General features: G+C 34.9%; 1 protein-coding gene across 1 annotated transcript; it reads left to right on the forward strand.

Moving 5' to 3' along the window:
• Positions 1 to 18144: 18144 nt before the first annotated feature.
• Positions 18145 to 59775, forward strand: LOC138712453 (maltase A1-like). Its single transcript, XM_069844278.1, has 10 exons — positions 18145 to 18327; positions 19532 to 19711; positions 25570 to 25727; positions 32498 to 32623; positions 36182 to 36375; positions 40818 to 41016; positions 46558 to 46813; positions 53192 to 53387; positions 57151 to 57294; positions 59601 to 59775. Exons 1-10 carry the CDS (start codon positions 18171 to 18173, stop codon positions 59671 to 59673), a joined length of 1683 nt encoding a protein of 560 aa, XP_069700379.1. The 5' UTR covers positions 18145 to 18170; the 3' UTR covers positions 59674 to 59775.
• Positions 59776 to 60948: the final 1173 nt, after the last annotated feature.

Genomic DNA, 60948 nt, shown 5'->3' on the forward strand with positions numbered 1-60948 from the left:
AACCACAATTAACCAGTCTGTAGCTTACTCACTTGCATTGGACGAAAGCACAGACAGAAATGACAAAGCTCACCTAGCCATTTTCATCCGAGGAGTTAATGAACATTTTACTGTGTCAAAATGTCTTCTAGATGTAATTACAAAATATAACTGGAGAAGCTCTTTTCCAGGCACTTAAAGTCACCATTCAATAGAAGAGGTTGAATTTGCAATGGCTTGTGTCTCTAGCAACAGACGGAACTCCAGCTTCATAGGCCTAGCATGTCAAAATAATATACAAACGTATATTTCTTATTCTTTTCATGTTGTTATTTGTAAACATAAGCAGATCGTTGCCGCGATTCCCCACTGATAGCTCCCATCTGTTGAGGTACGAGTCTCTCCCACTTCTCTAGCCATACAGCACACTGTGTTCGGCGGGCAGCATCGAGAGAACGAATGAAGATACGCTTTTCGGAGACCTCTGATGTAGACATTACCAAATCACAACATGATCAATATCACTACAAAACATTAATAATAATAATAATAATAATAATAATAATAATAATAACAATAATAATAATAACAACATAAACCCCACCTACCTTTTACTTTAATTTAGATAACAGATAGACGGCGTAATCCGTCCCAGGGATCCTCCCCTGCCAACAAAAAAGTGCTCGCTGTAGTCTAAATACAACAACAGATAACATTACAGCTTGCTCATATTCATTACTACAGCAACATACAAACGTGGGTTAGGAAACGGTCTGGAATCTGAACATGAGTCTATCGCTGCAGGCTATTTCACTGCTCCTCGTACACGTGACCTTTCTTTTCACAGTAAGCATTTGCTGTTACTCTATCAAGTTCATGTTTGAGCCTTATCTTGCGAGCAATATATGAATACCCCCGGACTAAGGGTATATAGTAGATACTATATTGTTTCCCTATGTAGGCCTACTTATTCTGGGGAGGGGTATTCATATACTTGCAACAGAACATTACTCAATGTTAAGGGGTTAGGTACAGTTTACAGCAGTAAAATTTTGAAAATATTCAACAATTTTTCTGTCCATTACTGTATCTTGTAAAATAATTAAAATTAGTAGGTGTAAAACATTGTTTTTCTGCTATAGAAAGATATTTTTACGATTTAAAAATTATTTACATTTTTTTTTTTTTTTTTCAAAATTCAGTTCACTGTGCAGTGATGAAGCGTTTCCCACATAACTAAAAAACTATCCAACATTCTGTGATGAAAGTTTTTGTGTGTATTTATGCATGCCATATCTACAATATGACGCAAGATCACTTCTCTACCTTTGATAGATTGTTTGATAAAAAAATAAATTCATTTTTAAAAACGGTCAAACATCGGTATTTTCTTTTAACACAAAATAAGAAAAATATTATTTATTAAGGAATGTTGTTGAAGGAGCATGGTATTGTAAACATGAGTTTCAGCTATAAAATAAAACAGAGAGAACATAAAAAAGTTATCAAGTTCATGAGTTATGAGGGAAACGCTTCATCACTGCACAGTAAACTGGCACAATTTTGAATTTTGAAAAAATAATATAAATGATTTTTTTACCGTAAAGATATTCTTTCATATAGCAGAAGGACACTGTTTTACACATACCAATTTTCATTATGGTACAAGATACAGTAATGGAGGAAAGAAATGTTGAATATTTACTAAAATTTTACTGCTAAAAGCTGTACTAACCCCTTAAGAAAACTGCCAAGCAATTTATACACCATTCGAAACAGCATCCTGAAATATGTTCATATCTCTAATATTAGGTCTTGTGAGTCACGTATGATGGAGCTAGAGGGAGGTGAAGAGACGGTGGTGGGGTCTGCGTCATCCAATGGGATTACGTCTGATCTGGTGGGCGCGAGGATGAATGTGTGTTTTGTGTTGTCTGAAGCGGTGTTTGGGCCGAGTGGTGACGGCAAGCAGTGCGTATAAAATTTGAAAAGAAAAACAAATTCAAACAAGTGTCCTTCCCTCTCTCTGTATAATACTGCTGGAATCAACGTCACCAAGCCAAGGTGTACGACGGGGTGCGTTCGAAGCTGATAATTTAATTGTGCGATGGTCTAAATCTGGAAAAATGACAAGCAAACTTTACAGTGCATTTATTGAGTTGCACTTTTGCCTCACATTGGAATATCCAACTGTTTGTTACTTGATTTCTGGGAGCCTCACAGAGATAAAAATTTAGTACGTGAAATATTGTCATCTTAATAACTCTGAACCTGAAAATTAAGAGTGTATATCATTCCTGCAAAAGCATCCTATTAACTGCAACCATTAGAAAGACATTTTTTCCTAATGTTCAAAACAATGGATCAACATGTTATAGGCCCTATATGATTCTGTATTTCTTAAATAACATCCAAGTGAAATTACAACCACGTAACAGTATTCTCCAACGCATGTCGCTGCTGTCCAATCATGAATATTCCCCGTGCTTGTTTCTTCTCATAGACATGATTGGAAATTGGCAAGTTTAATTACCACGAACGAAACGTTTGAAAACAGCACTGATCATTGCATTACTTAATTAAGGGTAATAATTGGTACATGTAAATGGCCGTGAACAAGAATTTTAAAAGTAGGAAGAGAGTTTGAATGTGAGAAAATATTATTTTGTTCAATGTGTGAGAATGACGTACCCTAGTTCTGACGTGTTTGCCGTGGGTAAGGAGGGAATTATAGGCCTACATGAATTAAAATGGTCTGTACACCTCTGTATTGTGCAACACATTCATATATTTCGCTATTTCTCTTTTCAGCTCGCTGATTTCTTCCCAAATTGGGGTAGGGGTTAAATTCCCAAACTTGTCCTCCTTGTGCACGGATATGCACTCATATTTTGTGTCAGCGGGGGGTACTCTACAAGACCTTACAACGTCATAATATTTGAAAGCATCTGAATATTCTTAGAGAAAGTAATTTTTTTATAGGTTAAGGCAATACTAGTCTTCATTTTTATTATTTATATTTTACGTACTTCAATTTTGTGGTTCAGCAATACTAGTCTCCTTGCAGACGTCTATTCTATTCCCACACAATAAAATATAAATCTAAAGCAATAATTGTTTAAACTAGCTACTAATTCTTCACTTGTAATTTCTTTCCGGACGTTAGTTCTCAAGTTCAAAAATTTACAAATCATAATGTGTAATAAAATAACACCCACAAAAAGAAACATACGTACTTACTCTATGCACATCGAAATACTTACAACAATGCTGCCTGAAACTTTTGGTTCTTCCCTGGGTAACGAGTCAGATTTTATATAGGTCGCTACTGAAATTGTTTTTAAAATTTCGTAGGTTTTTATATGCTTTATAAAGTTCTTCAGAGGCATCTCTGTGGAAAAGGAATGTCAGAAATGAGACACAAACTAAGATTTACAGCACATATTGAGAATAAAATTAACAATCTTTCTCCATATCCATACCTGGCACCCAAATGATAAATTGTTTATGCATTATAAATTGAATTAATGTACTTACTATGTTTCGTATAATATTTATATTACTTTTGACTTGTTCTACATCTTAGAGCTACAATGACAATAGATTCTTTGAAATGCTATAAATGAAATATATATATATATATATATATATATATATATATATATATATCTGAGTATTCCAAGTTCACAAAATAAATTGCTGCATAATTTTCTTTCAGAGAATAAATAATTATCGGCTTGGGAAAAAGAAATTATGGTTTCTCAAATGATGTACATGTAGGCATAACCAAATCACAACATGGTCATTATCACTACAAAACATTAATAACAATAATAATTGTTTGGTAGCTATACATGATTCCGCGAACTTTAAACTGATTGTAAAAGAATTTCACATCAATCTTTTAGTCATTTACTTACTACATTAATGATCACTATTTTGCTTTCCTTTGCTGTTTGGTTGCTTTCGCACGTACAATGAAGTGTTACCCAGCAACCGCTTCTAGCCGTGATAATATATCAAGAATGCCAATGTCTTAACAACTAAAGTAAATGTTGGTTGCCGTGCACTTAAACAAAGAATGTGTCCAGGGCAGATTATTGCGATCAGGAATCTCGTGCAAGAAATGGTGTATTTGTGGAGAAGTGGAGTTATTAGCATAAATATGTAATCTGATTCTCCGGGTGCAATGTCACTGTGCATTGTGGGTATTTCTTTCTTTGTGTTCTTAGTAAGTGTTAGAGAGAGAAGGCAGGATCAGAGATGAAAAGGAAGAGAGAGAGAGAGGAAAGAGAAAGGAAAGGATAAAAAAGAAATAGTATGAATTAAGTTTTGGTGAACGAAAGCCAGATTAATCCCTGTTCATATTTTGCATTCGTCCATCCTTGCATGCATCCCTATGAAGTAAGAGTGATTATCCAATTACCGGTATGGATATTATATCTATCTTTACCTACATACATATCCTCTTAGAATACTGACATATATGAAATGTATACACATATATGGACTTGAAGCAAGTAAAGCGATCGGTTTGGAAGTAAATCCCGAAAAGACAAAGTATATGATTATGTCTCGTGACCAGAATATTGTACGAAATGGAAATATAAAAATTGGAGTTTTATCCTTCGAAGAGGTGGAAAAATTCAAATATCTTGGAGCAACAGTAACAAATATAAATGACACTCGGGAGGAAATTAAACGCAGAATAAACATGGGAAATGCGTGTTATTATTCGGTTGAGAAGCTCTTATCATCCAGTCTGCTGTCCAAAAATCTGAAAGTTAGAATTTATAAAACAGTTATATTACCGGTTCTTCTGTATGGTTGTGAAACTTGGACTCTCACTCTGAGAGAGGAACATAGGTTAAGGGTGTTTGAGAATAAGGTGCTTAGGAAAATATTTGGGGCTAAGCGGGATGAAGTTACAGGAGAATGGAGAAAGTTACACAATGCATAGCTGCACGCATTGTATACTTCACCTGACATAATTAGGAACATAAAATCCAGACGTTTGAGATGGGCAGGACATGTAGAACGTATGGGCGAATCCAGAAATGCATATAGAGTGTTAGTTGGGAGGCCGGAGGGAAAAAGACCTTTGGGGAGGCTGAGACGTAGATGGGAAGATAATATTAAAATGGATTTGAGGGAGATAGGATATGATGGTAGTGACTGGATTAATCTTGCACAGGATAGGGACCGATGGCGGGCTTATGTGAGGGCGGCAATGAACCTTCGGGTTCCTTAAAAGCCATTTGTAAGTAAGTAAGTAAGTAAGTACACATATATGGACAGTATATAGCCTAACCCATTGTGGGAGTGCGATATACAGTAACTGTGCACATTGAGGGGGCAATAGTATATATTAAACCGGCAACAGATTTGTAAAATAAAATAAAAGTATTTATAGGCAGTGTGAATAGTGACAATGGAGTAGGTGTAAGGAGAATAGTGAGAAAGTAAAAGTGAGCGCAAATAGGAATGAGTGATAGTAGTGAGAAAGGGTTTAGAGAAATGGACAAGTTACAGCATAAAATAGTACTAACATTTGAATGTTGGAACAGTAACTGAATAAAAGGTCAAAGAACAAATAGGCAAATAATTCAATATGATAATGTATAGAGAAAAATTGAAATTGAGATTTTAGTGAATAGTAGTTAGAGGTAAAGAGGTGTGTGGAAGGAGTATATAATATTAGATATATTAGGATTAATGATCAAATGGAGAATAGCAAACGAAATGTAGGAAAAAGGGGAGATTGACCAAGTAACAAAAAAGGTACATAGCTTAATTGGGAGTATGTGTGTAGACGTGTACTGCAAATACTGTGTTATTGTAATATGTTAATGGTGGCACCGGATACAGAAATGTGAGGTACACCATTACATGTAAAGAAGTGTTGTGAAAATATATATATATATATATATATATATATATATATATATATACAGGGTGTAACAACTTTAATGTTTAGAATTTCAGGAACATGTTCCCTGACACGTTCTACGTCGATTAAACCTAACATACCTGTATCCAAAGTTCTATAGGTTTGGAGTATTTGTACCCCAAAGTTAAATTTTTGAGTTTAATTTTATCGCTGAATACTGAAAGAAGTAACACCAATTTCCGAAAGTGGCATGTCTATTTCGTTATTTTTATTATTACCATATTACATTTTAATATCAACTACTTGTGAGTATGAAAGAAGCAGTGCAAAGTTGAAAAAAAAAATGTCCTTAAGATTCCAAACACTGTACTTCTTGAAATTTGCCAATAGGCACGTGAAAATACCTGTGCACTAGGAATCCTACGATTTGGGAACCGTGCTTGATATGCCAAAACAGCTGCTGTTGCATTGCCATCACACAGTCCATACACATAAACTATGTCGGCGTATTCCTGATGTGTGTACACAAAAGGCATGTTTTAATGGTCAAAACTCAATAAAAAGACTAGTCACAATACGGTTTATTTTTCTCACAACTTTTATTTTAAACTGTTGCCTGTTTCGTTTCCTTAGCAACCTAAACAATTTTAATTTAATTTCTCTTAAAAGTAAAATTTCCTTCATTGACTGCTTTTCAAATGTTTCTTATGTATCTCTACTTAGTAATGCCATAAAATAGGCCTGGTATAAACGGTATAATGCTTGGAGCTGCAAGAAGTTCTATTTTTTCCAGCTGTTATCTCTGTAACCTCTCAATTTCGGATATAGGTATGTTAGGTTTAATCAACGTAGAACGTGTCAGGGAACATGTTCCAGAAATTCTAAACATTAAAGTTGTTACACCCTGTATATATATTAAACCGGCAACGAAAGAACTAAAATGGTGAACGATTATACTTACATAGTCTTTATAGAGCCTACACTTCCTAGCACATAAGCAAAGAGGAAGAGCCACGCCGGAAATAACAGCGAAGCGACTTTTTTATAGTTAGGCCTTTATTATTTATTTTCGTTGTATCTGTTTCATTTCGTCTCTTCTGAAAGGTCTCTTGAGTAAGTCATGGACTCATCTCCATCACAAAATTCTTATGACGTCATACTGATTATATTAAGATCCCTTTCTGTTATCTTTATGGTCACGCACTTGTCACAATGAAAGGAAATTTTTCAGGTGATCATAGAGAAAGATTATTGCTTGATACAACATAACCCAATACAAGATAATGGGAACACATCAAGTACTACAGACAGCAGAAAATTTCCAGTTCTCTGCTAAGGTTTTAATTCTCATCCATTGGATTTGAACCCACAAAGGTCATCACAGTGATGCCGGTAGCCTACAGAATTTTACTTTGATATCTGTAAGTAAAGATATAATATCAACGTTATCTATCGAGAGCTGCAAGAACTACGATAAAAATCCATTATGTAACAAGCGAATTGTAAAATAATCTACGATGAAATCTGGGATTATCGATCTTGATAACATCAAAACTCACTTCATTAATTCAAGTGATAAAATACGGATAAGATATCTATAAATCTTCTCTGATTTCATTGGGTGAAGACAGTCATAAGACTCGCTGCAGTTATCCGAGATGAATAAAACTGTTCGATATCTTACTCAATTATCATCTATATTTTTATCTGTGTTTTAATACAGATAAGGCGTAACGGTTGTACACTCATTTCAAACAGATAAAATCACGTGTAAACTAACGCTTAAAAAGATATGGAAGTATTAATACTGAGGAGCAAAATTCGCTCCAGCGCTGAGGATCGAACCCGGGTCCTTGGTTCTACGTACCCAGCGCTCTGACCACTGAGCTACGCCGAATTCAATCCACAGCACCGGATCGAATCTTAATCCTTCAGTATTTGCCTAACTTGGAGTCAGGCCACAAAAGGAAACACTGAAGGAGGAAGATTCGATCCGGTGCTGTGGATTGGATTCGGCGTAGCTCAGTGGTCAGAGCGCTGGGTACGTAGAACCAAGGACCCGGGTTCGATCGCCTACGTCGGAGCGAATTTTTCACCTCAAATATTATCAACATTACAGAGATTATTCTGTAGGACAAATTAATAAATCCATAATATTCTCATAGTCAGCAGTGCATCATAACTGCGGAATCCCGGCCAAATAAGTCACTCGACTGAGTGCGCTCCTAGTATAAAGGCAGTTGACAGTTATACCTATAAGTATGTCAACATATATGCCTAACTTGGAGTCAGGCCATAAAGGGAAACACTGAAGGAGGAAGCTTCGATCCGGTGCTGTGGATTGAATTCGGCGTAGCTCAGTGGTCAGAACGCTTGGTACGTAGAACCAAGGACCCGGGTTCGATCTCCTGCGCCGGAGCGAATTTTTCTCCTCAAATATTAATTGTCAACATTACAGAGATTATTCTGTAGGACAAATTAATAAATCCATAATATATGGAAGTATTGTTTGGAATATACGTTTAGTAACAAAAATAATTACACTTTAGTCACTGTAGAGACAGTCAGTGTCTTTGCACATAAGTCGGTAAAATGTAACGTAAGGTACTACGTTGGAACTTCAACACTTACCCCATTACTAGATCACCGGGTTAAATTTAGTGATTTTCAATCCGTTAGGATCATTTCACTACTGGCAACACTTCCTCGAATACTCGCATGTTACAGATATCACGATAGTTAGATTCCAAATGAATCTCCTCAGTTCAGTATCTCGGAATAATAATTATTACAATAATCGACCAGCACTAAGGCTGGGATAAACATGTTATTTTTCTTTACATTAGTTCAAGAAAAAATATTCACTATTTTGTTATCCTACGAAATTACTTGACTGTCCATACTTTACGACTGATTTACCTCGCATTAGTACAAGTTATAATATAATATGGTATTATAGGATTGGCTAGTGCTTGCAGTACCTCTCTCATGTCACTAACACTGCTACAGAAGGGCAGGGCATAGTTGCGCCCCACGGTCAGATAAAATGCAGCAGATAAAAAAGGGTCCCTGTTTTGTGGGCATAGTTGCGCCCCATAGTTTTCCGTAGAGAAAAGGGGATGGCATAGTTGCGCCCCGATGAAATAGGTAGAGAAAAAGACACTACGGAAACTCGAGCCTCGTAATCAACCAGCCTTATTGATTTCTTATTCGATTTAATATTCATTATCGATACCGTTAAAATGAACAGCATGAAGTTGGCAGTACTTTATTAACTGTTTTTCTACTGTTTATGCAGATATTATCAATAGCCTACCGTCAAAATGAACACCATGAAGTTGGCAGTACTTTATTAACTGTTTTTCTACTGTTTATGCAGTGATTATCAATAGCCTACCGTTAAAATGAACCCCATGAAGTTGGCAGTACTTTATTAAATGACATATTCAAATGAGTGACCCGTTGGAATATGGGGACTTAGCAGTCTTTGACATTATATTAATGATTTTCACACTGTCTGTGCCGTATAGTGAGGTTAATTTAAAATGAATGTTAAGTTTATTGAAAAGGGTAAAGAGTTAATAATTCACAATGGTTCTAAGTTTCAATTTTCGAAACCCTGTACCGTATGGTTAAGATATCGATGTACAAACAAAAAACGCAGTTCATTTATTGTGTGTGATCGATAAAAAAGTGTTACCGTATATTAAATAGTAAAATTGATCATATGCTAGGCCTACCTGATTTCAATGCAGCTATCACTGTAATATTTGTAAGTAATTTGTTTATATTATGACAATCACTTTCGTGTGTACTATGCCCATCGGGGCGCAACTATGCCATGTCCATTCTGCTACCTGATTTCTTCGGGGCGCAACTATGCCGTGTCCCTTCTGCTACCTGATTTCTTCGGGGCGCAATTATGCCATGCCTAGGCCTCCCAATTGACCGCGGGGCGCAACTATGCCATACAGCTACAGAAAAGAATAATAAAAATATGTCGTAATAAAGGTCTTGATTATCCCTCAAAACTCTTACATTCCTAATTTAAAATATTTAATACCCATCAAATTTATAACGTCGTCTTATTGAATTATTATACTATTGTCAGTTATTATTATTATTATTATTATTATTATTATTATTATTATTATTATTATTATTATTATTATTATTAGGGGAGACTGTTGTACCTTTAGCATAGTGTACCTTTGAACATTTTTTGTTTTTTATTTTATGCTACTACCTAAAGGACTCAAACTGAAGTAGATTGTAGGGAAAGCCGCTAAGTAGCTCTGGTCGTAGTTTTGGTTTGATTTATTGCAAAGTGTGAGTTCTGTGAACGAAAGAATCTTTTTAGTACCAAAAGTAAATATTTCGTTCATTGATATATGTTATCTAACATAAAACCAGATTGTATTTGTTACCATCCATTAAGTCCAATGTGTTCCGTATTATCTGGTGAGTAATAACATATTTTAATTTCCATGATTTATTCGAATCTATAGTTTTGGTAGCCACATTTGTTTACCTTTGAACACAGAACATCTTGTACCACGGAACATGTTCCAAGGTACATAATACTATTGGTTTTTGTTTCTATTTTATTTTAAGATCATGCCACGAACTAAATCTGGAATTAAGAGGTCCCACAATTGATCCGGATGTCTTGAAGAAAGCTGTTGAAGCAGTTATTGCTCCTCCAGGAAATAAAATCTCAATCAGAGCAGCCTTCTCTGGTTTATGATTGCAAACACAATTTAAATACGATTGTCAGTTCTTACAACTATATTCCCACCTATATTACATGTGTTCCAACTTACAAGAGGGTATGTTCTAAGGTACATGAACCTGTTGTACCTTTGAACATATTACATTTTATTTTTTCCATCTTTAATAGATGTGTAGAACAGTAAAATATACACACAAAGTTGTAAAGGAATCTTCAATAATTATTTTAAGTATTTTTTAATTTTAAAAATATCATTTCCCAAAATTAAAAAAAAATTAAATGTGAAAAGTGTTTAAAGGTACAACAGTCTCCCCTATTATTACCATCATCATCACCATTATTATTATTATTATTATTATTATTATTATTATTATTATTATTATTATTATTTCATGGAATGAAGCTCTGTTGTTTCACTTTCCTGGCATAGCATAAGAGCTAATCCACTCCAAACCGATCAAGATTTGACATTGCTATCTCCGACTTTGTTTTTTAACTTTTACGGATACGTTTTAACATTTTACTGAGTCTTGCGCTCAGATGAAAGGTAAAAATATGTTTGTTAATATGAAATAAAAATATGAACATATTTATTCAGCAGCGTTAAGTGTTTGTCGGCTTCTCTTCCACTCAAGCAGGTCTACAAAAAATACAAGTACAAAAGTTATAATAATAATAATAATAATAATAATAATAATAATAATAATAATAATAATAATAATAATAATAATAATACCGTAATAGTTTCGGTGAAAGAGAAGGCAACAAGCACTTATTTGATTTTATCTGGCAGCGTTATTATTATAGGAATAAATTTCGTGGCAAGAATGCGTCACCAGCGTATAGGTAACTAAGTATGGACACTTCGCGTCGGTACCTTTGATGTAGCCGGACTGATTTCAATGACCTTCAAGCCAGCTAGAGCGTGAGATTCTGCTTTCTCCCTAGAGTTGGCGCTGACATCACACCAGCTAGCAATCGACACAGCGGAAATATAACGCATAATTAATACATCTAGGTACATTATGTACTCAAATAAAATAAATTGGATCCATAATATAATAAATCCGTCATTAACTGTAATGTCTAGACTCTAGAGTGCCTTTATAATGAGAGTTGAGACGTTGACCCCAACAACAATTAAAATATGTAATTGTCTGATAGCACTGAAAATGGAAAAACAAAACTCACATGAGAAGTAAAACCATATACCTATATTATATTATATACAAATATTAAACGAATTTGATACATAATTTTATAATGTATTATATTATTTTATAATATAATTTATTATATCTGAAATATAAAAAAAATATTATTACTACTAGTTCGTCACTGAGAAATAAGGAAAAGCTGTTAACTTGAATTTATTTGAAGCAAAGCGTTACTGAATTATGCAATAAGATAGGCGATGTTTGGATCCTGTGTCTCAACTCTATACTCAATTATTATCTTAGCGTATGCTCGATTACACTAACCTCTAGCGCTTGAAAGTGGAACTAAACGCCGGCGCACAGAGAAACAAAACACAGGAAAATTCGCTCAGTGTCCATTCTTTATAATCCCTATTCGCTGGCGTCACCATTATAGTTCCTCGTGAATCAGAAAGCCATATATACACATGGAAAATACCAATACTTAGTATTCTCAGTCTTTGGCGGGGGGGGGGGGGTATTTTTTTTAATAGGCTACCCGTTTTAACATCTCTGGTCACATCGCGAGTTAATTTTTAGGTGAAATCCGAAGGCCTGTGTACTATTGTTGAGTACTAGTTATATTGTTGTGAACTAGATGGCGGCTGTAGATATTCACTGATTTTTTTTATTAATATGATTTTGGTGATAAATGAAGCCGGTGACATTCAGAGATGTTGTGGCCCGAATTTCCTGAAATTTGCCTTACAGTTGAGGGAAAATCCTGAGAATCCTCAACCAGGAAATTCAACCCAACCGGGAATCGAACCTGGGCCCTCTGTGTAAGAGACCAGCATGCTGACCCCTATACCACAGAGGTGGTCGAAACAAATATTAAAAGCACTGCATTTAGAATAACTTTGTATACTGAAAAAGAAATCCTTTACCTACGTCTGACGACACATTTCATATACTGACATAAGTTACCAATTAGATAACAGTTCGCGTGTCTACAAAGCCTAGATAACTACAGCAGATAGGCCTACCTTTTCAACATGAGAGCTTGAGATTAGCATCGATTGCACTTTAAAGTAAAACAATCGTTAATAAAGAAGATAATAATATGTACTTTTCTACAGATTACATTCTTCGCATCACAAGTTAGGCCTATACAAAAAGTCTGTGCTGTATTATGGATACACATGCATGTAGCATATGTCACCCAGTTTCGGGAACGAAATGCAGTTATGTCGGTTTGAATATTTTATATTTGTTTCCATTTACAAATGAAGAGTATGGTTAGGGTAAAGGTGCCTAATTCCGTGATAAAATTTCAATTGACTGCCATGGAGTTGTGGTCTCTGACTTTTAAGTTTTTTAAATACCTAACAGATGCGAGGAGATATCTTTTTGTTTTTTCAATTCTATTGACTACCCGCCTTTTGAATAGAAGCAGTCGATTGCAGAAGCTTTTGTTCAGTGAAAGGTGGTTGACCAGTAAGTTTTTCTTTCTCTTGTGACCCACTCCTGAAGAAACATTTTATATTTGAAGTAAGAATTAATATAGCATTATAAAAATGATATATTACTGTAGTTTATAGTCAGCTGAATCGATGTGTATGATTATTTAAACATTGTGAGACAATAACAATGCTGCAGGGGCTTTCCCTTTTTCGAATTTATTTTCATATTTCTTCTTCCTGGCTCACTTGACCAGTGATGCCAACGCTAAATTCTGAAAATTAATATTTATGAAAGAAAATAGTTCGTAAAAATAATAATAGAAATAAGTTATATAAAACATCAATTATAATTATAATAAAATAATAGGGCATATATTTAACTTAATTACTGTTGTTGTTAGGAATATAAATAATGAGAAATAGTTCTGTTATAATTCAATTTATTTCAATATAATTTTGTACTGAATTTAACTTTCAGTTTATTTTGTTTATAATATATTAATATGAAATATGTATTCCTGTAGTTACACAAGTATTTTCTATGAAATTTGTCACTTACGCCCTTTTTTCTATATTGTAATTTTTTGCTTAACCCATTTAAAACAATATACCATGACTTTAAAGTGTTTTTCCAAATACACGTTTGTTTTCTGAGCAGTTAATGAGGATTATTTTAGTATCACGGAATTAGGATATCACTCACGTAATTAGAAAACCACTATCACGGAATTTGGATCCCTGTCACGGATTTAGGAGCCACTGTATAACAATGAAGAATCATACATTATATATCAAACTTGTGAAGCTGTTGACACTGAATGTTGTAAAAACTGTAGCTAAAGGTCCAAATAACGTCATTTAGGTGTTATTTGAAAAATTTTAGTACAATTTTGGCATAAATATAGACTTTATTAAATATGTCACGGAATTAGGCAACTTTACCCTGTATGATAAGAGAAATAATTCAATACCCGCCGGAATAAGGACCTAAGGTACACTGTTTTCTATTCAGATGTACATTTATTCCGGGGAGTATTAATGAAGGGCATCCATAATATTTTCTCTTCAGATCAAGCGATGTTCCGAAAATAGTTCCAGTTCACAACAAATGATTCATTCAAACTGTACATCGTACGTATCTATTATCACTTTAATATCGCATAAGTCGCGTTTAAAATCAAACGAGTGGTTGCACAGGTCTTAACTGCTGTCAATGCCGAGATATAACTGAGAGAGACCGACACACTCATGCCCGAAGCAAGAGAAGGTAGCGTCATTGGGCGTGGTCACACAACTGACACTGTTTCAATGCCTAACTTCTAAGATTAGCACTCGGCTGTGGCTGTCTTGTTACAGTAAGCATTTGAAATTCTGTTACTTTTTGTTTAACCACGAATTCCGTAACGGGTGCTCATGTTAGGTGCGGGAAAAGACGTAATATTCTGCGTCAAAAATTGGTATCACGAACTTGTTTCACAGATTGACGACAGTGCATCAACTGTACTATTATGTAACGTCGCTGGAATTGTTGATAGCAAGATGGCTGACTGGCTTTTGGAGAGCATATCTGGGATGGATTTGGGCTCAGAGTAGCCTACTGTGCGTCCTATAAGCTTTTCTTGTTCCAGTCTGAAAGGCGGCTCGGGTGGAACTCGTGAATCCGATGGCGACAAGCGGACCATCCTTCCTCAGTCCTACCAGAGCAAGGTTCCATACACAGACCTGATAAACCCCATGACCTGGAGCCCCAAGTCCTTAAAAAAGAGATGGGTAAAAATTTGATTATTCTTTTTACATTTTTGCTTGCTTGATTTTTTATCTCCCTATTTATTCGTTCGTTCGTTTTTTAATTTGTTCATTCGTTTATTTATTTATATACTTATTTACTCATTTATTCATTTATTGAAATTATCTAATTTATTTATTTTTCAATTTATTTATTCTATTTATTTATTTACTCATTTATTCAATAAATTCGTTAATTTATTCAATTCACTCACTCACTATTTCATTCATTCATTTACTTATTTATTCATTCATTTACTTATTTATTCATTCATTTACTTATTTATTCATTCATTTACTTATTTATTCATTCATTTACTTATTTATTCATTCATTTACTTATTTATTCATTCATTTACTTATTTATTCATTCATTTACTTATTTATTCATTCATTTACTTATTTATTCATTCATTTACTTATTTATTCATTCATTTACTTATTTATTCATTCATTTACTTATTTATTCATTCATTTACTTATTTATTCATTCATTTACTTATTTATTCATTCATTTACTTATTTATTCATTCATTTACTTATTTATTCATTCATTTACTTATTTATTCATTCATTTACTTATTTATTCATTCATTTACTTATTTATTCATTCATTTACTTATTTATTCACTCACTCACTCACTTATTTATTTATTTATTTATTTATTTATTTATTTATTTATTTATTTATTTATTTATTTATTTATTTATTTATTTATTTATTTATTTATTTATTTATTTATTTATTTATTTATTTATTTATTTATTTATTTATTTATTTATTTATTTATTTATTTATTTATTTATTTATTTATTTATTTATTTATTTATTTATTTATTTATTTATTTATTTATTTATTTATTTTGTAGAAACTGAAGCTGCGATACTTACTTTACATTCTGACGAAGTTTTAGAACCCTACTGCAGTTACGTAATTATTTCCGTCATCTTTAAAAAGGCTGCACTCATCAAGTTTAAAATGCATGCAAACTTTTAAACTCATTTTCCGTACTTTTTTATCCACTTCCCTTCATTCACATAGCTAAGGATTCCACAAATTTTATGCTAGGAAGTTGACATTTTTACTGCATGTTCTCTGAAGTGCACTTAAAAAGTTATGTTGGCATTAAAAAAAATAAAGAAAATAATTTAACAAAAAATAAAGTGCTTGCATGCACTCTGTAAATTTCATAAATATGAATAAGAATGTCTAATTTCTCTCCATGTTTTACAAGGCTAAACTAAAAAAAATGTGAGACATCGAAGACATCGAAGTCCACAGCTGTAGCGTAACGGTTAGCATGCCTGATCGTGTGACTAGCGGGCCAGGATTCAAATCCTGATTGGGACAAGTTACTTGGTAGAGGTTTTTTCCGGAATTTTCTCTGAACCCATTAAGAGCAAGTGCTGGATAACATTTCGGCGCTGGACCGCGAACTCATTTCGCTGGTATTATCACCTTCAACTTACTCAGACGTTAGCTAACCATAGCAACTTATAAGGCGTCGTAAAATAACAATTAAAAGAAGACGTCAAAGATAATGTAAACAAATTTAAGACCTGATACTTAAATTTGAGGGATGTGAAAACTTTTGAAAAAATACGAATTGTTTGTTTGTTTCTTTCTTTCTTTCTTTGTTTATTTATTTATTTAAATATTTATTCATTTATTGAAATATTTATTTATTTGTTTAAATATTTATTTATTTATTTAAATATTTATTTATTTAAATATTTACTTACTTAAATATTCACTTACTTGCTTACTTACTTACTGAATGAACTGGCCCTCCTCATAATTAGTCAGTCAAACTTTTACGGAACCATCTACATGGACTCTAATTCAGTGTACTGAAAAAACTATCGGAACATTATCTTTTTTCTTTCTCTTATTAGCTTTCATCGCTTCTTTACTTGTAATTTTTTTTATTCTGTATACTGCCATTGTCTGTTTGTTTGTTTGTTTGCGTACTTGTTTACCATTTTTCTTACTCTGTTATCCTTCATCATCTATTTGTTCTTGTATTGTTTTGTATGCTTTGTCTAATGGCAGCCTCTAATTTGAGGAAGCTCTAGTAAATAAATAAAAATATTTATTTATTTATTTATCTATTTATTTATCTATTTATCTATTTATTTATCTATTTATTTATTTATCTATTTATTTATTTATTTATCTATCTATTTATCTATTTCTTTATTTATTTCTTTATTTATTTCTTTATTTATTTCTTTATTTTTTTATTTCTTTCTTTATTTATTTCTTTCTTTCTTTATTTCTTTCTTTCTTTATTTATTTCTTTATTTCTTTATTTATTTATTTATTTCTTTATTTCTTTCTTTATTTATTTATTTCTTTCTTCATTTATTTCTTTCTTCATTTATTTCTTTCTTCATTTATTTCTTTCTTCATTTATTTCTTTCTTCATTTACTTCTTTCTTCATTTACTTCTTTCTTCATTTACTTCTTTCTTCATTTACTTCTTTCTTCATTTATTTCTTTCTTCATTTATTTCTTTCTTCATTTATTTCTTTCTTCATTTATTTCATTCATTCGTTCGTTCATTCATTCATTCATTCATTCATTCATTCATTCATTCATTCATTCATTCATTCATTCATTCATTCATTCATTCATTCATTCATTCATTCATTCATTCATTCATTCATTCATTCATTCATTCATTCATTCATTTATTTTATTTATTTATTTTGGTTTAAAAACTTACGGAGTAAACTGCTGACGTTATAAGCATGAAACATTACATTATTACTAATATCAATAAGAGTATATATACCAAAAACCAAGTCTATAGGTATATAACAAAATTTTCACCCATCGCCTTCCTTAAAAGTTCCACGCAATTATAGAGATTCCCCTGCCATCCATTTTAATGATGTTCAATTTTTACATTATTATTATCATCATCATCATCATCAAAATCATCATCATTCTTACCGTTATTACTCCTATATGTCGCAATAAATTATCTGCCATAGCTCGTGATTCGTTCAAATTTTTAAAATATAACGCATTCATTAACAGTGATAATGAAAGTGACAAGAGATGCGAAAACCCAATTGTTCACGTGATACCTCTTCACAGTGGCATTGTGATGCAATGCAGGAGATAGCAGAACCTTATATAAACTCATCACTTGATCACACTTCGACAACAGTCACAATGAATATGTTGTGGATGCTGATTTCGCTAGCAGCCTTCGTTGCTGCCACTCCATTGCCTAAAGCAGACTTGGAATGGTGGCAAACCGCCGTGTTCTACCAGATATATCCACGATCATTCAAAGACAGCGATGGAGACGGCATTGGTGACCTCAAAGGTGAGAACATTCACACACGCCAACTTCACGTTAAATATATTAAGTAACCGTTGTTATATTATAATTTATCTTGATATTGTAACGACGCTGTATCAACTACTCGGTTATTTAGCGTCGATGGATTTGTTGATAACGATATGGCATTTGGCGAGATGATGCCGAGGATTAGCCATAGATGACTTGACGTTCGTCTTACGGTTGGGGAAAACATCGGAAAAAACCTAACTAGATAATCAGCCCAAGCTGTAATCGAACTCAACTGTGGATCGGTAGGCAAGCGCCTTAGCCAACTGAGCTACGCCGGTGGCCTCTTATATAATAATTGAAGGGTTGATATCAAAAACCGGAGAAGTCCAAAAATTAATTTTTCAGAAAGCAAAAAAAACTGTCCCTCTCGTTTCTCATACAACATAATAATGCGACACTTTTTATACACGTATCCCTCGTAACTGTTTTCCTAATTACCTTATTCTCGAACTCCCTTAACCTCAGTTCCTCTCTCAAAGTAAGTGTCCAAGTTTCACAACCATATAGAACAACCGGTAATATAACTGGATGACAAAAGCTTCTCAACCGAATAACAGGCACTTCCCATATTTATTCTGCGTTTAATTTCCCCCCGAGTGTCATTTATGTTTGTTACTGTTGCTCTGAAATATTCGAATTTTTCCATCGCTTCAAACTATAAATTTCCAACTTTTATAATTTCGTTTCGTACTATGTTCTGGTCACGAGACATAAACATATACTTTGTTTTTTTTTTTCGGAATTTACTTTCAAATCTATCTCTTTACTTGTTTCCATGTTTTTCCTAATTTTAGTAGGTTATTTTACGACTCTTTATCAACATCTTAGGTTATTTAGCGTATGAATGAGATAAAGGTGATAATGCCGGTGAAATGAGTCCGGGGCCCAACACCGAAAGTTACCCAGCATTTGCACATATTGGATTGAGGGAAAAACCCGGAAAAAGCCTCAAACAGGTAACTTGTCCCGACCGGGAATCGAACCCAGGTCGCCTGGTATCGCGGCCAGACGCGCTAACCGTTACTCCACAGGTGTAGACTGTTTTCTCTAATATTTCGTGGATTTTCTCCTAACATATTCACGTCATCCGCATAAACAAGCAGCTGAAGTAATTTTAAATACGATGAACTGCTCCGCTATTGCCTTTTATGACATCCTGGTCCCTTTCTTTTCCCAGGAATTACGGAGAATTTTGATCACCTGAAGGACATCGGTGTGGATGGTGTATGGCTCTCTCCCATTTTTCCATCGCCGATGGCGGACTTTGGCTACGACATTTCAGATTTCAGGAACATCGATCCTATATTTGGAACGCTCGAAGATTTTGATGCACTCCTGGCTAAAGCAAATGAACTTGGTGAGTCTCATCGTTGTCTTATAGACCTATCATTAGGCCTAGTAATATAGAGAGTGAAAGTAATATACCTGTGCAGACTTTAACAGCCGAGTACCTGGATAGAGTTCAACAAAAGTTATGTCATATTAGTCCTAAATGAATTATTCCCAGAAAATAGTTATTTATGTAACTAGTAAGTGAAATGTATCTTTAGCGGACAGGTATTCACGTTTATGGACCAGGCATAATGCGAGCTTGGTTTGACAAGGTTCTAACTGACAAAATCGGTGAAATTGAGATTGTATACTCATAACCTTTCATTCAATCAGATCTTTATAGGAAACTGACTTTTATCGTTATCTGTTGACAAAGAAATTAGTACTGTGCCATAGTTCTATCTGCAATGAAATTGGTTATTTTTTTAATTTGACAAGGTTGTAACTACAAAACCATAGCTCATGCTTTTGTTCTGCTGTGTTGGCGGTTTAAAAGCGCATTCCTGTTACTGAAACGTTCTTTGTTATCTACTCATTGTTGGATACTCGTATAAATATTTTTCCTGAAGTGACTTTATTTATGATCTGTTAGATTGAATCTTATAATACAGTCATGAGTGAAAATAAATCCGAGCAAGATATTTTCTCGAACAGTGATTCAGATGATTTCGTCCCACCTACTTCTACCGAGACCAACCAGTAGTAATGAAAATACTGCTAAGTAATAAATTGAATTATTTCTGTAACTACAGTGTGTCCAAAAAATCGAACAAGTTAACAATATTCGCAAGAATTAAATTTGTATGAGTGTCATAGTCATCCATTAGACATCCATGTGACATTGTTGTCACATACCTCATTCCGGAATTAGTTTTTTTTTAGAGTAACCTTTATTATGAGCCATTTTTGACATATCACATAATATTATAATTGTGTTATTTAAAATTATGTATACACAATGAGCTCAATAAATTATTTTTATTACTATTTTCTGTTGCTGTTATAAATGTGTTACTTCTTGACTAACAGGAACATAAAACTCAGAACGTCTGTGGGCCTATAAAGTAAGTAATTTATAATGTTGTTTTAAACATTAGACGAAGAAAGTAAAAAAGACATCATGACGTAAAAAAACTAAAATTTCCTACATTATGTGAAGATCTATTCCTCAACCGTCGAATATTTATTGTGCGACAGCAACAGCAACAGCAACAGCAGAATATAAAAGTAACATTACAACAAACAGTTTTAAAACGGATGTTGATGAAAATTAAGTAGAAAGAAGGAGTACGATTGGAATTGAAACTAATTCAAATCGTGAACCACTTCAAAATACGCCAAAGAAGAAGAATGTACGGAATGTTATGGCCAAACCAGTATCGTGTAAATGTAATATGCGGAAGAAAGCACATCAGGAAGACTATGTGAAACGTAGAGGAGAGGAAAATCTGTTTCATAAGAAACTGTAAATATACCAAAAATGTCAGGCAAAATGCAAATATAAACGTAGCCAAAAAATACTCACAAAGAACAAGTAGAGTTTCATAGAACCTATTATTTTCTGTAGTCTGCCACTCTCCAATAGATCTAATAAGACTGTTAAAGCAGGTGAACCGTCGTAACTTTTATCGGGTAATACAAATGAGAGCAGAAGATATCAAGGATTTTTTTAGTAACTGTAAAGCTATTAAATAAGGGCCTACAAGACTGTTCTATTCTCCCAACTAGATACTGTGAAGTTCAAAAACACATAGGTCTTATCATGAAATCAAATACAAATTAACCCATGAGGCAGATGAACAAAAGAAGTTGCTAATATCAATTTTAATGAACACAGAGGAGTGTTGAACCCTGTTCCATAGCATCAATACGTATTTTGAATATCAAACCAAAAATTCAAAATAAGAAAATTGAACTCTCACATTTGAAAAAGGACACAAAGCAGCTATCCCTTTCATGGCTCTGCAAGACAAGTTACTACTCAGCAACCCACTTAGTATAGACTAAATACATTTTTGTTTGAAATACTGTCACAATCCAATATTATTTTATAGTTGGTACCATAATGTTCTTTTTTCAACATAGATTTAGGATATTTAAATTTTTTTGTCTGTATAATCTGGAGTTGTAACTAACACATTTTTTGAATAGTGATTAAAAAGTTAGTTTGACAAGGTTCTATGTGCACTTAGACCTTTGTAACTTTCCCGAAGCGTCAAATTTCAAGTGACAAGGTTCTAACTGCATTTTCGCTACCTCAGATTCTACGATTTAAAAATAAATTTTTTGAAGAGAACTCATTAAAACTACTTTCCATTGATATCTAAGAAGGTATATAAAATTATTAAGAAAAATATTCATAAATAAAAAAGTTATAGTATAATGAAACTTTAAACTCAATTTTCGTCTTATTAAGACTAGTTCGTAGTATCATAAGATTTTTTGGTAGTCATTCCGTAAAGTGATTTCTAAAACTAGTATTAAACTAAAATTTAATCTTAGTTTCAATATTTATTCATATTGGCACGCCAAGGCTTTATATTTAATAGAATGTACTCGTATTTCCGATATCAATTTTACAAAGACTGCCACTTGAATAATGTGTTTTCATGGTTACGACAAATTCAAACAGTAAAGTATTTTCATGGGGACTTTTTAGGATTGATTCCTACAATACAAATAACATTTGCAACCTCATGTTTATGCAAAATAAGCTTCTCGTCTATGTCAGCCATCAAAACAAAGACGAGAAATCTTACTGAACTTGAAAGTGATATCACTGTGTGCGTATCGAATACGGGGTTCAGATCTGAGAGCTACTATCTGAAAAACAGGCACATTTGTCCCATTACTAAGCCCACTTTAGTGTATAACTACTGAAACTTTTATTTATATTTTTATGCTAAATGGTCAAGTTTTTGAACATACAGTAAGTCAGTGATGTCAACGAGTGCAAATGTGCTCATAGCCCGTATGCGCTGATCAGAGCACGTAAGGCACGCAGGTACAAGTCACTGGTGAACACAAGGGTTGTACATTACACATTGATGAAGTCAGTAAGTTTCAGGCCGACTAGACTCTTAACGTCTTGTGTAAGTGAAAGATGAGGTTGGTTTGTGGAAATTATTTAGTTACAAACACAAGCAGTGTCGAACGTCTGAAATTACTAGTTCATCTACAGAATGATATTATATTCAAATTAGTTTGTTTTTATTGATATTAAATAGTAGTAAATGTATGTAAAGATGTATTGTAGAGCTTCTTCCTCACAGCATTGTATTTATGTTTACAGAATAAAGTACAACAAAAGTGCGTGCTGCTAATGGCGTAAATTCGTTAAATGTCAGTTACGAGTTGTGTCTATAAATTATCCAGATTTTCGTACATAAATTCTCAGTTTAACGATGTTCCTTACTATTACAATATTGTTCTGTCCAGATATTTTGAATTACGTGAATATTTATCAGAATTCATAATAGAAAAACAGAGACAGTCCAGAACTAGTTGACTCTACATGGATCGAGGAACGTAACTTTCTCAAGGATGTATTAGAGCTTCTGAACGTTTTGAATTTGAGATCACAAGGAAAGAATCAATTAATCTGTGTCGCCAGATATTGTTAAAGCTTTCAGATGAAGATTTCATTGTGGATGTCGCAGATCTCACAGCACAATTTTTATAATTTCAACGCCTTCACTCATTGACTTCCTGTTCAACAGTGTAAAATACTGTAATGTTTTAAAAAATCTCTGGGAAGAGTTCCATAGACGATTTAAAGATATTGACCTACTCCAGCTCAAGTTGGATTTGTGTCGGCAAAAATCAGAAAAAAACACTTTTGAATTACGCGAGAAGTCAGGAATTTAAATTTGTTTCTAGAAGTGTGATGATGCTCAGATAAGTAGTACATGATTATGTAACAGTTAATAACAGTAATTAGGCCTAGGCTAATTATAGGCCTCATTATGTAAAACTGCTTAAGTTAAAGAGAAGCTATGTTTATTATTTGTTATATCGTACTATTTTATAATTAATTTCATTTATTAGAGAGGTACATATTGCAAAATATGCTTTTATTTCTTGTTTTCTTGTATGAGCTTAACACATTATCTATTACTTGAGAGCAGTTTAATTCATCTTGCAGTGATAGGCCAATATAGTTCATTTTGCTCACCCCTTCTTGTTCACCGCTACTGCTTGTAGAACAGATTCATTGGAACCCGTGCGCGCTTGGGAGCACGTAGTGTCTTTCGCGTGCTCTGACCTTGACATCCCTGCAGTAAGTGGATGTTATGAAAGCGTTCTTTTTATTTTACCTATTTAAAAATCATCTCGCGACTTAGTTCTTTACACGAGCCCTCTGGGGGTCGCAACCTCCAGTTTGAGAAGCACTCCTGTAATTTTACCGACTGTTATTGGTCTCTAAAGCAATCACTTTACGGACTGAGTACAAAACAATTGTGTACTCTAAATTTTAACACCGTTTTACTCGATAAGTATTAACCGTACGATTCTGGCATCTAACCTTATCCTTAGAGAAATTGATAATGAATGATTTATTCATTTCCAGATTTTCTATAAAATGAACGGTTTTCTTGCAAATTAAATAAAAATCTTTACACGTAACGCTATATCCAGTCATTAGGAAGTCTCGCAGCTTTTGCTGCAGTGACTAAGAGACGGACTGCTGCTCTTTATACCGGAGTTCGTGTGCGTATTCGTACGTGAAAGGGCCCCATTCAATCTGCATAATTATGTTACTTCAACTCTGTATAGCGTAATCATCAACGTCGTCATGATCCATGATCATCATCATCATCATCATCATCATCATCATCGTCATGGGTTAGGTTTAATAGCTCATTTAGACTCAAATCAAAATTGTGCACAGCACATTTGTTATTGCGGGGCGAACAATTTTTTTTTCTTTTTCAAGAATTTATTTCATAAAGACTCTGGTGATAACTTTGGTAGATTGCTAAAGTAATCCGAAATATTATAAGTAAGGCTAAGTTTCATTTTTTTTCTAATTGAAACGGAGCTTCCGGGCTAAGATGCCGTGGTCTATTGATGTAGATATTCTCAGATGTTTCGTCTACTACTGCGGCAGACATCTTCAGTAGTGAGGTATCCTAGGTAGAGGTCTTCTGCTAGCGGTACCTATGGCAATTGATGACGAAACGTCTGGGAATATCTACACCAGTGAACCACGGCATCTTAGCCCGGAAGCTCCATTTCAATTAGACACCGGCCGTGAAAGCCTACATGCTAAGATTTCATTTTTTTCATTTATGAATCTCAGTAAATAAATGAATCCTATTAAAATGTCTTAGTAACTTACTGTGGTACATTAAGAATTCTAGATATGTCAGTTTCGTTTTATATAGGCCTAGCTATTTTTACTGCTGTTGCTAGTAATTGGTGTTTTCAACTGTTATGTCTGACAATTCCGGGATAAACAGCTACAGGTAAAATGTCAAATAAAAATAGAAATTAAAACAAATCAGGGTTTCCTTCAAAGTGTGACTTATTCTACTCACATTTCTCCTATTTGTATTCAAATTTGGAATAGCAAGCCAAATTGATTTTGAGACACGAGAAAATCTTCGTAACATTTGTCAGCCTACTACAACACGACAAGGTCAACTTGCGACTTGGCCTTGCAAGTCAGGGCGCTGCAGTCGACCAGATACCGTGTATGTTACGACACGATGACGTCACACTGTTACACTTATTTTCCGCTTCGCAAGTTCGCTTTGCAGGGTAGTATGCGAAGTGCAAATCTCTGTTTAGATTATCATGTGACTTTTCACAGTTCTCCGAAACTTTATCGAATTCTGGCCTCTCATTTTGTAATATTAAGTGACTTCATATCTTCCCCAGGCATCAAGTTGATTTTGGACTTCGTCCCCAACCACTCCAGTGACGAACACGAATGGTTCGTGAAATCTCTGCAGAAGATAGACCCTTACACGGATTATTATACCTGGAATGATGGGAAACTCGATGAATCTGGCAACAGGGTTCCTCCTAATAACTGGGTAAGTAGTTTGGTTAATATTATAGGCATGAAAGTCTAAGTGTTGTATCAAAATCCGTGAACTATTATCTGATCCACGCAACGATTTAAGTCCCGAGAAGCATAAACTTGCAGGGTTATGGGGCTTATGTCAAAACTTTTATGATGGCAAAGTAAGTTTCTAACAGCTGTTTTCTTTGAAATGTAATAAACTGTTCACTACTGACTCATTCCGACGCATTATTTCTCTTTACATTTTTGCATAGGCCTACGTACTATTCAAATGAAGTACAGGAGCAGGATGGGAGTACACACTATAAATGGTAATAATAATATTTATTATTGTGTCATCCTCAAAGGGGAACGGTTAATCTTAGCACTACATCCAACTGAAAGAAATGTTACGCTCACGTTATGCTGGACGCTTTCCCAAACCACACCAGATGACTATGCTAAGGTTTACTGTAGAGATGAACAACGTTCCAGAAAGCAAGACTAACAGCGTCCAGTCCACGCCTGTAGAGTAACGGTTAGCAAGTCTAGCCGCGAAACCAGGTGGCCCGGGTTCGATTCCCGGTCGGGACAAGTTACCTGATTGAGGTTTTTTCCGGGGTTTTCCCTCAACCCAATATGAGCAAATGCTGGGTAACTTTCGGTGTTGGACCCCGGACTCATTTCACCGGCATTATCACCTTCATCTCATTCAGACGCTAAATAACCAAAGCTGTTGATAAAGCGTCGTAAAATAACCTACTAAAATAAAAAAACTAATAGCACCCCCAAAGCCGAAAACCCGCACGACAATGTTCTATACGTTGCGTCGTTGACGTAAAGGCTGCTTGTGAGTGTTTCGAGACGCCCAGATTGATCACTCCCGAAGTCCTGAAAGTCAAGCAGCCTTGAATCACCACAGTTGTTTATACCTGACTGAACTTTTATCTACTTTGGCAACTGTTATATATGAATCGGTCATTGCAGAAAGGGGATAAGTCATGAAACATGCGAAAATGAGTTAAGAGTGCCATTGCTTTCTCCAGACCTACACACACATTTCTATACAGAAATGGGACAAATTTACACATTCTCAATGCAGAGCAGAGTACCATACGCAGCGCAGTCATTGCAGAAAGGGGACAAGTCAGCGACTTATCTTCTTTCTGCACTGACTGACTGGACGTGACGCAACAGAGTGCCGCGAGCCTAGTTACGCGCCCATCAGCTGATAAGGAAAATGGCAGATAAGCTGGAAGTAGTGAGTGACCCAGGGGAAGAAAACTGTGTTATTAGTGGTAAACGTAAACGCAATGAAATTAACTACCGCAGAAATGTAATTAAGAAAAATAATCTGAAGGGAGTGGAACATGTCAATTGGATTGGGAAGACTGTAGCAGCTCGTACGACAGGAGAACAGTGTGGGTAAGAAGCAACTCATTGTTTATTAGACACTATGTATTAGCTTAGCTAACTCTGAACACATTTGATTGAGTAGATGGTATTATCGTTTCTATCGTATTGTTAGTCAGATGTTCAGATAAAATGTGGAAAGAAGGCTACGATTTCGATTATTTCACTTTCAGTCAAAGATTTTTTTAGCTATTAGATATGATGTAGTACTTCTCCTGTGGTATGCGATTTTTATTGTCCAAGAAGGATAAATTAAAATATTTATTTAGCCTGTACATGGATTGAAATTACTTTATGACTCTGATGTGAAACGGTATACTGAAATAATCACATTAATCACAGTAATACATTACGTAGTTACGTACTATCATGTTTTTTATGTAAATTACAGATTCAAGAAAAAATGTTTTGAGAATCTTAGCAATGAAGATTTTAATCATGCGATTACAACAATGAACTCCTTCGATACCAAAGATGAACAAGATCTTCATTTACAAAGATTGATAGAACTTCAAAAAATAAAATCAAGGCGTCCTAGGTCTGAGAATGGAATTCTAAGGAGAGGTTCATACAAATACTATTTTATTAAGAGTGATAGTAGTAAGACGGAAGTGTGTAAGAAAGCCTTTATTAGTTTGTATGGCATTGGAAAGAAGCAGGTGGAGCGACTATGTAATTTGCTTTATGAAGGGAAGTCTCCAAAAGACAGAAGGGGTTCAAACGAAAAAGCAAACACCATACCAGGAGAAATATTACATCTAATTCAGGAACACATTGAGTCATTTCCAACTAAAGAAACACATTATTGTGGCAAAGGGGAGAAATATTTGGATGCTCGTCTCAATGTCAAACTAATGTATGACCTGTTTATTGCCAAACACCCTGACAGTGGGGTAAAATATAAATTTTACCTTCAATATTTTCATGAAAACTTTTCATTGCGCTTTGGGCGACCACAAGTAGACGTATGCAGCAAGTGTGAGGAGCTTGGAGTTAAGATAAAATCCTCAAACTTATGTGATTCCCTCAAGAGAGTAGCTGTTGTGGAAAGGATGGTCCATAAACGACGTAGTAAGAAATTCTACAATAAAATCAAAGAAGTGGAGGAAATATGTAAAGAAAGAAATGATGTTCTTGGAATCTGCTTTGACTATATGCAGAACCTTCCTTTGCCCAACATTCCGGTACAAGAAATGTTCTATTACAGACAACTTTGGGTCATCAATTTCAATATTCACAACTTGAAAGACCATACGGCGCACTTCTATTCCTATCATGAAGGTATAGGCCACAAATCTCCAAATGAAGTATGTTCTCTTCTTCTGAACTACATTGAAAATTATGTCCCTTCTTCAGTCAAGGAATTGTATCTTTTCTCTGATAACTGTGGAGGGCAAAATAAAAATCATACCGTAATTCGATTGCTGCTTGCACTGACTCAAATGGGGAGATTCAACAAAATCATTCATTATTTTCCACAACGAGGCCATTCATTTCTTCCCTGTGACCGCGACTTTGGTGTAGTGAAGCGCAAACTAAGGAAGACAGACAGGGTAAATGTGCCAGAACAGTACAATACCTTGAGCCACCAGGCAAACACAAACAACAGATTTTCTGTAGAATCAGTTACTACTGATGATATTTTGAATTTTAAATGCTGGTGGCCAGAGTATTACAAGAAAACCACCTGCTCATTAGACACACTGGGAAAGAAAGGGAAAGATAAGAAAATGTTTTCTCCAACACAATTCAGTGAATTTGTTTACTCTAAAGATGATCCTGGATGTGTAACTGCCAGTGTGTTCATTGGTAGTCAAATGAGCAAACACAGATTCTGTATGACAAAAACAGGTACTGGACGCATAGTAATGCCTACACAAAAGGCATACAATGGGAAAATTCCCATTAATACGAAAAAACTTGGAGACGTATCGAAAGTGAGGCAATACATTCCATTGGAACACTCTTTCTTTTACGAAGAGATCCTGAACTGGCCACTTGTGACAAGGAATCTACAGAAGACGTGGCTTCCAACATCCAACAATACACTCTGTAAAAAGTGAAACAAATGATTTTGTGTAGTAATTTGTTGTATTTTTAATTTGTGTATATATTATTGTGCTCTCTTATATGCAGTTTTTGAGTATTAGTTTAAAAGTACAGTTTTAATTTAAAAGTGTAATATAAAATCACGTATTGGTACATTTCTATAGTAGGATTAATGATTAAAATGCAAAAATAATTATTTAAATGGTGACAGTAATGTAGTAATTACACACAAAAGCATTGTTATCATTGTAATTATTACCATTTAGTTTGTTTTCAAATATTACATTAGCCCAAATTTGCAAATTATTATTTTTTCCTTTATATTTAACAATTCCTTGCAGAAAGGGGGTAAGTCATGGTTCGATAAAACAATTTTAAACAAAAGTGTTTGAGATGTCAGATGTCTAACATGATGTATTATACTTCACTACTCTTAAACAAGGTAAGAAAAAATATTTATGGGGATTGCTCCGTTATTGGAAGAGGAAAACAGTTTTTATTGATTATCTCAAAAGTAAGATTTTATGACTTATCCCCTTTCTGCAATGACCGATTCATATGTATAAACAATCAAGTAGCCTGTTTGAAACATCATCTCTACCTTTCAGTGTATAATAACCCGTTTCCCAATCTTTATTTAATTACTAGCCCTTTTTAAAAGGCTAGGAATTTACTTTTCATATGTTTGAGATCAATTGTGCAATCCCAAGTAAAAAGATATTAACATTATGTTTTATGTTTCTTAGAAATGTAAATTTGTTTGAGAATTGTTTTTTTTTTCTATTTATATAATCATAGGTAATATCATATAATAGAACCAGAATATTTTGATAATTAAGATACTGTTCTGTTTTGTCTTTTTGTCTCATTTAAACATTTATAATGCTATTTATTTCAAATGCACAGGACATGTAGAAAACGTACGATTACTTTCTAACTCAGAGCCGGGCTAATGGAACAAATAAGATCAGTGAGCGGTATAAACGCTAGTGAGTGACAGCTGAGAGCGTAGTGTTGGATCTGTCACGTGGTCAGACGTGAATTCTTATTTTTACTGCAGTTCGATAACACTTTCAGATTGAACATGAAGAGATCCATTGTATCAAACATTGAAAAAACTTTTTGAAATTAAAATATTGCAAAGATTTCGAAAATCAACAAAATAAATATTCCAAATATTATTTTCTTAATTATTTTGAAAATGATTGATTTAAATTGATGAGAGAATACATATTTCTTCCATCAGAAATTGGAAATCCTTTAGTGATTGATTGTAAATATTTAGACATTTACAAGCATACAGGTTGTTACTTACATATATTTACGATTTGTCCTATATTCTTAGAATAGGTCATATTTGTTCAAATTAAAATAAAATTGATAATAGAATAAATATTTCTTCAAAACTATAAATTGAAAATTCTTTTTGTGATTTTATTGTAAATATTTAGATATTTAGAATTATATAGATTGTTATACGTGTTTACGATTTAGCAGATATTTAGGTGTATATTTGTACCATATTCTTAGGATAGATCAGACCTCTTCAAATTAAAAAAAAAGATGAGAGAATAAATAACATTTGTTCCACTAGAAATTAGAAATTACTTCTGTGAGTTTATGGTAAATATTTAGATATTTAGAAGTATATAGATTGATGTACGTGTTTACGATTTAAATATTTAGGTGTATATTTGTCTCATATTCTTAGGATAGGTAAAACTTGTTCAAATTTTAAAAAGTGATGAGGGAATAAATATTTCTTCTACTAGAAATTGGGAATTCCTTTTATTATTTTATTGTAAATATTTGTCTCATATTCTTAGGATAGGACAAACCTGTTCAATTAAAAAAAATCTTTAAGTTTTGTCCACGCGTGGTTGTTTCATGAATTGATAGCAGTATTTCTTATCAATTTGAGAATTATTGCTTTAAAAATGATGGGATAATAACGATTAATATCCTGTCAAACACTAGAAATGAGACATTTTTACTAATACGTTTGCAGATGATAGATGAGATGAGGAGGTTGGAGAGTTCTGATAAGAGGAAAAACCTCTGCGCCGCATGCTTTCGTCCACAAAAATTCCATCTCAACCAGACGGGGGATCGAATACTCCCCACAAAGACGGAAGACCAACGCGCTAGCAATGATGCAGAGAACAGCGTATTATGCAGTGGCGGTTCCCCCATGGAACAGAGGGAACAGGCTGTTCCCTTCCTCCCTGCCCCTTAACTGAGATTGTGAGATATACTTCATTCTAAAGGATAGGCCTACTTGCAGCTTTCGAAAAGCGAAAACAACCATCGTTAGCAGGTTTATTGCAGTGAAGTGAAAACGACTCGAGCCCTTCTCGCCTGCTGTGCGTGGGAGTCGCAAGCAATGTTTTCTACGAAGCAGGCTCGAGCGGACACGAACTTACCCGAGTATCGCTGGAAGCTGTAGAGTTACCTCTTCCCTCGCGGAGTACTAAGAAGTGTGGAATATACTGTTTCATCAAGCTAGTTTATTTATATAGTGATAATTCGGAAAACAATTAAGTTCGAAGAGTTTTTATTTATATAGTGATAATTCGGAAAACAATTAAGTTCGAAGAGTTTTTCGTCTGACATGATATAGTGTGTGAAATCATACAATAAGTCTTAAAAAATCCGTACGATTTACGCATTCACGGCCTGAGGGAAATCTGACGAAATAATGGCAATGGAACAGGTGACTCCTGCCTGTTCCAACTTCAACTAGACCAAGCGCGAGCGCCCTGATGCGAACCAAGACAGCGAGTGTTGTGTTATCGATCAACTGAAGTCGAGAGCGTTTAGTTCGACCAATTTTGTTGAGAAAAGCGCGGTTATTTTGAATGGCAAACCTACTCGTCTCCTTACAGAATTTAAAACTAAAACAAAGTCTTATACAAGACATTAATTTTCAAAGTAGTTACTATAATTCTGTGAAATGATTAACTGGGTGCTCGTCAAGCGGTAAATTGTAGGTTTAATTTAGGTTTATTTATTTTTATATAACGGTATTATATGTTTAGGCCTAATAATAACAATACTATTATATGATTAATTTGTTTTATATTAACATATTCTTTTTCTGATTAAGTTGTAAATGAAGTAAAAAAAACGGAATTGGTAATGTTGCTAAATCATAATACATACTATTATTATTGTTAATATTATGCTTATTATTATTATTATTATTATTATTATTATTATTATTATTATTATTATTATTATTATTATTTCTGACCTTTCCCCATCGAGAAATAGCACCGCACGCCACTGGTATTATGACCATACTTTTAAAGTTAATTACTGTATCTATTTATTCCACAGCAAGCAGAGTTTGGGGGCCCAGCCTGGAAGTGGCGTGATGAACGACAGCAATACTACTTACACCGGTTTGACCCCAAGCAACCCGATCTGAACTACAGCAACCCTGCAGTTGTAGAGGAGATGAAGGTAGGAAAGACATATCTATACTAATAATAAATCTGTAGCCAAAATTTTTCTGGTAATTTTCGATTTTTCAAAAATAATTGGTCCTAACATATATAATTAAGCGCCATGAAACCGAAAATCGCTTTTTTGAAATTTTTGTTTGTATGTCTGTGTCTGTCTGTCTGTCTGGATGTTTGTTACCTTTTCACGCGATAATGGCTGAACCGATTTATATGAAAATTATAAAATAAATTAAGTTCGTTGTAACTTAGAATTTAGGCGATATGGCATTCAAAATATTTTATTTAAAAGAGGGGTTTTAAGGGGACTTGAATTAGATAAATCGAAATATCTCCGTTATTATTAATTTTCATGAAAAATATTACATAACAAACGTTTATTTAAAAATAATTTCCGATAAGTTTTATCCCAGGCAAAATTTTGATAGGACTGATATTTAATGAGATAAATGAGTTTCAAAATTGCAGTAACAACGCCATCTAAGGCGGTGTAATGAAATAAAAAACAAATGACTTCGTCTATAAGGGGCCTTGGACAACAATCGAAAGCTATGAAACATATGGTAGCCTACAGAGAATGTTTCTGTGTTTGTATGAAGTAACATCGGAAGCTAAATTAACCGATTTGTATAATTAATTATTAATTCACCATTGGAAAGTGTAGTTTCTCTAGATGGACATAATGCTATAATGTTATTACAGTAACTTCTGAGTGAATCGAGGACAGGTAAGATTAAAATAGCTTCTTATGCACAGAAAACTTGATAGGCATTCGTTTCTTGTATTTCCTAAAATAATTTTTATGACCAAATGAGTGGTCTCTGGATCAAATTGATCGCATTTTAATTTTTTTAATACAATTTAAATTAAGTAACATAATAAAAGATTTATCCTTCTATCAAACACGAATGTTCCCTGGATCAAATGTCCTATTTTAATTACGTAATTACTTTATATTTATTTCTAAAGGGTGCAACGGAGCGCACGGGTACGGCTAGTACTAAATATATCATTATGGTTTGCTATTGTCCAGCAGCAGAAACGTTATGTTGTTTTTGAACCAAATATCGCAGGTTTCATTCCCGTTGATTGCGATACACTTTTTGGATTACAAAAATGCAGTACACTGCTCCGTCTATATAGCAGAAGCCAATGTCTACCCAGCGAACAGGGATTATAAAGAATGGACACTGAGCGAATTTGCGTGTATTTTGTTTCTCTGTGTGCCAGCGGTTAATTCTACTTTCAAGCGCTAGAGGTTAGTGTAATCGAGCATAGGCTAAGATAATAATTGAGATTTTTTTTTTCAGAAATGTATATTTATTTAAGTACCAGGTCGCAAAATGGACCCAGGCCTTTTACAAGATGTATGTAACCTAGTACATGTATCAATATAAAAATACAATTTACGTTCAAACACTTTCACCAAGAGTGAAGTAATAATTGAGAATAGAGTTGAGACACAGGATTCAAACATCGCCTACCTTATTGCATAATCCAGTAACGCTTTGCTTCAAATAAATTCAAGTTAACAGTTTTTCCTTATTTCTCAGTGACGAACTAGTTGTAATAATATTTATTTTATATTTCAGATATAATAAATTATATTATAAAATAATATAATACATTATAAAATTAAGTATCAATTCGTTTAATATTTGTATATAATATAATATAAGTATATGGTTTTACTTCTCGTAAGAGTTTTGTTTTTCCATTTTCAGTGCTATCAAATCATTACATATTTTAATTATTGTTGGGGTCAACGTCTCAACTCTCATTATAAAGTTAATGACTGAATTATTATTTTATGGATCCAATTTATTTTATTTGAGTACATAATGTACCTAGATGTATTAATTATATGTGCTATATTTCCGCTGTGTCGACTGTGTGATGTCAGCGCCAACTCTAGGGAGAAAGAAGAATCTCACGCTTTAGCTGGCTTGAAGGTCATTGAAATAAGTCTGACTACATCAAAGGTACCGACGCGGAGTGTCCATTCTTTATAATCCCTATTCGCTGGTCTACCTACTTAGATATAACACGTGGAGAAAGTCCCCTGCAATCGGCAAGCATAATGTTGAGGTATAGCATGAAAGTCAACGAATATGATGGAGAGTAACAAATCGATTATACAGGAATGGATATTTAAGAGTTGTTAATTCATTATAAAAAGTGAATTTGATATAACGTCCATATAAATTAATTTTATTTCTTAGAATATATCCATCTATAGGATAAAATGCAATAATAAATAGACAGATAGACAAGACTAGGCAGACGGAAGGACAGACGGACAGACGGACAGACGGACAGACGGACAGACAGACAGACAGACAGACGGACGGACGGACAGACAGACAGACAGACAGACAGACAGACAGACAGACAGACAGACAGACAGACAGACAGACAGACAGACAGATAGAGATGACATAAAATAAGTAATAAATATATAAATATTACCCTTAAACTCCCCAACGTCGTTTTCAATGTGTTGAATATTTTTTACTTTGTCATTACTACTCAGACGTGAACGTGTTTGTGACATGATGCCTTACCGGTATGCGGGGGCTTGGATTCTCGTTACAACAGACCACGTTGTACTGTTTTCTGTTTTTTTAGACTCAAAACGCATTCTACTATATCGACAGAGCAGTGTATACGATTTCTCTCTTTTGAGGAAAGCAATGCTTAGGAACCTACGTCACACTAAGTTCATGAAAAATGAAAGAAGCATGCAGCATTCCAAAGACTAATTGCCAAAGAACAATTCGTAACTATATTCCTGTCATCCACTTCCTACTTTCGAGTGCAGATTATTCTGCCGACCCAATCCCATTTATTCTGGTACGGAGATGTGAGAATTCTCCTGTTTTCCATCAGGCTCGCTACTATGGGAGTAGTAAATTAATTCAGCCTTATACACAACCCACCTCAGAAATAAAATTAAACTCAGAGCTGCTCAATTCCAAGGAGGACTTGTTTTATTATTCCTGAAAACACTTGAAACCAGCCAACTACAAGCTCTACAGGGGAAAGATATCTGTAAGAATATGATCTCACTATTAGATTAAATGATAAGTCTTTAGTTCATATATAGTATTCAGTCTAACTTGAAAATAATACATAAAATACAAAAAAATCTAATTTAATAACATCGTTCATTTCTATGTTTGCTTCCCCATACGTGTCTACTTAATACAACCCGATAATACATTCAGATATCTCGTAGCAACCAGCGTATCTCAGCCAACAGAGGCGTTTGCAGTAGTGCGTGGGTTCGAGTCTCGCTTGGGCTGATTACGTGTTTGGTTTCTTCCGAGGTTTTCCCCAACTGTAAGGAAAACTTAAGGAAATCTATCGCGAATCCTTGGTCTCATCTCGTCAAATACAATCACCAATTCCATCCACGCTAAATAAGCTAGCAGTTGATACAGCGTCGTTAAACAACGGACTAAAAATGATATTTCGTAGGATTCACATCGCGAACTATTGCCAAAATCTCTGTTTTTCGTCATAAACTGTTTCACATAATAGCCTATATTGTGTGCAGGACGTTCTTCGGTTCTGGATGGACAGGGGTGTCGACGGATTTCGAGTAGATGCAGTTCCATGGCTGTTTGAAGGCCCCATAGATGTACCTGATTCAGAGACCGTGGCGCCTCAGAACCTCCCCGAAACTTACGACATGGTAGTGCAGTGGCGGAAAGTCCTGGACGAGAAGAGTGCCGAGCTGGGGAAGACAGAGTGAGTATCACATGCCGAAGGCAATATCTATTTATTTGTCACCTTGAGTCATTTTTTATTTTATAAACATGAAACATGTGCAAATCTGGCTTTCAGGTAAAGCTCCCTGTGAAGATCACTTGAATAATTTCAAGGGAAAAATTTTTCCAAGGTCAGGTATCTAACCCGGGACCTTTGTATGAGCGCGCCAGTGCTCTACCGACTGAGCTACTCAGGAACTGTATCCAACACCTGCTCAATTTTTCCCTTTATATCTACATACCTCAAGTGGGTTGACAAGACGTCAAAGCCCAACACTGAGTGCACACAAACTCTATGTGACTTGAATTGTGATTTTCTGTTAACGACAGTGAGCCGGTGTCGGATACAGTTCACGAGTAACTCAGTCGGTAGAGCGTTGGCGCGCTCAGCCAAAGTTACCAGGTTTGATACCTGGCCCCGGAACAATTTTTTCCCTTGAAATTATTAAACAAGTGCATTAACTGTATTTGAAGAATTTGTCATTCTTGGTTTTGTCAATTTATAGAATAGATTTGCAAGTGACTAAGTGCATTCTATGGTAACTTGTTCTACACGTGTTCTTCTCAAATTTGTTTCAATATATAAATCTACAATTTTGTGCATACTTTATGTTCGTCTTGACTTCCGGCTGCAAGAATTCATACTCAGACGCGGTGAAGACTATATCTTCTTCATAACCTCCAAAAAAAGATGCAATATTGATCAAGAAAGACATTCGGTCTTTCTCATCTCTATGAACCTGACTCACAGAACTGCACTGTGATATTGAAAATTTTGTGTGCTCTGATTTCAATCACTGTGCATCTCTTTCATGGAGTAGACTAACTGTTCCTCACTGCCTAATTTGAAATGGAGCGATCACGATCTGATGACAGTATCTTTATTGAAATCTCCCGCCAAATCGTATGAGTAGACTGTAAGTGTAAAAACTCACCGTGCTGTCGTTAGCCTATCAACTACACGTTGCACGCCAAAAGCAGGTAAAGGTCTTCCTAGTCTTGGCTTTCCTCCGGATCGGTAATTCAAAATGTGTACAGAGATTCTATTGTCCATTTTCACTATATATACAGAATGAACCGTAAGTAATGTCAAAAGTCATTAATTTCGGGGGATCATTCTTTTAGGTATTTCAAACAGAAGAAGTGAAATACAAATTTGCTTGTTTTTGCATCCTTTCCGAGATAAAAATTTTATTGCTTTATATGAAACATTTCATAGCGTTTTTTTTTTTTCGGGAAAGTTTTGATTTAATCAGCCAATTTAAAAGAACAGTGTATTATGATAATAAATGGTTGAAAGAATTTTAGTTTTGTGCTTTAAATATGCAGAAATTTTAACCGAATGAAACATTGAAACATTGTAAAATTCCTTAGCTGAACGAAACGTTACATTTGTTTGCATCGAAGTTCTGCATATTTAAAAGGCAAAACTTAAATTATTTCAATCATTATTTACATACTATATTGCTGTCTTAAATTGACTAAGCATATTGGGAATTAAATTAATTGCTTTCCCAAAACACGCTATGAGATATGTTTTTATATAAAACAATTTTTAAGTAGTATTACTCCATAGAGCTCGCACCCATTCTTCCATCTAGCAGTCATTACCAAAAGTTCAGTTTCGACAGTGGAGATCCTAGCGACGGTTCTCTTTTATATTTTGCCATTTTATAACATGGGAATGGCCAAACTGATATAGCCCTATATAATTACGAGCAGGGCTTGCACGTAGCGATCAAGCTGGCGAGTGACTGAAGATAACGATGTCAAATGACAACATGAGCAAACACGTTCGTTCAGAGCTCTTTCGGATGTAATAGCAGAGTTCAATTTTGATATGACTGAAAAACGGTCAACAAATAACCGCAACTCTCTCTACGACAAAAGAAAATATCTACCTATTTATTGCGGATATAATGTATATAATTACTTCGTCCATTCCTATTCCCATGTCCAAAGATCCAAAATTAGAGTCTTTCATTGTAATTTAGCTCAGTGAAATTGACTGAAGTGCAGTTCACTGCGAAGAGTGTTAAACTTGACTGAAGATGAGAGAGTGGATATCAGGGTTGCCAGATAAATGAAACGCAATCGCCGTACCAACTTATGAAAAAGTCTTACTTTAGCATCATTTTACTATTTTATAATAGATAGTGCGCACAAATATATTTCACATAACACCCATAAAAAGTGATTCATAGGCCTATAAATTTATATTCATTCATTCATACTGTTCTGTCCAAGGGCAGATCTTTCACTGCAAACCCAGCATTCTCCAGTCTTTCCTATTCCAGCATCCATTTCTTCATCCAATCAAGAATTTAGTAATTATAGTTGATATCCACAATGGCATTTAGCATTCAAATTATCATTTTCTTCACCAACACTGTCATTTTCGGTAAAGCATGCACGATGACGCTTGATCGGAAACAACAGTCAGCAGAAACTTCATCTTTGGTCGGCGCAACGGCAGATATTTAATATCAATCAGTGTGACAGCTGATGATTACATCAAATTAATCCACCTGCAGTCGACTCAAATCCCACACCGCAAAAAGGTTAGGGCGTCTAGATTTCTTAATCCTAGCGCGGTAATATTTTATTCATAAAAAAATACTTCCATTGCTGAACATACAATGAAGTTAGCAGATCTCTGAACTCGTGTTACTTTGATATAACAGCACCGTACATGAAACCTGGAGCTCAGGATGACAAATTTATGATCTGCATGGCAAGTGTAGTCACCATATTGATATTCAAAGCATCTTTTATCCCTTTAACGTATATATATATATATATATATATATATTTATTTATTTATTTATTTATTCACACTGCAGTGGGTATATACCCGGTGGCAGTGGTAACAAATTACACTCAATAATGACAATAATAAACTTATTAATTAAAAATACAATTAATAATAATACTAATAATTAATACTAACAATAATTAATAATAATAATAATAATAATAATAATAATAATAATAATAACAACAACAACAGGGAATATACTAAATTAAATGAAACGATCAATTAAAATAACATTTGAAATAAATCTAATTGGTATCTTAAAACTAAGATCGAACTAAAACCCACGAGTATGATATGTTCATATATGCACAAGTACCTTTCAAATTACATTCATTTCGCTGTCAACTCACTCACTGAACTGGAACTACGACACATTTCACTGATTCTATCCTGATTTCACTAACACTTCAAAAACATTTCACTGTTCAAATACTATGCACTGCCACTATAAACTATAAAGCTTCACTGACAGGAACACGTTTCACTTACACAGCACACTTCACTGACACGACATACTTCTTCACTGATACAACACACTTCACTGACACAACATAATTCTTCACTGATACAACACTTCAATAACAACATATCATTTACACCCTTTAAATACTGTGTATAATTACCGTCTATTAGTAAGGTCCTTAAGCCTATTTTTAAATACATTTTTGGTTGTTGGTAAAGCCTTTAGTAAGTCTGCAGGTAAAGCATATATATATATATATATATATATATATATATATATATATATACGTGTGTGTGTGTGTGTGATCAGGGACATACTCAATGAAGAAAAGTTGTCTAGAAAAGGGGCAAATTAACTGTTATTTTTTAAATTATAGTCCGACATTGTGAGTTTTCAAAATAATTTTGTCCCTTCAGTAAAATAGTCGTACAAAATTGCGTACGACTTAGAGTTCGGTCGTACCTCGTACAATTAGTCAAAATAGTCGTACGTATGGCAACCCTGGTGGATATGGAAGGCTGAGAAAGAAAGTATTGCTGGAAAAGATACAGTGAACACTATAATTCTGTACTGTTTCAAGCTCACGAGACTATGGAGCCATGTCCTTCAATGGTGAAGCACAATCGCGGAAGATGTTGCTACTGTTCGAGCTGAAAACATTGCTTCCGAATTCTCTGTGAAAGAGAATGAGAACTTGACTTCCTCTCTAGACTCGAATTACACAATATGTGTTGTTCTGTATAGTATAAAAATATATAATTATATATTTAAGTACAGAAATAAATCAAACTCTTCAAACTAGTTAATGTTTTCTTAGAAGTTGTTATGTATAGGAGCTAATGCTGCGCTTATCTGTAGCCAATAGCAGCATTCCCCTCCACCTGCAGCTTAAACGTAATACCGTGTTGTCCCTGCACGTCACCACCATAACACGGTTCAACTTCTCAGCCCCCTACAGTAGTTCTTGAGGCAAATTTGATCTACAAGAATTCAAATATAAAATGAAGTCAATTGTTAATAATATGCTAATTAAATTTACAATGCATTACTTTTCGTACATTATGTAAGGGAGGTTGGTTCACAGTATTCGTATTTATATTAAAAATTCTAATTTGTCACAGATCACCGTTCTTTCTTGCAGAATGTTTATGCTGGAAGTTTACGGCAACACCGAACAAGTAATGGGTTATTACGGCACACCAGAGGCTCCAGGAGCACATTTTCCGTTCAACTTTAGATTTATAACTGATCTCAACAATGGATCAAGTGCTTATGACTTCAGCAGCGTCATTTACGATTACTTGAGCCACATGGTCGACGGCCGCACACCGAACTGGGTGGTAAGTTGAATTGTTACAATTTCATGTCCTTAAACAGGCGTGGTGGTAAATACCAGGATCCATCAGAAATAAAATCAAAAGTTATTAATTCCGTCTACATGATGCAGGTTCTCGTCAACTGCCGTCAAGGATTGGGCTTTTTGGCCCGATATACCCACTCTTGCGAGGAATTGTGTTATGATTAGAGAGTAACGAATAGCGGAAATATCTGATCATGTGTTTCCGTCTGCCATTAAGACAGCGCAGGACAAACAAAAATACAAGAAGACACACACATCAGCCCCAATACAAGCAAGTAAATATCCACATCTTTGCTGGCATCTAAAACCAAATGTCGGCCTGGGTAGCGTAGTCGGTATAGCGCTGGCCTTCTGTGCTCGAGGTTGTGGATTCGATCCCGGCCCAGGTCGATGGCATTTAAGTGTCTTCAATGCAACAGGCTCATGTCAGTAGATTTACTGTGATCTTATTTTTCTACTTATTTTTTGGACGTTTTCATTTGTGCTTTTGCATTTGTATTTGCAATTTTATTTCTATTTCTTATTTACTTCTTCTCTCTGCATTTGACTTTTGTATACCTATGCCTATTTGTTTTCTGGTCGTGTGGTAGAGAAGGCCTGATGGCCTTAACTCCGTCAGATTAAGGGGAAATCTCTTTTCTCATATTATTTTAATAGAGCCTCAATTTCCCTAACATAGTTTCATATAAATGTAAGAAGCCTTTTAAATACATTTTCACTTTTGCCCTTCATGGTAAAATCACAGATATAAAAAATGCAGTATTATAAAAAAAATTATAGGATCTGCTCTCAAGAGTATTACAGAATCACAAATCTTGCCTTAAATGAAAGCTAAAAGACTGCTGATAAATTATGTTTGATGATTTTTAGAAATTTTTATTTTACATTTTTTATGAACAGAAAGAAAAATTGCACGTCTAATTTTAACTTATTCTTTAATTTGCAATTTGACCATTTTCTCTTACAGAACTGTTCATGTATAATGTGAGAATATGCCCTGAAAATTTTATTCAATGATCTCCATTATTGTCTGAGATATTACATATTAAATGTTAAAAAAATGTAAAATAAACAAACTCAGGATATTCAACGGAGAAGTTTGAACACAGAAGAAAGGGACTGGAACGCAGCGGCTATTTAAAAATGGCGTGAAAGCTATTATTTCCTTCCTAACGACCTTGAAATTTCGCTCAAATGAAGTATTTTTAGGCTAAAAATGAAAAGAAATGTTATTTTTGACACATGATTGGTCATTCCTGTAGGTGTTTTCCCTTAAATAAATAAAAGGTACATAAAAAGTGAGAACATTGCTATGATTGCGCATAACGGCCATAGAGGAATTAAAATAATGGACTTAGATAAATAAACACAATTTGTTACAATATTTAAGTATATCTGACGAAAAGAAGGAAAAAATAATAATAGGATTTAATCCTGTAATAATAATGCACTCGTATGAGGGCAAGTAAAGAATTGCTTTTGAGCCACAAATAATATTATTAAAAATTAACTGAATACTATACGTAAGCACATGGGAATATCCAATAAATATAATTATTTTTGTTTATCTATCTGTGTCTCAATAATTCAAACCTCGTATTAATTTCCTATGGTTACGTATGCATTATGCACGCGTCTGTTTCACGTCCATGCCAAAACACAAATGAATATTATATTTTTAATATATTACAACCCCCGACCAACGGATTATACCAACTTGTCCAAGCAGGTTCACATTGTTGAGTTTATCGGATATGACGCAAGCATTTCCATAGTAACCAAAGTAGAACGACGTCAGTGCAGTTTTCATTCCACAACATCTTGTCATCTTTTTCTATTAGTGTAGCTCGAACATAGCCGTTACACGCCAGAACGTGTCTTAGCAAGAGTTCTCGGGATTAATGTGAGCTGCTAGTCTGAGGGCCACCTGTTTAACTTTGTAACGATCCGATTGAGAGGACTTGGGAAAATCTGGATGATAAGACCAAAAGTTTCATGCAACGACTTTAGGGAGGGAGAGGAGAAGATCTTCAACTTTCACCAAGAGTAGATACATCGACGACCGCCACATTCCCTGCCGTCCCACCACAAGCGGAAAGGAGAACAGCGCAACCAAGTTTGCCATTTACGTTTGAAGTCTGTGACATGGGTTAGAGCAGTGTTTCTCAAACTTTTTTGAAGTGGAGACCACTTTTTAAGTCAGAACAGTTCCGCGGACCACCTTACTCTTATTCCCTTCGAAAGCAAATTTATCATTTTCGTAGCATATTTTAATACCAGTATACTTATATTTTAAAATTGAATTAAGATTGGGCACTTTGGTCCTCTGTTATGAATTCGGGTGGTTCCTACCTGGGTTACAGCGCGGCACCAGATGTGCAGGGAAAAGATGTCGAGAAACACCACGTTCATAGTGTTTTAAATCCCTCTTTTGTTGCTGAGAGAAGAGTGAGAAGTCGATAGACGGGTAGGATAATAAATTTCATAAAATGTCTGTACCGGGAGAAAAAGTGAAAGACGATTGCCATGTGTCATTTCCAAACTCTGAGATTTTCAGCTACATTGTGATATGCAATTCATTCGAATTTTATTTTTTTCTTCTGTCTTTTTTGAAGGACCACAAGGGCAGATCTCGAGGACCACAAGTGGTCCTCGGACCATAGTTTGAGAAACTCTGGGTTAGAGTATAAAAAAGAGTCTCCCTGAGATCATGGCTAATACCAGTGATTGATCCTTTACCGAAAAATATAAACGCCACAATTTGGAAACTCAAAACATTTATGGAAAGCAATACCAACAATACTAACCAATTACGCTTCGGTACAAAAGAAAATGAACTTAGATGCGTGCCATTTAACTTTTTTTTTATTTAAGTAGGTTATTTTACGACGCTTTATCAACATCTAGGTTATTTAGCGTCTGAATGAGATGAAGGTGATAATGCCGGTGAAATGAGTCCGGGGTCCGACACCGAAAGTTACCCAGCACTTGCTCAAATTGGGTTGAGGGGAAAACCCCGGAAAAAACCTCAACCAGGTAACTTGTCCCGAGCGGAATTCGAACCCGGGCCACCTGGTTTCGCGGCCAGACGCGCTAACCGTTATTCCACACGTGTGGACGCCATTTAACGTACTATTATAGTTCCATTAGCAATTTAACTGTGTATTTCGAGCGAGCTAACTTGCCATGCTATAGTCACAGAAATTCTATAAATCTATCCCTAAATCTATCCCTAAATAAGTTATAACCGACATAACAGTTCAATATTGTTACACTTTTCTCTCAGATTAGATCTGGGTAATCTTGCAGCGTAGTCTGAAACATGGAAATGTACTTGGGAATACGTTTCTTCGTTAGATATCTGGCCGTCAACAAGTAATTGGTTATTTACGTAAAATAATAATAATAATAATAATAATAATAATAATAATAATAATAATAATAAACAATGAAATAACCTAATTTTTTGTAAATGTAGCATTTCCGTATAAGTGAATGGCGACGACACGTTGTAAATTACATTCAAATTCCAATTTTATTTGCTAGCTATTTAAACTTGAAATACAAAGATATTTTTTCAAAGGTAACTTACTCCAAATTCTGTTAACTTGGATTAAAGTTTGCTTTCTGTTTTCGGAAGTTGGCTGATAAAACATTAATTAAGAAAGTTACAGAACCAAAATCATACCTACAATAAATTTAGAAAACGCTTTACTGAACAATTTTAGTTAATGGAAGTTTTTGCAATTCAATAATTATAATACAACTTACTTACAAATGGCTTTTAAGGAACCCGAAGGTTCATTGCCGCCCTCACATAAGCCCGCCATCGGTCCCTATCCTGTGCAAGATTAATCCACTCTCTATCATCATATCCCACCTCCCTCAAATCCATTTTAATATTATCCTCCCATCTACGTCTCGGCCTCCCAAAAGGTTTTTTCCCTCTGGCCTTCCAACTAACTCTCTATATGCATTTCTGGATTCGCCCATACGTGCTACATGCCCTGCCCGTCTCAAATGTCTGGATTTAATGTTCCTAATTATCTCAGATGAAGAATACAATGCGTGCAGTTCTGTGTTGTGTAACTTATTGTAGGGATTCGTAACAAGCTGTTTTTTTTTTTACGGTGATGGGTTGTTAACCCTTCGCCCAACCCCCAAGCTGGAGGACCACTATAATAGAAATAATAATAATAATAATAATAATAATAATAATAATAATAATAATAACTATAATTTTTTATTTATATACAGATTTGTCATGTTTACACATCTTTCTATGCCTAAAGTCTTATTCTTGTTCTACACTCTTCTCTATCTATCCAATCCATGTCGTTCAGTCTACAATCTCTCATCTCTGTTCTGATCTCTTGTAACCATGAATTTCGAGGTCTTCCTTTCCTTCTTCTTCTTCCAGGCGGACACCATCGTAAGTAACAACAAGATCGAACACATGAGACGATGAAATAATTATAGTAATCAAGGAACCGTGGAGTAATGAAAATTGCAGCCGATACAAAATAATTTGAAGAAACGTGCCCATTATCAGTTCGGACAACGAAATCTCCCTCAGCCCAGGTTGCTCAAAGACATTTTAGCACCGATTTTAAACATCTTGATTACACAACTTTTAACACTATATCACTTCGGAATATGTATTATATGTCTCTCTTGTGTTAAATTCTATCGTACTGGTGAACATGTTTCGGTCTGTTATTGACCTTCTTCAGAACTGGCTGTTGCTGATCTTGGCGCCTTTTGTTTTATTTCCTGTGATGGTGTGTTTATGTAGTGTAATATGGAGTCAAAGAGTGTGTGTGTTCTGAAATGGAGTTGTGTATTGAAAATTCCATTTGAATGTGTTTTTGTGTCTGTTTATTTCGTATTGTTCTAGTGTGTTTAGTTTCTGGATTTTTGGTTAGATGTGTAGAATTTCCATGTCTGTGTTGATGTCTCTGTAGGTGTGGTTAGCGTTTGTGATGTGTTCTGCATATGTGAAGTGGTTTGTAATTTCAAACTCAACTGTAACACCAGCAACAACTTCTACATAGGACAGACATGTAGATCATTTCAAACACGTTACAAAGAACACATCACAGCCATAATAAAATTACAAAACACTTCCACATATGCAGAACACGTCACAAATACTAACCACACCTACAGAGACATCAACACAGACATGGAAATTTTACACATCCAACCAAAAAGCCAGAAACTAAACACACTAGAACAATACGAAATATACAGACACACAAAACACATCCAAATGAAATTATGAACACACAACTCAATTTCAAAACTCACACACTCTTTCACTCCACATTACACTACACAAACACACCCCCACAGAAAATAAAACAAAAGGCGCCAAGACCAGCAATAGCCAGTTCTGAAGAAGGTCAATAACAGACCGAAACATGTTAACCAGGTATGATAGAATTTAACACGAGTAAGACATATAATACATATTCCGATTTTATTTGAAGAATAATGGTGTGTGATGTTTGTTTTGCAGCTCGGAAACCATGACCAACACCGAGTAGCCTCGCGTTACGGCCCGGAGCTTGTCGATGGAATGAACTTCTTGGGACAGCTTCTGCCAGGCATCGGGGTCACGTACGACGGCGAAGAGATCGGTATGGAGAATACGTACATCACCTGGGACCAGTGCAGGGATCCACAGGGCATTAATGCTGGACCCGAGCACTACCTGGAGCGAACTCGTGACCTCGAGAGGACCCCGTTCCAGTGGGACGACACCACGAGCGCAGGTCAGAGTTCATACTCAAGTTCAAACTGGGTAGAAACTGAGGAGTTGACCGCAACAGTTAAAACACGAGAATTGAACGCTGTGCAGCTGTTATGACCAGTGTTGCCAACACATAAATTGTATTTCCGTCAGTATAACACCTGCAAATCCGTCAGAATCCGTCAAAATTAAAATATACCAAGTAAATAAATTCATAAATAAATAAATACAAAGTAAATTTTAACACAATTTACTTATCAATCCTGATTATTGAGTGTAATTAGTTACCACTGCCACCGGGTATATACCCATTGCAGTGTGAATAAATACATACACATACATACATACATACATACATACATACATACATACATACATACATACATACATACATACATACAAAATAATAATTCGTCAAAATCTAACTTGATTACGACGAAATCTGAAACAGCGGATTCTTAAACATAGTACGGAACAGGCAGGGCTATTCAAATAAAAAGTAAAATCTTCCAAAAATTAAAAAATTAAAAATGACAGCAGCTAAAAATGTCAAAAGACGATGTTAATCGTAATTTCCGCCAGAAAATCCGTCACCCGTCAAAATCATTTTTTTTCCGTCCTCTACGTTGAAATTCCGTCAGTTTTGACGAAATTTCCGTCCAGTTGGCAACACTGGTTATGACCGCGTTAGTTGACGAGAAGTCGCCCATTCACATCGTCCTAATAGAGAGGAAACCGAGGCCGCAGAAGTCTGACTTAACTTAAAACCGATAAGAAAAGAACATAATTGAACAGAAAAACGGACCGCGTCATTTCATAAGATGTCATGTCACTGAATGGCGTAAGAACTTACAAAATATCAAATATCCAAGACAGAAAAATGTAAGCCTACAGCAGTGGTGTCACAAAATCAGCACGGCAACTTGCGATTTTGAAGTTGCTGGAATACCGCATGCTCCTCTGTAAAGGTACGGTCACACGTCGCTACTTTTGCTGCGCAACTTTTGTACTGCAGCTGCAAAAGTTGCGTGTCGTGTTCACACGTAAGCCAAAAGTAGCGCGGTGCACGCTATTTTTCGTGCTGCGCAACCCGAGTGCAGCAAAAGTTGCAACTGGAGGTTGCGAGCCTGTTCACACACAAGGCGCTACTTTTGCAGCCGCAGTCATGCTACAGTTTTCCATCTCCGTGTTGACTTCTCAATATACATTTTGTGGTTATGTTCGCATTATTAAGAAACTCATGCGAAAGCTTACTTATCTATTATTTGCTTTTCTGTCCTAACTAGTATTCAGAAATTGGCATTATTTTTACTATAAAGCTTTTAAAAACGCCTATATACTTAAATGATAACCAACAGCATATTCACGTAGGAATCAATGTTGGTAACCCTCCTGTTTGAAACTACGCTACGGAAAATTAAACGAATTATATCGTCAGCAAATATGCTCAGACTGTGTTGTGCACTTAATAACTGTTAAAAATAATTTATTTTCATCACTTCTAACATTAAAATACATCCAAACAATAAAAGTATCATTGGCACATTTGGGTGGCAACACTGGTCGCAACCGCAGCAAAAGTTTCAACAAAACCGATTTCAAAAATGCTGCGGCTGCAACCCTGAGAGCCCTGTTCACACTCGCTACTTATAAGCTGCGCGCAGCATGGAAAAGTAGCGGGCAGCAGGTTCGGCAGCCGCTACTTTTCGGGTTGCACCGTTGTTCACACGTCGCAGTACGAGAGTTGCGCAGTTTTTTGTACTGCAGCGCTGCAAAAGTAGCGACGTGTGATCGTACCTTAAGGTACTGCATACAATACTGTACGACTATACAGCGTTCAGGCAGAGGTATAGGAAGTGTTACAGTAAGCAAAGAATTGTAAGAAATCACAATCATACAAATGAGACAATTTATTATGTAGGTAGGGATGGAAGATCAAACACCGAACCTATGAAGTTAACTACATCTCGTATTATACAAGTCGTTTTGTTTACATCAACTCAGAGCAGTACAGAGCACTGCTGTGCTTGAATTGAAACATTGCTCGGTATAATCAGGTAATTAAAACAAATAGAGCATAACACACATTTACGAAGGCAACTTACTTCATTCTCTTTATTAAATGTATTCTCTGTTAAATGTACAATTACAATAAAAATCAAACTAAAAGATTGCTTGATTAATATAAGGCAGATAATTTATTGTAGGGCCTACAGACTCAGAAACAAAATTTGGTCTACCTGAATTTTCCAAGTTCCAGTTATAACCAAAGCTCGGAACTTGGGGACTTGTGTCTTTGCACGTGGCTAAGCGACCCGACTTCAATGTCAACAAACTTCCGCTTCCAGCACGGAAGTACTGTCAGGTCCGTTATAAAATTGGTTTATGGCTGGAACAACATATTGATAGTATTATGGTAGGTTGAAACACGTAATTTTATAGCATATATATAATAAAAATAAATATGAGAAATATATCAAATTTACTGTTCTCCCTGTACATTTTATTACAGTGTATGACTACGTACATTCGAAGATTTTCGAACCCATAACTTCTTCGCCTGTTAGTTAAATATGATTTCAAACGAGGAAACTTACTTCCACGTCACGTAAATTGACGGGAGAAAACTTAACATACTGAATGTTTTCACTGTCACTGTTTTCTGTTCGATTTTCAGCAGTTGCTAGCTGATTTCGTATCTGAGAAAGATAAGTATATCCTACATTTTTCTCGAAAATAATTTTCAATCTGTTTGTCACTACTAGGGAAGGTTCCACTACGACTTCATCCATGGCTATGGACAAATTTTCCACCAATTTAAGGGACTGCAATGTCTTTCAATGAATGCCCGTTTCCAGTCTCTGTTCGTGTGTGACACAACTTACAAAATATAAACTCACCATTCGAAGAAAGTAATGTATCTCCTCCGAATTCCTCCACGAAATTCTGTGCCTAAAATAAAAAAAAATGTATTTCTAACTTCTATAATACCCATTCGAATAACACATATTTTCTAATTCCTGAAACAGACCGTTTACCTATAATTCCCTGAATGTCATTGGCTTCGACATGACACAGTTTCGTCGTTCGTCTTCCTGTCATTCGATGTGGCCACTTTCTTAGTACACGCGACTGTCCCTGAGCACTTGCAGCGTGAGCTTTGTGTACGTTGTACCTGTAACCTTACTCAAGCACACGACACAAGTCCCCAAGTTCCGAGCTTTGGTTATAACAGACTGCGTATGCTCAGTAAGAACTGAGCATGCGCAGCATGTTATAACTGGAACTTGGGGAAAATTCAGGTGGCCCAAATTTTGTTTCTGGGTCAGTACAAAAGAACAAATAATAGTAATATGCGTTACAAGAGCGGTATGTTGAAGTTTTCATGTTCGAGGAAAAGTTTGAAAAAGCGAAACGTAGTTGGGCTTTTTTAATTATCGAGAATTGAAAGAAAACATATCGCTCGTGTATCGTACATTATTTTGTGCGAAGATCGTTTATTACATACCTGAAAGAGGAATTTCTAATTAGTTGCAATGAAATCTCCATCTTGGTTTCTGTTCAATGACGGCAAATTTGCAAAACAAAAATATCTATCTTCAACATTGTTATTTTAAAATGTTTTCTGTGTTTACTATACTCCAGCAGGCCGTGATATACGTCTGTCTTTTTTTCCCCCAGTCTACAGTATGATGAGTCTGGATTCTTGTTGATTTTTTCACGGCTTCCTTATTGTTACTTGCATCAGGAATGCAGTAACTTTAGTGGAGTTGTAGAGTTTACTTAATTTTTTAAAATATTTAAAAACAATAATTAACAGTGCAATTTAGTTGAAATTGCAGTGGTAAGTTTCCAATTTATAATTATTACTATATTGAACTAAAAATAATATGTTAAAAGCCTAAAGCAGTAAAATCAATATGTCACTTAAGCGGTAAGAAGAGGGAAATTGTTATGTGTGTTAGGTTGGGAATACTGAATGTGGAATTTTAGACTTTCTGCGGATTGGTTTTGTGCGGAAACCAAGCAAATACGCACGATCTCGCACAAACATTTTTTTTTATTGAAGTATAAATTAGACTTAGAATAATATTATGGCCTATAGTGATGAATTACCGGAGATTGAAATATGTTATACTGCAATAAAATAACTGTTTAAAAGAAGTCATGTCTGAACGAATCTCAATTACTGACCAAATGCCTAATAAGTTTATGTTTGAATTCAATTTTATTTCGACAGTCCCTAGGGTGGTTATCGATTACGTGCGAAAAGACCAAAATCTCATCAACTGCTCGCGGCAAATTTGCTCGCGAAAGGCTACACTGTAAACACATCAAAGGCACGCGTTAGTGGACTAAACAATTTTTATATACAATTTTATAAAAAATATAATAATAATAATAATAATAATAATAATAATAATAATAATAATAATAATAATAATAATAATAATAATAATAATAATAATAATAATAAACGAAGTAATATAATGGTTCCACTGGGTATTCGGCCTAACGTTTCTTTGTCCCCTGCAATTAGGTGATGCTTTTGTTGAGAATTTAATGAGTATAATTCCCACAAGTCCAATTGTAGCTGACTTTGCTGAAAACGTACCTTCTAATTTCATAGAGCCAGACAAAACATTTCCTCCCGAAATTTGGGCTTCATATACAATAACATCAGAAAGAACCACAAATGCTTGTTGAGGCTTTTCATAGGGCTTTCGGCTTGAATTTTAACAGTGCACATCCACACACACTATATACTTTTGTTTATATTTTATATTTATTTATTTTCCTAATAATTGTAACATAAAATATAATATAAACAAACGATACCATTATCCTGATACAGACTAGCACATACATCAAAATTACTGATAGCGACGGTGCCAAACTTAATCCTGCTTATGAAAAGCGCACAAAATATATACAACTCATTTCTCAATACAGACAAGGAAATATTAGTTAATTACAAATTACATTTTTTTAAAGCGTGCCTTATTATTGTAATAAGAAATAATTTTTTGACAAGTACCCAGTTTGAGTATGCAGCTCGTAGTTCATACAGGGACATCACTTTATTTTTACCAACATTTTTAACATTAACCTGGCTATACTCGGAAACACTGTTGCCCCCTTCCATTACAGGAGTTTGATGTTACTAGTGCAATATGTGAACAAATCATTTTACTAGGTATAGGAGGAGAGAAAAGTAGTGTATCCATTTATGTTGTAGGGAAATACGATATTACGATTTTCAGTTTGATGATCACTTTTACGGAATTTATCAAAATACAGTAGAGTAGTAGCATTTTTTTTTACAAAATTCAACTTTTCAGGCGGATATGTTCGTTATGTAATGTCTACTTTATTTAGCATATTAATTATTAGTGTTAACATACAATATAGAGAGTGCATTTAAATTGAGGGGGTCATAAGTAAAGGGCTGTAAGTGCACTTAAGTTACTTTTGAGAAAATGGGGTTTAAATATTTAAGCTTTCGTAAAATCGGTGAAATTTTTATTTAAATTTTAATATGTGATGCGATTAAAATATCCCTTTGCCACTAAAATTTTAGATATTTTAGCTTACACTGGATGCACTTAACTCATGTTATTACAAATGTCACTAGCATTACTTTGCTTCTAGCCACCTCAATTGAAAATAAGCTAATCTGAATTTTTAAACAAGTTGCTGAAAATGGTTGCCGTTCATTACAATGCAGGCTTCAATTCAGTACGCATATTATTATAAACATTTTGAAGCATATTCTCTGAAATTGAATTTATCGTTTCTTGAATATAATTTTTAGTACGATATTATTAACACAGGTTCTTTCGTCTATAGAAAACGCAACCATATTTATGAAACACACTATACACTGCAGTGTTTACTTCACTGCTTGAAGACTTCGAATGCAACAGCGGCCGTAAGTTTGTGTGTCTGACGGGAGCAAGGACATTAGTGAAGGGGTGGGAGTGAAGTACATTCGGAAATACAGGTACAATAAAAATGCAAGTAAAAATAAAATGATGTCCCTGTATATACCCACTGATAACCCAACTGACCGCCGCGCGCAGTTAATGAGTTTCTGGCAGGTAAAATTTTGGCTTGCGCGTAATTGTCACTCTCCGAGTCGCTGATGCTAGCAAGCAGCGAATTCCGGAATCAAGTAATTGCTTAGGTAATCTTTGAACGATATTAAAGTCCTGAAACAGAATATTTAGTATTATCTATAGCCTACTCACATTTAAGAAAGAAGTCTTTGTCTTAAATATCAAGTTCAGGGGAAATAACTTTAATCCAAGTAACAAGTTAAACCTTGCGAGGTACAAAATCACAATACCACTTTTATTCCCTTTGTAAAAACAAATTACAATAAATTTTTCTTACATAGGATTCTCCACCAATGCCTCAACATGGCTGCCAGTGAATCCAAATTACAAGGAATTGAATTTGGCAGCTGAAAAATCTGCAGAGAAGAGTCACTATAAAGTGTACAAACAGTTGATAGAGCTGCGGAAGACGCCAACTATTCGACAAGGAGGCACCCAGGTCGATGCCTTGTCTGAGAAGGTCCTTACTTTCGCCAGGTAAACTTGAGAAACTTTATTGCAGTAACTTCATAGAGTGATTAGACTTAAGTTTAAAAATATGTTACCATTGCTATCATCTCTAGCAAGATTCAGGTACTTATGGAGGCTCCGGTTCCACAAATAATGATATTCATACAAATTAATAATGTGTATTATAGGTACCGTAATATTTTTTTTTATAAGGCAAGGGGACAATTTGTAAAGTTTAAAGAAAACCCTGGACTTTTCCAAAACAAAAAAGAGGGGGACTGATCAACAAAATTTAAAAAATCCTTGTCAATAATACGTAATTAATTAATAAATACATATTTTGTATTGTGTATTCAAATTACTTTATTTGTCTATTCTACAGAGGTAAATGATATTTTACTACTTTACTTTTTTTATTTATGTAGGCCTATCTGATCTAGAAATTTAAGTTTCTGCTGGCATTTTATCATAAAATTCAGCATATGATATCTCACTAAAGTGTGTTTGATAATTAGAAAGGTCTTCATAGTTTCAATTTTCGTTATTTTATTTATTTTACCATAAATAACTCACCAGGAAAAAAGCATTAGATCCAGGAATTGCCAGACAAATCCCTACAAAATAAATCATTTTTTTAGTTAATGGTTTTACTATTGAATGGGCGGAAATTTCACACCATTTCCATAAGCACATTGATTCACATCTGTAACTGCACAGCACGCTACAAACCAAAACGTCAAATGAAGGAACATCATGACAAAAAAAAAAACGGAACTTTTAGCGTCCCCAAAATATTTCCGGGAAAGTGGGACATTTGTCAAAAAATTTAACTGTACTGGGAAATACAGGAAGAATACACATGCCATTGAAATTCAACTTTATAACTCTTTTGGGTGGTCCAGCGTTTCATCTGTAATTAATTTGTAACTGGAAAATGTATATGGCCATCTGGATACCTCTGTTTTGATATAGCTAGAATTTATTAAGACATCCGTAATTTTCCACTATTATCACTGCATCTGTGACTGGAGGCATATTTGCAAAAAAACATTAATTAAAATGTGTCGTTCATCATAAAGGTTTTAAAGTTTGTTATGAAGAAATTAATTCTCACAACTGTAACAGAACTTCGTCGAAACGGAATATGGAACCTTTTTGTTGCATTTTCATCGTGGAATCGAGAAATGTGTTAATAATTATGTTGTTAACGTAGTTTTTCCTTGAATTCCCCTTAGGCCTTTCAAGTCTCAAGTTGGACGAAAAGGAGGTTAAAAACGACAAAATCCCGTGCGCTGGAAAGTAATCATCTCCCCGTCCGCTATACAGGCTGGATGGAACTGGAAATAGATCATGAGGAGAGATCTGAAAAATCTAAATAAGTCCTTTTACTAACATTCATCGTTTTAGAGGAACTCTTTAAGTTTCTATGAAGCATTTGACTGTAACAAGCAAACATTCTGATGGGAGCAGATAAAAAAGTTAATTTTTTTTCTTTCACCATGTTAATAATGTCAAAAGAAGTGCTTATCAAATTTTGGCCACACGACAGCAATTACGAGCCGTCCAGAGAATGATTTTCCCTGGAGTCGTGTACAAAAAAAAAGCATAATTGCATGGAACGATTTATTGAAACAGATACAGCAATTGTTGCGGTATTTGTCAACATATCCTTCACTGGAATTGGTACGTTTGTCATACCATGGAATCAATTTTTGTATATTTGTGTCGTAGAAGTCAGCCACCTGGGATTGGAACCAACACCTCTCTGTCGATCCCATGACATGACAAATCGTCGCTTATCTGACGAAGTGACGTAAGCGCCAAAACCAAAAATTTGGAGATACTTCGCCAGCACACTTCGTTGGACCATATCTGTATTCTGACGAACTGGCGTACATCCATCTCTAATGGTTACTTGGCAGTGGACATCGTGTTATCGTCGTAAACGCCATCGCTCTTTCATTCTTTTTCAGACGAACTGGCGTATCAGACTCGCAAGTCGCTTACGTCTCTTCGTTAGGTATTACCATTTTTAAAATTGGTCGTTACGTCTATGTGTGCAGTGTATTGCTAGGCTCCCTATAATCCATGGATTGCCACGTGATGCCAACAATGAACATTTATTTATAAATTCGAGCAAACAAACTATTTCAACATTATTAAGCTGTCTGGAGTATGAAATTGGCACAAAAAGAAACAGATTGATTGGACTACAGTCAGAGAAGTCAGAGTGACCAAAGACGACCCTAACTGCGTTTTTGTAAAAACCAGTCATTTGGACGAACATTATGAGCAGCTATCTCTGAAATCACGTAATATTTCTGAAATTTTGAAGCTTCCTCTGCCTCTTCTTAATGTCACCTCTCCAAAGATTTCGGTTGAGAAGTACAACTATTTGCAGCAGCTATGCAAAGAGTCAACACCAGTAATAAGAGATGTTGTTTATAAAACTCCTACAAGGAACTCCCACATTAATTCTAGGGTACAATTATTATTATTAATTAACCCATGGACATTTTCAATACTTGTTTGTGTTTCTTAAAATTGTTTGTAAACAAATCAATACATTATTCATTAATTTTATGTAATTAAAAAAAATTCTTGATTTTGCTTTATTAAAATAAGTTTATAATCCTCTTTATTTCCTAGACTTTCAAATAATTATAATGTATAATAAAAATAAAAAATAAATAAAATTAGTCAAAAAATAAATAAAGAATAACACAACTCAAAGAATAGCATAAATTAGTATTATACGATCAGTCATGTGCATGGCGTAAGTGCCTTCCTATTATGAGTGAAATCTTTCGAACAGACGTATCTCCAATTAAGGCCTTCTTGGCCTATAAGGTATCAAAATTTTAGAGTTTGCCATTAGTCCTTATTAAGAGAAACAATAAACGAACTGAATCAATGTATTATCTTTGACGTGTCAATTTATTACTTTGAGTTGTAGGTCCGTATATAAATACACTTTTCTTTCAACTGCTCTCCTGTAAAATTACACATTTGTCGCTTACGCCACTTCCGTCTTTTTAGCGACGAAATGTCTTAGCTCCGGTGGGGAGTATGTTGAAAAATAGCTCAACAATTGCTGTGTATGTTCCAATAAATTTTTCCATTGAAATTATGCTTTCTTTCTGTCAACGGCCCCTGGCAAACTTAATTTTTTACGGCCCTCGTAATTGCGGTCGAGTGGCCAAAATTTGTATAAGCACTTTTTTGACATTATTAACATGGCGAAAGAAAAAAATAACTTTTTTGTCTGCCCCCTTCAGAATGTTTGCTTGTCAGACTGAAACTTGTTTAAATATATTTTAACGTGCATAAATATGATGTGTCCCTCTTGACTTCTGGGTGAAGCTGCGAAGTACAGCGTAATTTCTTCTCCTGAATATACATGATTTTATATTATGTCTTGGTTCCCACTTTAACGTCTTGCTCTTCTTTCATGGCTAATCTGAATGCAATGTGGAGAGTTCTCTATCATCATATTTCTTATTCTGTCTGGAAAATACGAGTTTCATTACATGTCTATCAATACCCTTTACTATACATATAAGAGCTGGCAGACTATTTCCTTATCCAACAACTGCTCTGAAGATGGCCACAACACAGCGGTCGAAACGTCAGCCAGTAACACCAAGACAACGAGGTAGAAGCCCTGAAGCATATCCACACACCCTTTACTAGAATTTACAATGGGCACAATTATTGTCATTTCACCTTAACTAGTAGAAGATTACTCAGATTCGGAATATGGCAAATGTCAGCACATTTCTATTTTCAGGTTCCTTGAAGGTGAAGACTCTTACATAGTTTTGGTGAATTTGGGTGATGAAACTGAAACCGTAAACCTCAAAAATACTTTCGACTGGCTGGGAGATACGGTTACAATTTACGCTGTTAACATACAATCACAGCACATGGTAGGGTAAGTAGAATTGATATTATAAACATAAAATTAACTTAAAGTCTTCCCTTCAATTGCGTAAGTCCTTAAATCATCAAATCTCTTAACACTATATTGCGTTCGTAGCTCGGTCGGACCACTAAAACATTCAAATTTGAAAATTGTACATTCAATAATTGTTCCTTTTAAAATTATTCATGTTTATTTTTTATTTCATCACCCTTAATTAAAAGTTTTCTTGTTTATTTCATCATTCCTAATTAAAACTTTTCTAACACTTGTTTGTATTATTTAGGTTATGTTATAACGGTGCGGCCGAGCTACGAACGCACTATATTATCATACGTAATTCAAGGAGTCACTTTAGGTTTTACATTACAAATATATGAGCACCAAATTATTTGAAGGTGGTCTTTTCTGACCTGTTATCTTACAGTAGTTACTTATGGATTTTATAGAATTCGGAGGTTCATTGCCGCCCTCACATATGCCCGCCATCGGTCTCTATCCTGAGCAAGATTAATCCAGTCTCTACCATCATATTCCACTTCCCTCAAATCCATTTTTATATTATCCTCCAATCTACGTCTCGGCCTCCCTAAAGGTCTTTTTCCCTCCGGCCTCCCAACTAACACTCAGCATTTCTGAATTCGCCCATACGTGCTAGGCCTACATGCCCTGCCCATCTCAAACGTTTGGATTTGATGTTCCTCATTATGTCAGGTGATGAAAACAATGCGTGCAGCTCTGCGTTGTGTAACTTTTTCCATTCTCCTGTAACTTCATCCCTCTTAGCCCCAAATATTTTCCTGATCATCTTATTCTCAAACACCCTTAACCTATGTTCCTCTCTCAAAGTGAGATCAAGTTTCACAACCAGAACAACCGGTAATATAACTGTTTTATAAATTCTTTCAGCGTTTTTGAGACCTGACTGGATGACAAAAGCTTTTCGACCGAATAATAACATATTTATTCTGCGTTTAATTTCCTCCCGAGTGTCATTTATATTTGTTACTTTTGCTCCTAGATATTTGAATTTCTCCTTCTCTTCAAAGCATATATTTATAAATATTATTTTAATGTACCGAAGTACATATGATATTTCCATGCAGATATTCTGCGTCATCATACGATGTAAGAGTAATGGAACGGAGAAAAATTCTCTCCGGCGCCGGGACTTGAACCCGGGTTTTCAGCTCTACGTGCTGATGCTTTATCCACTAAGCCACACCGGATACAACTCCGACGCCGGTTAGAATCGTCTCAGATTAGTGGCTTAGTGGATAAAGCATCAGCACGTAGAGCTGAAAACCCGGGTTCAAGTCCCGGCGCCGGAGAGAATTTTTCTCCGTTCCATTACTCTTTCATCATATATTTATAAATTTTTATATTTGAATTTGGTACAATGTCCTGGTCACGAGTAAATTTCCTTTTTATGTTCATGTTTCTGGATATCGTCACAGGAAGTTGGATATTTCAAAACGAAAAATTTATACCTATCAAAAATTCTTGTATGTCGGTAGAAGATTGACAGGGAAACACCATCACTGGTTAACATGTTTAGTGCCACAGACCCAGCTCAAGTTGGTGCACTACACTCGTGATCAGAGGTTATAGTCGAGTGTGGGTTCGAATCCCGTCGAATTTCTTTCATTTAATTCAGCTGGTACTGCCATACTGCCTTGATTTTATATAACTTTGCGTGTCCTTTCTAGTTTTATTTTTTAATATTCTCTTAATAGCTTCATATATGTAGTTAAATCCTTTTATTTCTACATCTATATCTAGACCTACTTCACCCTGACGTGTTATTTCGAATTTCAGGCAGTTTTAAAGTAGGAACTTGCTCCATAATTGCCTTCTATTACATACTTGCATATATTGGCATTTTTCCTTTCAAATATATCATTTCAGTTTTATCTTTGCAGATAGCCCAAAGTGTTTAAATTATTTTTCAGAGCTCAAACAATCCTCTTTGTAGCACATCTTCTTGGTATGTCACCAGCATACACATTATTACGAAATATGATTTCTGATTGGACAACTATAATCCTATACGAACTCAACACTAACTTCCAATAAGCACTTCGGCATATAATCTCATCGTCTCAAGAGTCCTTGTAATTTCGATGGCGTGATAAATAATTTCCTTACAAATGTGAAGGAAATTGCATTGTGTACAATTTTTTTCACAGATTTCTGCGTCAAAGGGAATTTATGCAATTCCTCAGTAAAGGTTAATAATTTTCTTTACAACTTAGAATAATTTTATTTATGTTACACTCTCATTTGTTTAAGTCATTTCTTTCATGTTTCTTTTGCAGGCATGTACACTCTACCACTGATTTTGAAATTGCACCGAAAGAAGCTTTCGTGTTTACTACTGGAACTTTGTAGGAAACAGAAGGATTGTACATAAATCTCGACTTTATCTAATCTGTTTGTAGTTTCTGCAATGTCAGTTTTACTTATATAAATAAACCAATGTCTCTACTAGTATCGCCTGGTTCTTGGTCTTGTTTTGAACGAAGTTACACTCTGGTTTCCAGTTAGTAGATACAAAAAGCATTGGAAATTATAGTAGGGAATTGAATTTTACAAATTTAATCCCATGTGGAAGAGCTTGCAGGAAGAATTACCTATTCCATCTATGTAAGGTAACGTATTCTTTTTGATCTGGTTTCATATTCTGAACATTGTAGAGGAGCACGAGTTGTCAGTGCGGAAAATACATAATTTGAATAGAATTCAACCTGAAACTATCTCAAAATAAAACTCAGCTGTGTCACTTATAGGAATAAAAACAAAGGAATAAAAATTAGGAGAGATGTACGTGTCAAACTTTCTCCATTCCTGGTGAAGTAGCTATGTAAAAATATTTAAAAGTGTCAGTTTTGGATCTATATTCATCTTTAGTCCCGCGAATTTCACCATTTCTACAGAATCACCAGGGTCTCTGGGCAAGCAATACCACACCTCGTAATATACAGGGTGTTTCATAATTCCTATTACAAACTTCTAGGGGTTTTAGAGGGGAATAAGTACATTAGATAAAGTTTTGTTTTGGAACTCATGTCCGGAAATGTATCGCTTCGATGCAAAATAAGTTTGAAGATCGATTCGATTTAAAATATCCCGCTCCACGGTACGCAAACAAAATGGGCTGATGGCGACTTCTGCAGTCCCCTGTTATCGTGTGTCTTTTGTTTACAATCAGTTCTACAGAGTCGGCTTTCACATCAGTTGTGATTCAGTCACTGAGCAGTACAGGACGAGACAACAGTTCCCTGATGTCGCGTGTCTCCTCGTCATCATTTCATTACTTTAGTACAGGGACATCATTTTATTTTTCCTAACATTTTTAATATTAACTTGGCTATACCTTTGGATTAATGGTTGAGACCCGGAAACACCGTTTGCTACCTCCTTCCACGACTGGAGTTCGATGATACTGGCGTAAAATACAAACAAACTAGGTACAGGAGGGAAGAAAAGTAGTTTATCCATTTACGTAAAGTAGGAAATATCGCGATTTTGAGTGTGATAATTTTCATTAGGTTTTGTTTAATCAATATACAGTACAGTATTAACAATAAGTGTTTTTACTCACGTATTCATTATGCATTGTATATTATACTGTCTACAGCACATTACCGTACGATATAGAGAATG

Source organism: Periplaneta americana, chromosome 13 (assembly GCF_040183065.1).
Source record: "Periplaneta americana isolate PAMFEO1 chromosome 13, P.americana_PAMFEO1_priV1, whole genome shotgun sequence".
Taxonomy (NCBI): Eukaryota; Metazoa; Arthropoda; class Insecta; order Blattodea; family Blattidae; genus Periplaneta; species Periplaneta americana.

Coding starts and splice junctions, on each gene's coding strand:
- LOC138712453 (XM_069844278.1), top strand. CDS start 18,171: ATGAATATGTTGTGGATGCTGATTTCGCTAGCAGCCTTCGTTGCTGCC. Junction 41,017..46,557: donor GCCGCACACCGAACTGGGTG/GTAAGTTGAATT, acceptor TTTGTTTTGCAG/CTCGGAAACCATGACCAACA. Junction 46,814..53,191: donor GGACGACACCACGAGCGCAG/GTCAGAGTTCAT, acceptor TTTCTTACATAG/GATTCTCCACCAATGCCTCA.